Raw genomic sequence first — 72089 nt, forward strand, 5'->3', positions numbered from 1 at the left:
ATGATTGAATGATAATCGTTAAGTGTGAAGTCTACAATCAAAAATGATATCCCACATTATTGTTGACTCCTAGAATTAGAAGATCCATGTTTCCGGAAGCCCTATGAGCAGTAGCTATTGTTCCATGTTAATTATAACAGTAGCAACAGGGTTAATACCGAATGTCCTTTCCCCTCTGATCTCCAGCTTTCCCCTCACTACATCCTGCACTTTGCTTTTGTGGAACTACTTTCTGTAGCAATAAAGAGGGTGTATTAGCCAATACACTTTCCCTGTCCAAATGGCACAATTTACTACAGTATAGTGACAAATCTGTGGGGAAAAGTTTCTGTTCTGGCACAAACTGTTGAAAACACTGCTGCACTGTACACCGTGTTCCGTCTAAGTAACAGACTGCAACTGTTGCATATCAGCCTTTTTGATGGATGCTCTAATAGCATGTTTACATTGATGCGTTCAGAATAGAATGTACAAAGATTAGAAGATCCATGTTTCCGGAAGCCCTATGAGCAGTAGCTATTGTTCCATGTTAATTATAACAGTAGCAACGTGGGATCAGATTTTTACGATATGTCATTAAAATTAATTCGGCAATTAAATGCCTGTATGCATTTCAGTATTAACTKAAATGAATGAATGACCATGGAAAAAATGGTTTTGGGTAGTTGGATGCTGGTGCGAGGCATTGCCATTCTGTCAGTTAAAATCAGGAGCTAATTTGTTTCACTTTTCTTTTCCCCTCCTCTGTTTCTTCCCTTTTCCCTCTTCCCTCTCTCTGTCCTTGCCTTGATGTGCTGTAAACAGGCTAAAAAAGGGCCCAGCTGTGTGGAGTTATTGTTGGTGTCAATAGGAAGTGCTGATAGCTTTTGCAGCTGAACAAAAGCTGGATGAGGGGAGTGGAGGGGCGCTCCAGACACTGTGGCTCCAGCCTAGATTCTCTCCCACAATCCCTTCACCGCACTRCCATTGTTCTGGCAGCCGGCCCTCCCCCTGTCCCCCCTCCGCCCTGTCAGCTGCAACCTGGGACAGAGTGCAAAAAAATACAACACTAAATTACGTTTAAGACAGTAGGCTAAAATTACTTTAAACGGACTATTTTCTGCTTTTAATTCGTGTTTTCCATCGTTTTTCTAGTGATATCTAGGCTAATTTGCATACATATAGGCTAATTGCAATAAGTTGCTTCTTTCAAAAGTTTATTATAATTTTTAAACTAAACCCATTGCTATAGGGTTAAACATAACAYTATGTTTGAGGCTGGTAATTTAAGTTAACTATTATCATTAGTAATAACAAAGTTAAGGAACTTTTTTAACTTGCGGCAGTAGCCCCTACATTAAAAAAAATGTTGTGCATATTATATCATTGTATAACTGCATTCAGTTTTTTTTATGAATGCATAACTTTTAGAAAAGCTGCATGTTTTATATAAGATATTTAGCTGGRTATGCTGCTGTGTGTTGATTTTAGGAGACATTCACAGACAGACATATAGAGACTCCTTCACATAGAGTTTKATGTGAAGGAATGCTGCCGCAACTTATCCTATCAATTTGCGTAAAAATGCGGTACAAATGCATGGTTTCACTTTACAGCTCTCGCTCTTTCTCTTTCTTATTCGTTTCCTAAAATACTATGCTTGAGTAAACTGGCGACAATGACCGTTTGCAGGTGCGCGGGGCGGTAATCTCATCAAAGTGATTTAAAGTGATAAATGAATTATGAACTCCGAAGTTTGTTCTCAGGGTTTGCGCATGGTTAGTGCAATATGGGATCCATGGGACGTCRCTACCCTAACCATAACTCTTACCTAACCCTAATCTTAAATATTTTAAATGTCAACGTCCCAAGGATTCGAAATAGCATGGACCGTTTGCGCTCTACTCAGGTGAACAGTGGAGTGCGAGCCTGTTGTTTGAGGTCTCCATAGCGACCGCCCGCTCGGCGCCAGGCTGACAGGCGTCAAGGCTCGGATGAATGGGTGACGTCACGGCGCTGGCGCCTGCCAGTCTGCCTTGGCTTGTTTGGACAATCTGGGGGAAGATTCAGAACAGAGCAATGCAATTTCAATGTGCACACAAGGCTGAGCACACACGGAGAACATGTGAAGGAATCCGTGAAGTGGCTCACAGGGGCTTCCCTCATGAGAGGAAAAAGAGAGTCTGTGCTAAAAAGTGCAGTTTGTAAGTATAAAGAAAGCTTAGTGTGACTTTTAACACACATTCTCAGCCAGCTATGGTGAATAACGGGAGAAAGTGCGCCAAAGACAGACATGTAGGCGGGACCTATAAATACATTTGATAATAWATAATAACTAATGCTACACTAAATTGTGAATGTTGTTTCCCCCCCTTGTGTGTAAAGTTCTGAATCATAAATTGCACACATGAGTGTTATATAGAGCAAATTGTTTGAATGGACTTTAATCATATTACACTATACCCAATGGTAATAAACCAGTTATTATTAATAGTCTGAATATCTCTTCATTTATGGCACGTTTATAACGTGGTCATCTAAGGTGCCCTCTAACTGTTGGGTGGGCAAGGCGCTATGGTTATTATCACCAGCCATTCATCCCATCCGACACACAGCACATATACTCCCATACCCATACATAACACCAACCCTTCAGTGTCCCCAGGCACTCTACACCTGCAGAGTCCCCAAGCCATGGCCAGCTGGATTCCCACATAGGCCAATCAGCCGTAAAAATACACATTTGTTTCCATTTGTAACGCCTTCTCAAACATATTCTAAATCCTTAAAATCAGGCGCACGCTCTCATTGGCTAAGAAAACAGWTGTGAAACGTCCTTCTAACGCTAACACGGCTGCGCTATAGGCCCTCGCTCCGCAAACAGGATAAGTTTGGGCACGCCTCCAAGTCCTAGTCTTATAAATTCAAGGCGGTACACTCGTGCGTTGTTGAGAACTGTCAACATTACTGAGACAATATTCCCAAGACTACTAAAAATACTTGTGGAGCCTTTGGTAATCTCTATAGCTTTTACGCATCATCTTTTCATTATCTTTGGAAACTACAGCTACACCATCAGCCAATATGAAGGTTGTCGGACCTACCTGCGCACTGAAGAGTAAGGTTGGCGGCGAGGACATGGTGCGGTGCCTCGCGGACCAGAGCCTGTCCATCTCCAAATGCAAGATCCCGCTGCTGGACGAGCAGATGACCGTCTTTCTGCAAGACATGAACAGCTGCTACAGCAAGCTGAAGGAGCTGGTACCTACTCTGCCTACCAACAAGAAGGCCAGCAAGGTGGAGATCCTCCAGCACGTCATTGACTACATCTGGGACCTGCAGGTCGAGCTGGATGAGCCGGAGAAAAGTCGTCAGCAGAGCAGCGTGCCCCGCACACCTCTGACCACCCTGAATGCAGAGCTGGCAAGCATCACTGTCGAGGTAAATATCACTCTGACATATCTTGATGAGTTTCTGCAAGAGTTACCTAGTGTCTCCCGATAGCTGACCTAACAGTTGGAAGTAGCCTGAATATGAATAGTCTGTAGCCATGCGTAAAGTTGGTTTATAACAGTGAAAAAAGTTATGTTGCATTGAAACTAGTAGGCAAGTACTTTCACAGCAAACACAGACCTAACGTTTTTATCTTCTCTCTCCAGAATGGATGCTCGGATGACAGAATCATGTGCCGCTAGACCTCTCGGAGCATCGCCACGTGTATCGTTCCAGAGCGAGCACCGCGAAGAAAGAACAAGGTTACATTATGTGACATTAGATCACAAACAAACCTTGAGCCAAGTAGGGAAGTTTCAAACTCCCATGCTAGAAAATACTTTTGATGGACATTCTCAAGAAGAGAGGAACTGTCACTCAAGGCATTCGATCCATACCGAGGTCTCTGATCTCATGGAGACTAGTGGGTCCTAATAGACTGTGTTAGTCATTGGACCATGGCAGTTACTGCAAACAGCTTCGCCTGTTGTTGTGTTGACTTTCTCAAGAAAGACAACGTTTCTCTTACGTTTTGTAAAACATGTATGAAATTCAAAATTTTGTAAAATAAAATGTATTCATTTTCTCAGTATCCTGAGCGACAAAATGTATTGTATATTACAATGCCACACTATGTGAAAAATATATATATTTTTTTTACAATGTACCTTCATGGTGTTTTTTATTAAAACAAGGCAATTATTTTAAACATGGCTTTTGGTGTTTATGGTGTGTGTGTGTGTGTGTGTCACATATAATTTCCCCATCACATTTACAATTAGCCATTATACATTTACTATAGTGTTTACAAGTGCACATAAGATGATGCACAGGCTGAGAGAAGAGGGAAACAAACATTCCCTGAACTGTCATCAACTATTCAGAATTAGCTGTCTCAGCTCCTGAAATTAAATTGGACCACCGCTGGTAGCCTACATAATGACTTAACAGTTAACTTGTACTTTGCTTTAATAGGCCTCATTAACATATCAAATAACACGGCGAAGTCTTTAGTGTTGAGTCAAAATGTCTTGACGGATATTGACAATGATAACTAGCAMGCAGAAAATATGTGCAGAATTGTATAAAAGGTTATGCACTCACTGTCAAACACATTAGGAAAGGTATAGGCAAGTATTCGGTCTAATCAGGAATTCATKAAAAATAGATAACAATTTGGGATATACTATAAAACACTGAAATCAATAATTGTGTTTTAGTTGAGGATCCTTTTCTATTTCGGAAGGGCAGGGGTTAAATCGGCAATTCTTTATAAGATTTATTCTGTCTCCCCTGGTGCAATGTTTTTCCCATTTCCCTGCGGTAAGATGCGCACAGCTGCAGCCCCGGCGTTCTGAGGCACGGCCAGTGTGTGATTGTGTTTGTGTGATAGCTTTGTGCCAAGGGCAGGGGAGGGGAGGGCGACGGGGCCCAGACTGAGCGGCGCCTCCGCACACCTGGGGAAGTTCAGGTTAAATAGCTCCACATTCCTCAACACACAGCTGATTGAAACATTAACAAACAGTACTCCACGAGCCAGGCCGCAGATGGGCCAGGCGCTCTGCCAAGAAAGAGACTCACTCTCTGTTATAGATTATATTCRCACACATAGGAGACATACAGCTATTAATATATACTTTTCACTTTTATATTTGTGTTAAGAAACATAGAACTAAACTAAATAAGTGTGACTATTTAAAATTAAATGTGTGTGTTATTTAGGTCTATGCTTAGTTGTGGATTAAATATGCCAGTGTTTATTTTTTATCTTACCCTCTTTTCTCCCCAATTTTGTGATATCCAATTGCGATCTTGTCTCATCGCTGCAACTTCCAAACTGGCTCGGGAGAGGCAAAGGTCGAGTCATGCATCCCCTGAAACATGATCCGCCAAACCGCACTTCTTAACACCCGCCTGCTTAACCTGGAAGCCAGCTGCACCAATGTGTCGGAGGAAACACCATTCAAGTGATGACCAYAGTCAGCCTGCAGGCGCCCGGCCCACCACAAGGAGTCGCTAGAGCGCGATAAGCCAAGTAAAGCCCCCCCAAACCCGGAAGGCGCTGGACCAATTGTGTGCCGCCCTATGGGTCTCCCGGTCACGGGCCTGTTGTGATACAGCCTGGGATCGAACCTGGGTCTGTAGTGACGCCTCACGCACTACAATGCAGTGCCTTAGACCGCTGCGCTACTCGGGAGGCCCCATATGCCAGTGTTTTTATACATATATTTTTCCAATAATGATATTTTCACATTTGATTTGACTTTTCAATCACATATTCTTTCAGAGAAGTTTACGAGCCCTCTTACATAATTCTACCTCAAAATGTTGGATAGGCTACAGATAGGGCATATCCTACACAGTGATATAATACAATGATATGACCAACATTGCATATTTGCTTTAATTCTATCCTTTATCTAGGAGTTTGGGTGGGTAGCCAGCCAGGCAACGAGTGTGTAACCTGTTAGTCTATGTTTTTTGGAATGCCTTATAATATACCGCTCCCATGTGGCCGCTCGGTGGACTACAGTCTTTGTAACTCAGATACCACCCAAAGGACATCATATGTCTCAATCTTATTCATGGTTAATTRACAGGCTATAAACTGGTACCATGTGAAGCAGCAATCTGACTACAGGACTCATGTGTAAAACATGCACTGTGCAATGTTATTGGGATTTACACCACTCTACCACTCTTTACAGTTCAAAGATCACTCCAAAACTTTTATACTTCTTGTTGCAGTAAAATATATACAGTTGAAGTTGTAAGTTTACATACACTTAGGTTGGATTCATTAAAACTCGTTTTTTCAACCTCTCCACAAATTTCTTGTTAACAAACTATAGTTTTGGCAAGTCGGTTAGGACATCTACTATGTACATGACACAAGTAATTTTTCCAACAATTGTTTACAGACAGATAATTTCACTTAGAATTCATTGTATCACAATTCCAGTGGGTCAGAAGTTTACTGTGCCTTTAAACAGCTTGGAAAATTCCAGAAAATTATGTCATGGCTTTAGAAGCCTCTGATAGGCTAATTGACATCATTTGAGTCAATTGGAGGTGTACCTGTGGATGTATTTCAAGGCCTACTTTCAAACTCAGTGCCTCTTTGCTTGACATCATGGGAAAATCAACAGAAATCAGCCAAGACCTTGTAGACCTCCACAAGTCTGGTTCATCCTTGGGAGCAATTTCCAAATGCCTGAAGGTATCACGTTCATCTGTACAAACAATAGTACGCAAGTATAAACACCATGGGACCACGCAGCCGTCATACCACTCAGGAAGGAGAATCAATCCCAGAACAACAGCAAAGGACCTTGTGAAGATGCTGGAGGAAACCGGTACAAAAGTATCTATATCCACAGTAAAACGAGTCCTATATCGACATAACCTGAAAGGCCGCTCAGCAAGGAAGAAGCCACTGCTCCAAAACCACCATAAAAAAGCCAGACTATGGTTTGCAACTGCACATGGGGACAAAGATCGTACTTTTTGGAGAAATATCTTCTGGTCTGATGAAACAAAAATAGAACTGTTATGCTATAATGACCATCGTTATGTTTGGAGGAAAAAGGGGGACGCTTGCAAGCTGAAGAACACCATCCCAACCGTGAAGCACGGGGGTGGCAACATCATGTTGTGGTGTTTTGCTGCAGGAGGGACTGGTGCACTTCACAAAATAGATGGCATCATGAGGCAGGAAAATTATGTGGATATATTGAAGCAACATCTCAAGACATCAGTCAGGAAGTTAAAGCTGGTCACAAATGGGTCTTCCAAATGGACAATGACCCCAAGCACACTTCCAAAGTTGTGGCAAAATGGCTTAAGGACAACAAAGTCAAGGTATTGGAGTGGCCATCACAAAGCCCTGACCTCAATCCTATAGAAAATGTGTGGGCAGAACTGAAAATGCGTGTGCGAGCAAAGAGTCCTACAAACCTGACTCAGTTACACCAGCTCGGTCAGGGGGAATGGGCCAAAATTCACCCAACTTATTGTGGGAAGTTTGTGGAAGGCTACCRGAAATGTTTGACCCATGTTAAACAATTTAAAAGCTTTGCTACCAAATACTAATTGAGTGTATGTAAACTTCTGACCCACTGGGAATGTGATGAAAGAAATAAAAGCTGAAATAAATTATTCTCTCTACTATTATTCTGACATTTCACATTCTTAAAATAAAGTGGTGATCCTAACTGAGACAGGGAATTTGTACTAGGATTAAACGTCAGGAATTGTGAAAAACTGAGTTTAAATGTATTTAGTTAAGGTGTATGTAAACTTCCGACTTCAACTGTACAGTACAAGTCAAAGTTTGGACACACCTTCTCAGTCAAGGGTTTTTCTTTATTATTATTATTTTTTTCTACATTATAGAATAATAGTGAAGACATACAAACTATGAAATAACACATTGGAATCATGTACTAACCAAAAAAGGGTTAAACAACTCAAAATATATTTTGTATTTGAGATTCTTCAAAGTAGCCACACTTTGCCTTGATGACAGCTTTGCACACTCTTGGCAATCTCAACCAGCTTCATGAGGTAGTCACCTGGAATGCTTTTCCAACAGAAGGAGTTCCCACATATGCTGAGCACTTGTTGGCTGCATTTCCTTCACTCTGTGGTCCAACTCATCCCAAACCATTGGGTTGAGGTCGGGTGATTGTGGAGGCCAGGTCATCTGATGCACCACTCCATCACTCACTTTCTTGGTCAAATAGCCCTTACACAGCCTGGAGGTGTGTTGGGTCATTGTCCTGTTGAAAAACAAATAATAGTCCCATTAAGCACAAACCAGATGGGATGGCGTATCGCTGCAGAATGCTGTGGTAGCCATGCTGAGTAAGTGTGCCTTGAATTCTAAATAAATCACAGACTGTGTCACCAGCAAAGCACCGCCACACCATCACACCTCCTCCTCCATGCTTCACAGTGGGATCCACACATGCAGAGATCATACGTTCACCTACTCTGCGTCTCACAAAGACACGGCGGTTGGAACCAAAAATCTCAAATTTGGACTCATCAGACRAAAGGAGATATTTCCACCAGTCTTATGTCCATTYCTCGTGTTTCTTGGCTCATGCAAGACTCTTATTATTGGTGTCCTTTAGTAGTAGTTTCTTCGCAGAAATTGGACCATGAAGGCCTGATTCACGCAGTCTCCTCTGAACAGTTGATCTTGAGATGTGTCTGTTACTTGAACTCTGTGAAGCATTTATTTGGGCTGCAACCTGAGGTGCAGTTAATTGCCGAATATGAGGCTGGTAACTCTAATGAACTTATCCTCTGCAGCAGAGGTAACTCTGGGTCTTCCTTTCCTGTGGCGGTCCTCTTGAGCCAGTTTCATCATAGCGCTTGATGGTTTTTGCGACTGCGCTTGAAGAAACTTTCTAAGTTCTTGAAATTTTACAGATTGACTGACCTTCATGTCTTAAAGTTATGGACTGTCYTTTCTCTTTGCTTATTTGAGCTGTTTTTGCCATAATATGGTCTTGGTCTTTTACCAAATAGGGCCATCTTCTGTATGCCCACCCTACCTTGTCTTAACACAACTGATTGGCTCAAACACATTAAGGAAAGAAATTGCTCAAATTAATTTAAGGCACACATGTTAATTGAAAAGCATTCCAGGTGACTACCTCATGAAGCTGGTTGAGAGAATGCCAAGTGTGCAAAGCAGTTAAGGCAAAGGGGGGCTATATTGAAGAATCTCAAATATATTTTTGATTTAACACTTTTTTGGTTACTACATGATTCCATAGGTGTTATGTCATAGTTAGTAGTCTCTATTATATAGTCTCTATTATTCTACAATGTAGAAAATAGTTTAAAAAAATAATAATAAACCTTGAATGAGTAGGTGTGTCCAAACTTTTGACCAGTACTGTATATCTGGGTTGTCTCTGAAATATGACATGAATGTGAATTAAAGCATTGACCATTATCTGTGACTCCAGATAAATAATAATAATAGGACGGAGGTGCGATAAGAGCTCCCTGCTGATAGTGCTCCATGAGAAGGACAATTCTGAACCCTGATTTGAACCTTGGGTGCACATCATGTGTTTTAATAAATGAGGCATCACTAAATTACATAGGCTCGTCGATCCTTTGTGAGCATAGGACATTGAAGATTATTTTCCATCGCACTCTGTTATGGGCAGCCTTCTCCAGCTCATTCCACCCCATGCCAGTATTCTTGGTGTTRATCAAGATCCAGAGATGAGGTATGCCTCAATAGACAACCCTCAATTCTTGATTAATGAACGGCGGACAAAAAAATAAATAAAAACTACAGTTGGGAGTTATGAGTTATGAGTTTAAATAAACATGTATTTACATCAAAATCGAGAGAAACTGTCATACCCGGTAACTGTAAAACAAAGGAAACAAAATAAGAATTCCCAGGTGAAAAGATCCTTTGTTTTTGCTCTTTATTAAAATTCTACCTAGGTAATTTTATTAAGTAATTAAAAACGAGACATTGAAAATGTATATTTTGAGGAAAAAAAAGAAATTAATTCCATATGGTATTCCTCTTCCACAGAAAAGGACTTTGCCAGTCAATTATACATCCAGACATTACTGCTACRGTTAGCTACCCACTGGCCTCTGAACAACACGCAGTCCCCTATGCTTTCAGTACAAAATCAAAATATGCATTTATCATTTCATGAAATGTACCCGGTAACTGTCTGCATATACAATGCATAGATAAAAATTGTACACCGTCAACGTCAGAAGCTATACAACGAACTGGAAAAATATCTTTGGATTGCYCACTGCTAAGGTAGATTTCTCAGAAAGTGAAGAGTAACAGTCAAGGGAAATGATGAAGGCGAAAGCTAGGGAAGGAACAAGGACTACTTTAAGGACAAGTCCATTGTTAACTCCTGAAACTGTCCCCCCCATCCCATATTTTTCTACAATGTTTACATACAATTCCTACACATCAGCTTGCCAACCATCTGCTCATTTGAGGGACTGTCCTTTCTTCATTCACTATCAAACCTTTTGATCATTTCAAAAGTTCCAAACAGTCAACACACCAAATCAGAAATAAAAGTGCTTCTAAAAAGAAATAGATGGCTTTTATCACATAAAAAAACATGTTCAGAGGACAAGGACAAGTGGAAAATGGGAAACCCACACCCTCACTCAACATGGTCCAAAAGGTTCAAATTAACTGCAAACTAAAAGTGTATTGACCTTCTAGACAAAGACGAGTTAGAATTTGACCAAGTCTTACACMGTGRAAAAAAAGTMATCTATAAAAAGCATGTATGATACTTTTATAGCATATTTACAATTTGTATTCACATAGAATACATTTGTGACTAATTTGATCCAATACTGGAGCACCGTTTGCTAAGGAGTTCATGACGCTCAGTTCACGTTTAAAGCATAGAGGTTTTATTGCTTGAATCTGCATAATATATAGAAATAACCTGTGCTTACAGCTCCTGATGATTTAAAAACAAAATGAGGCGCATACAAAGGATAAAAGGAAAAGAAAACCAATGCTGTGAATGCATTGAATCTCTGGTAAGGCTGTAATGACTAAGAAATATTGCAACAATCCTTTTACATAGAAGCCTTCTGGTAAAGTGCAGCCATAGCTAGTTGTACCGTATCCCATCCTGTTCCCAAATATATTCTGTTTCCCAGTGTTGATGCTGAATACTGRATGACAGCTAGCTCCAGGGGTCAAGAGGTGTTAGTCAGATTCCGTTGCAAAACATTTCGCAARGGAAACAGTTTACTCCAAACGGAAAACATTTTTGCAACAAAAACAAGAGTTTCTATTGGACAAATTCAGGTAGGTCCCTCAGTTCTGTTCCATTTGCTTCCAAGAGTAAACGGTATCTGTTGCAAAATGTTTTGCAACGGAATCCGACTAACACACACAGAGGCCTCCRCTGGTGTAGAAGGCAGGACGCCGATCACACTCCCACAGGTTAGAGGAAGAGAAAGCATGGCGTCTTCTTGAACTAAGTCACTCATATACTCCTCCAGAGAGAAGCAAGCCTACAGTGAGAGGCTGCATTAGGTATCTTTATTTCAGTCTCTCATTCTCACTGAGGCTTCTTTCGAGTCTCTCTACACACAGGTCTGAGAACAGTGGCGGGAGCAGATCTTGGAGCTGTGTCTGGTGGCCCCTGGCCAGGCCATCTCCCACCCACCCAGGTGGTGCACTGTAGTCTCTGCTGCCTTCCTGGTGAAGGCTCTTATTGATTACATACGTTTTCAGCAATATTTCTGTAAATGACACAAAATGTAGGCTATTGTRACAATAAATTCACACATTCCAGGCTGAGCTATAAAATAACTACTGGGAAGTTGTGACCTTTATAACCATCTTTATTTACTTACAAATGACAAACTATTTACCTGTTCAGGTCCCTTTGGCATTCGGCCCATTCCCATGGAGTTCGTGCCCATCTGCATTTGCCCCTGCATTTGCCCAGACATTTGGCCCTGCATCTGGCCCATCTGTGCTCTACCAGCACCACTGACTGGGCCTGGCCCGCCCATGGAGCCATTCATCATCATGGGCCCCCCAAACTGGCTTGGGTTCCCCTGCTGGGTGAACTGCTGCTGGGGGTATGAGCTGAAACACAGAGGTATAAAGAACAAAGTAGAGGAGATAGAGAAGGAAGTAATGGGAGTGTTTTTTGCCATTATATCAGTGTATCAGACATACTTGTTCTGTGCCATGCCACCCTGTGGCCAGCCTTTCATGTCTGCTGACTGGTACATGGGGCTGCCTTGGGGTTGTTGTTGCATCACAGGATTCTGAGGCCCTCCCATGCGACCTGGCATCATGTTGCTGCCTGCGCCTACAAACGAGGGGTCTCCCTGCTGGTTCATTCCTGTAAGCACAGCCAGAAACAGGTCTTATTTCATGTCTGCATTGTAAAGTTGGTTAGAAATAACAGTTAGAAAGAGAGGAAGTCAGTTTACGTTACAACACCTATGGCTGGAAAAACTCCTGGTCAGAAGGGGAAAGAGTTAGAAGTACATAGCCTTCTATTTTAGAGAATAGTCAACGTAGGAGACTCAAGGCTAGTAAATAATATGAATGATATGAATTTAGGTCAGATAGATCACCATAGTTTCCACCGTAGGTGAACTGCTGCTGTCCTGGCTGGTTCATGGGTGGTCCTGCCATGGGGTTGTCCATGCCTGCAGYGGCCGTTACYTTAGGTGGGGGGCTGAAGCCTCCGGCTGCAGCCTGTTGCTGCTGCTGCATTAGCATCATCATCCGCTGTCTCCTCATCTGTATGGTCATCATCTCTCTGCTGCGCTGAGCCATCATCTGAGCATTCAAGAAGCCAGGCTGACCAAGCAGACAGGGGAAAACACTGAAATGACTGCAAGTACTGCATGGGTTTCATCAGTGTGTGTCTGCGGTGGTCTGCCCTACCAGATGTTGATTTTAAATGGAGCATGATGTGGAAGGTGTGTACCTGACCGCCCATGCCGGGCTCCATCCCAGGCCGCGTCGCAGGGTTTCCTGTAGCGGCATTCTCCATCTTGATGCCCATGGCCTGACGGGTCTGGTTCATGAACTACAGCGGGAGAGAACAAAAGTTACTCACATTTGCCATCCATATAGGTCACCCACCTGCCTGCTTTCATACGTGMCTCTGTATCTAGACCTATCACAATCAAATATAGCCTCTTCAGCAACTTCTAAGTCATGTGTGTCATATGCCAATACCTGCTGGCCCTGTAGTCTCTGCTGCAGCTGCAGTCGGAGGGGCTTGGTGGCACTCATCATGCGGGGTCTCATGTTGGCGCGGGGGTGACTCATTCCCCCCATGCCAGGGAAGCCCCCTGGGCCTGCCTGAGCCACCATCTGGTTCATGGGGTTGAAGCCAGAAGGGGACTGGCCCTGCATGGGGTTGGCCACATAGGCTGACTGCATGCCCATGGAGGGGGGTCCTGGGTACCCCTGGCCATACATGGGCTTCTGCTCCATCCCCATGGAGGTGTCTGGTCCTGGGCCAGGACCTGGCTGCTGCTCTGGACCAGGACTCTGGGAGGGAGAGAGGTCAGACATGGTCAATATAACAGTGTGGTTCTTGTCACATGGTTTATAGGGACTGTAGATAGAGGACGAACTATGTTTTCCGAATGTCCTCATAAGGTACCTGTCCTACGAGGTCGGGGATGCCCAGGGCCCGGTCGATCTCCTCAAGGGCGATAACATCAGTGTTGTTGAGCAGAGAGTCCAGCTGGTCCAGCAGCGCCAGCTCATCACTCTGCCCCTGGCTGGTGGAGGGCGGAACCAGGAGCTCATCCAGGGGGTTCCCAAACTGACGCCTGGTACACAACAAGGAGGTGGGGGGGGGGTTAGTGCAGGCACTTGTTATATACCGAGGAGGCAATGTACTCCACACCACGTGGGTTAATAGGAGACAGAGCGAACAGATGAGTGTGTACAAGTGTGTGTGTGTGTGCGTGTGTGTGGATGATGATGGTTATTCACCTCTTTGTGGTAGCTGGTGGTCCGTCCATTCCCATTGCACTGTCAGGCCAGGAGGGGGACAGAGGTGGAGGACCCTGCCCACTGAAGGGACTCATCCCCATATTCACCTCACTGGAACCTATAGAGGCAGTAGAATTATTCAGCATGAACCAATCAAACATCCACCAACAGGAAGAACACACATACAGCTGGTAATATTTACACWGACACGCGTCAGTACATACCCATTTCTATGAGTTGTTGCTGCAGCATAGACCTGGTGTTGCCAGGTAAACTGTTGGACCTGATGACCATGGGGCCTCTCATCATGCCCTTGGAGTTGAAGTCCATCCCTTGCCGGCCCATTGAGGGGTGACCTGGCACCCCCACAGGACTTCCARTGGACCTGGGCATCCCCCAGTCACCTTGCCCTGCCATGGGAGGCCGCTGTGGCATCCCCATACCCCTGTTCATACCTCCAGGGGAACACACAAACAGCACAGTTATTATCCATGAACTAGACGCAGTCTAGTAACTGTAGCTTTTACACTGTTCCAGTCAGCTGGGAAGAGTAGTACTGGGGGGTAAGTTACTTGTGCCGGCACCGCCCCGTAGTGGACACACACCCATGCCTCCTGGTCCAGGGAAGCCGTTGGTCATGCCTGGCCGGATGTGTGCCTCCACGTTCTCCTGTTTGATGAGCGTGGGGCAGGGAACGTTCCTCCTCCCTGCCAGGCATCCACCACCAACCAGGGGTTTAGCGTCCACTGACAGAGCCCTCTGGAGGGGCCCACGCCGGGCAGGCAGCATGGCTCCTCTCTCCACATCTGGAAGACACAGCAGAAGGGTCAGTACAGGCCAAGGACAAACACTCTATAGTAAGGATGCATAACAGTCAATTAAATGGCCAACATATTAGCACTTCTGGACTGATCTAGTCAAAWTTTAAATTAGAATCCACTCATGCTAGTATACCATGGAAACTGTCTGGGCCATTTCCCTGCTGGTTTCCCCCTTCTTTTCCTGCACCGGAGTCCGGCTCGGGATTAAACCCGGAGCTGGAGTTCCTGCGGCCTCCGAGAATTGTCTCCAGGGTTTCCAACTGGGAAGAAAAACAAATGTTACTGTTAATTAACAGTGGAATAAATTAACAAGCTGCTCTTTGCTGAATAAATAATAGAAAGTAATTAACCGTAGGCAGGGCACACATTTATTTTTCAATTGGTAGCACTGGTGCTCACAACTGTAAAAAGTTATGAGCACAACATAAKATTTAGGGGCACCAGAATTTATTAAATTAGAATTGATATAGAACATGAATTTTAGCTACTTCTGAATCATGTTGTGCGTTGGTTTATTATTGAAAAGCTAAAATGTTGATACAAATACCAGTAATTGAAATTATAAAGTAATGTGTGGAATATTATTTTTTAAATTTMAAAAACTTTTACCCGTTTTTCTCCCCAATTTCATGACATCCAATTGATAGTTACAGTCTTGTCTCATCGCTGCAACTCCCGTACGGACTCGGGAGAGGCGAATGTCGAGAGCAATGCGTCCTCCGAAACACGACCCAAGCCGCACTGCCCGCTTAACCCGGAAGCCAGCCACACCAATGTGTCGGGAAGAAACACCGTACACCTGGCGACCGTGTCAGCGTGCATGCGCCCGGGCCGCCACAGGATCACTAGAGCACGATGGGACAAGGACATTTCTACTCGCCAAACCCTCCCCTAACCCGGACAACGCTGGGACAATGGGTCTCCCGGTCACAGCCGGCTGCGACAGAGCCTGGACTCGAACCAGGATCTCTAGTGGCACAGCGATGCAGTGCCTTAGACCACTGCGCCACTCAGGAGGCCCCGGGAATATTAGGTTTCTACATTATGTAGAAGCACCATTTTCCTATTGAGATGCATTACAATGAAAATTGTAAAAGTCTCTTTAAGAGCGTCAATTTCTTGATGACATCTGTCATTCATTCAACACCATGATCATTGATCTCCCGAAGAAGCTATCCCTTTCCTTCCTTTCTGTGCCCCCAAATGTTMGGATATACTGATCAAGTTACCAGGTTGTTAGGAAGAAAAATGGATCAGATCTTTTGAACTATTTGGTTCAGAAACAAGCAGTTTCTGCTGTATTAATGGTGCAAGCATGACGCTAATGAATCTGTGCGTGGGAAACAAAATGGTACAGCAAAGCCTCATCACTACAACAATTATACAAAAACAAATACATATTTTGTCACACTGGTTGCACTTTAGAGCCCTGACCGTAGGCACAATGTACCTCCCTACCTCATCAGGTGGTTCACTCTTGATCTGCTCCACAATGGGGTTGGGTTCAGACGTCGTGACCCCCGAGGATGCTCCCTGGGCTCCTCTGCCCTTTGGTTGGACATCACCCCTTGTCCCTTTGGAGTCATCTTTTTTGAGGAGATAGTGGAGGAGGGCGTGGGTCTTCTCCTTCTTGGGGCTGTGAAGTTCTTGCTTCACCTCAGCTCCCCTCGCCCCTGGTCCCTCTCCTGGATCTCCTGGCCCAGCCTCTGGACCCCCACCATCTGTGACCTTCCCCGTGGCCTCGGCTGTGATGCGGGCCACCTCGTCTGGGGTGTTCCCATTCTGCAGCAGCTTGTGGAGAATCTTGTGCTTCTCCTGCAGGGACTGGTTGGCAAAGTGTGCTGCTGCAGCAGCTGCTCCTAGGCCCTGCTGTCCCACTGCAGCCGTGGAGGAGGATACACCTGTGGAGGGGCTGGTCAAACCCCCCAAACCCTCCTTGGACTCAAAGCCCATCGGAGTGTTGCCAGGGCCGGCCTGGTGGTTAGGGGGKACTAGCTCCTCCGTAGGGGAGGTGAGGAGCTGCAGGAGCTTCTTGTGGCCCCCCTTGTTGTCATGGCTCGGTCGGTTGGCTTCTACCCCGGCTGGGCCCTCACTGTTGGCCTGGCTGTCTGGGGTCACCTCTGTGGTGAGGGTGTGCTGCTGCTCTCCTCTACTGGCCAGAGTGTTGCCCGGGCTCTTGGAGTCTGAACTGCCTGGTTTACAGGTTCCGCCGTGGCACTGCCCCTGCTGGGTGGAGTTGACGCTGGGGCAGCAGTCAGGCTTGTGTGTGGGGGGAGAGTTGAGGGGCGAGGGGAGGGCCGAGGGTAGAGAGGTGCCCACCCCCTCACTGATGGCCTGGAGGGCACTCAGGGAGCTGCTGGAGAAACTGGTGCTACCTCCTGCGCCTCCAGGACCACCTGGGTGACCCGAGCTCATGGAAGAATGCATACCTCCTGGGGAGAAGGGGCTAGCACCTATTTTGGGGCTCCTCCTTACTGTAGGGGAGCCAATGTTCTGCTGGGGGGCATTCATCCCTGGACTGCTCTGGGGGGGGCTGGTCATGCCCCCCATGCTGTATCCCGCTCCATGGAATGGGGCCTGCTGCTGCTGAGGATACTGCTGCTGCATTCCAGGGTGGTTCATCTGATTCCTCTGGTTCATCTGGTTAATCCGATTCATAGAATTCATCTGGTTCAGGGAATTCATCCGAGAGTTCATTGGACGCATGGAGTTCATTTGATTCATGGAATTCATCTGACTCATGTTGTTCATCGGTTGACCCATTGAATTTGTCTGAGAGTTCATTTGATGCAACGAGCGGTTCATTTGATTCATCTGATTCATGGAGTTCATCCCATTTCCCCCTGTGTACGAGGGGCCGCCTCGCTGTCCCATGTGCCCCTGCTCTGCCCCCATGCCGTAGCCCCTGTTCATGCCACCACTGCCCCCTCCAGGGGCCATGTTCATCTGAGCGTTGGGGTTGGTGACGCCCATGCCCTGGGGCCTCATCACTCCCCCCTGGTTGGTTTGGTAACCATTCTGCTCCCTGACAGAGAGAGAATGAGGGGTCAGGAGTGGAAAAAGTTGATTAAAAAACACTATACTCTACAGTATAAAAAAAAAAAAAACTCGGTTCAATCTTAGCTACAACTGGGAAAAGAAAACAGTAAAATCCTACACGGAGTGAGTGATAGATGCCATGTCTCGGCGCGCTCCAAGCTGACAGACTAACCTCTGTAGCAGATGGGTAGAGAGGAAGGTGGGTGGCTCATTGGAGGCGCGGCTACGACAGAGCTCGCTCCTGGTCTGCGCAGTGACCGGGGTGCCGTCGGAGAGAGAGAACCGGTAAGACGGCGTCTCGGCACGGCCATGCAGGAAGGCTGGAGAGGACAGAGAGAAAACCATGAAGACAGAGAAAATGAGACTGACCGACCAACGTGCTTATCACCGAGTAGTAGCCTTCGTTAGGAGCAGAGATGCATTGTACTTGTGCATTTATAGCAGAGTAACAAGGTGAAACATTGGTGAGAAGACATGGTGWTATAGCAGGGAGCCAGAGAGGAGGGTTTAGCAGAGAGAGAAGTACCCTCYTGGTAGTGGTGTTTGTAGGACCAGGGATGGCCCTCGCTGCGATGGAGGAACATCTGCATGCAGCGCCTCACCAGGTCCTCCCACCCTGGCCGCATGGTGGTGTGGAGTGAACTCTGCTGTTCGATCTCTATCAGTTTACCTATCAGACAACATCACAGCACAAAGGGCAAGGGTCACATGAACTGAGCAAAAAAAAGAAACATCCTCTCACTGTCAACTGCGTTTATTTTCAGAAAACTTAACGTGTAAATATTTGTATGAACAAAACAAGATTCAACAACTGAGACAAACTGAACAAGTTCCACAGATAGAAATGGAATAATGTGTCCCTGAACAAGGGGGAGGGGGGGTCAAAAGTAACAGTCAGTATCTGGTGTGGCCACCAGCTGCATTAAGTTCTGCAGTGCATCTCCTCCTCATGGACTGCACCAGATTTGCCAGTTCTTGCTGTGAGATGTTACCCCACTCTTCCACAAAGGCACCTGCAAGTTCCCGGATATTTCTGGGGGGGAATGGCCCTAGCCCTCACCCTCCGATCCAACAGGTTCCAGACGTGCTCAATGGGATTGAGATCCAGGCTCGTCACCGGCCATGGCAGAACACTGACATTCCTGTCTTGCAGGAAATCACGCACAGAACGAGCAGTATGGCTGGTGGCATTGTCATGCTGGAGTGTCATGTCAGGATGAGCCTGCAGGAAGGGTACCACATGAGGGAGGAGGATGTCTTCCCTGTAACGCACAGCACTGAGATTGCCTGCAATGACAACAAGCTCAGTCCGATGATGCTGTGACACACCGCCAAAGACCATAATGGACCCTCCACCTCGATCCCGCTCCAGAGTACAGGCCTCAGTGTAACGCTTATTCCTTCGATGATAAACACGAATCCGACCAACACCTCTGGTGAGACAAAACCGCGACTCGTCAGTGAAGAGCACGGTCCTGTCTGGTCCAGCAACAGTGGATTTGTGCCCATAGGCGACGCTTTTGCCGGTGATGTCTGGTGAGGACCTGCCTTACAAAACAGACCTACACACCCTCAGTCCAGCCTCTCTCAGCCTATTGCGGACAGTCTGAGCACCGATGGAGGGATTGTGCGTTCCTGGTAAAACTCGGGCAATTGTTGTTGCCATCCTGTACCTGTCCTGCAGGTGGTTCAGATGTACCGATCCTGTGCAATTGTTGTTACACGTGGTCTGCCACTGCGAGGACAATCAGCTGTCCGTCCTGTCTCTCTGTAGCGCTGTCTTAGGTGTCTCACAATACGGACATTGCAGTTTATTGCCCTGGCCACATCTGCAGTCCTCATGCCTCCTTGCAGCATGCCTAAGGCACGTTCACACAGATGAGCAGGGACCCTGGGCATCTTTCTTTTGGTGTTTTTCAGAGTCAGTAGCAAGGCCTCTTTAGTGTCCTAAYTTTTCATAACTGTGACCTTAATTGCCTACCGTCTGCAAGCTGTTAGTGTCTTAAKGACCGTTCCACAGGTGCATGTTCATTAAACAAGCACAGGAAACAGTGTTTAAACCCTTTACAATGAAGATCTGTGAAGTTATTTGGATTTTTACAAATTATCTTTGATAGACAGGATCCTGAAAAAGAGGCGTTTCTTTTTTGTTGAGTTCACATGGCAATTATATTCTTATTTAATTTTGAGCAYCAAAATGTTGCATCTCAATGTTATAATCTAGTCAAACTAAACTGTATACTCCTACATTTTTGCAGATCAATAGACAATCCCGGAAAAGTCCAAGAGTGTGTTATTTTGCTCWGATTGAATGAAGGGAAAGAGCATTTGAATAGAGAATGAACACGTGAATGCAGTGTGTTTACAGTCATCTCACCTGAGAGCTCATGGCGGGTGCTGAACCTCTCGGTCCTCTCCACTGCAGTGACGCGKCGGGCCACACAGATCATACACGACTGCAGGTCTGAACACACACAACATAGCCAGTCAGTATCCACAATCCTTCTCTAATGAACCTATATCAGGCTTGACAACACTTTTGTCCAACTTCCCATAATCAAGTTACAGCAACMCAATGTGAAGAGTACAGCAAGTCTGCATCATAAATAGAAACACATCTAACTGTGACATGACTGAGGAGGAGCCCCCTACCTTCTCCCTCCTCCATTATGGTGCGGGGTTGAGTCAGGGCGAAGCACTGCATGGTCTCGTAGCGCTGCCTGTTGGGCCCCTCAGACGGACCATGGTTCTGATGGCTCTGCCCGTGACCGTACTTCACCAGCATACGACAGTTAAAGGTGTGGCTCTTCTGCCGCGATGCCTCTCCTCCCCATGACCCACCGTTGGGTGCTGGAAGAGACAAGGGGACACAGTAATTGCTTTCATGCTGTAGGTTGGGAAGATTACCGTTCTGCAGTGCCACTAAATCAAAGTCAAATGGCATATGTGCATGTGTAATTGTGACTGCATTTGTGTGTCTGCGTACCGTTGGTCTTGGGCAGGTTCTTGTGCAGCTCCTCCCTGTCGTCCTCATGGAGGATGTTGTAGACAGAGGTGTTGATGAGCTCCTCCTGTTTGTACTGCAGGTACTGGGTCACATTGTCAGACACAAACACGATGCTGCCCTCCCGYTTCACCACAAACAGGAAGCCATCCAGGGCCTGAGCCAGAGGAAAGAGGGGAGATGCACAAAATTCTAACTATACTAAATGTGTGACCAGCTGCATCCCTGTACTTACAAGAGTCTTGTATGTACCCATTCAACATAAGGTGAAGCTAATTCCACTGCCCTTTGACCCCCCCCACCCTGTCCTCAGGCTAACCTGTAGCAGCAGCGGTCCCAAATGGTCCTTGTCAATGACCCCTTGACCGGTGGATGACACATCTGCCTTCTGGACATCGTCATCGCTGCACGAGCTCTTCCCTGCAGAGGGACAAGGACTCCCAGTCACTTCACAGTAGATAAGGTAAATCTAGTTACAATGCAACACACAGCAGGATATGTACACCCTCTAACAAGCAGCTTGATATCCATTGTGGAAATTTGAGGAGAAATGAGAAACATTACACTTGCAAAACAGTTTWACTTGAGGCCAAAATTAGCATACAATACAGAGACACTAGCGATCCAGCCAACCATGTCACAGTAAAATGACTTACTGTCCGCCACCAGGAGGCAGCATTACCAATGCTTTTACAGTTCTAAAAATGTAACRATCATGATTTAAAATGGAATTATGAGTCAGATTCTGAGGGAAGAGATTCACTTGCAACGAAGAGAATGACAAAAYAAATGCTTCTGGTTTTCAAGGCTGCTTCAAGGCTAACACTAATGTAAGGGAAGAGGATAGAGTCTGCCTAAATAAGATGACCTAAGGAGTAAATGGATAGGTGAAATAGAGCAAGAGAAAGATAGCTGGTTAAAAAGGTAACGGTGAAAGAAGGACGGCCTTCATCATTTACTTCCTGTAACTATGGGAACCTAGCTGTACTAAGCTCCTGCCAGCAGCAGCCATCTGTGGCCCTGGCGTGGATTCCAATCCAATAATTCCCTCCCTTCCTTCCTTCCTTCCTCCTCACTGATCTTATCTGAGTGAACTGCTAGTTATAAGATTGCATATAACCTACCAGAAGGCTGGGGGGAGTTAATACAGCTTACACCGATCCAACCACTTCAGATCGGTAACAGGGTAATGAGCAGGGGGGGGGGTGAGTGATTGATGGGGTTGGAATCCCTCACCTCAATCCCCCCAAACAAAGGCCAGGCAGGCAGGCCATAGGGCCATGAGCCCACCACCTAGTCTCTACAGCCCTGGTTGGCACAGGTATACTCCTGACCATGCAACCATACACTGATCTAATACTACAGAAAGGATTTTACGAATGCCAAATCATGTTCTCCTACTTCCTTTTTTTGCTAAATCCAACGGCGATAACGTGCTGATATTCAGATGACTGCTAGCGTTAGCAAGTTAGCATTACACGGAACCCAAACCGGCTGCGCGCGTGCGCCATCGTGCATAAATGTATTTTGTCCCCCCACACCAAACGRGATCACAACACGCAGGTTAAAATATCAAAACAAACTCTGAACCAATGACATTAATTTGGGGGACAGGTCGAAAAGCATTAAACCTTTATGCCAATTTAGCTAGCTAGCTTGCACTTGCTAGCTAATTTGTCCTATTTAGCTAGCTTGCTGTTGCTAGCTAATTTGTCCTGGGATATAAACATTGACTTGTTATTTTAACTGAAATGCACAAGGTCCTCTACTCCACCAATTAATCCACACATAAAACGGTCAACCGAATCGTTTCTAGTCATCTCTCTTCCTTCCAGGCTTTTTCCTTCTCTTGACTTTATATTGCAATTGGCAACTTTCATAAATTAGGTGCATTACCGGCACTGACCTCGTTCGTCTTTGTCACCCACGTGGGTATAACCCATGAGGAGATGGCACGTGGGTACCTGCTTCTATAAACCGATGGGAGAGGCAGGACTTCTATTTTAGCCCTTGGCAACGCAGGATGCAATAATTGAATAATCTAGATTTCTAAATTTATTTGGCAACGGTGTAGTCAGCCTGTTAGGGAGCTGGTACCTTGCCCTTTGATTTGCCTGATCTGCCGGACGGTCTCCTTGAGGATGGCACATTTGTCTGGCTTCACGTTGAAGCTGTCCATGTTGCCGAGGTTGGCAGAGATCAGCTCGGCCAGCTCCTCCATGTAGTTACTCTCCTGCTCCCTCCTGCGCTTGTCACATCTGCAGGGAAAGGGAGTGGGGAGGGGGAGAAAATAGGAGATAGTCAGATATGTCACCATGACAACCACACCTCTCCCTCCATAATGACCTGCTGTATACTAGAGTTAAAATGTTGACACCACAGGAATCTTCTACATGAAAAACAGATATTGAAGCTGAGGGAATTTACACAGAGGCTAGAGAGAAAAGGACACACTTTGCTCAGAAGACAGACAAAGACAGGCAGTGTCACACAAAGATAAACAGAAAGGAAGATGGAGACAGACGGAGACATCGCTCCCGACAGTGACTCACCCCATGCCTGGTGTATCGCAGGTGGAGATCTTGCGTTTCCGATCGGAGCACATGGGCTCCAGCGAGTTGTCTGCCACTTCACTCATCCTCAGCGCATGTCAGCACCTGGGGAGACAGAGATGCACTGTATCCAGACCGCTGAGACCGACATGGCTTAGTCTATTATTTTACAACTTAGAGTCCCTTCTCCGGGCGTCTCGTCCAAGAGGATAGTCCATTAAAACTATTATTCCATACACTGACTTTTACTATAATCCCTCGATTAATACTTCAATTCAAAAATAAAAATAGCAACGGCGATTTCAGGGAGTAAGCTGGAGGTATCGAGCAGTGCTGAGCGATTGAAAGCACTGAGGTCGGTTATTAAAAAAAAATAAAGGTTTTCGATTTGAGTTGAATGCTATAACTGAATGAAACAATTAAAAAGTCCCATGGTAGTGACTGCCCATTACTGCTTATTCACATTACCMTAATAAATTACTTCAGTCATGTATATTACATTTATTTGATGACTATTATTTAATTCCAAGTCATCTCATCTCTACAGAGCTGCTGTCTGACAAATCACTATTTTGGTAGCTCTTCAATMMAAATAAGGCATACTTTTATGACTGCTGAATACCAACTARCAAATCACTTMGATCATGCATTWGCAGGTGTGGATAAGTCACGAAGCAACAGCTGCTCTCTATATCCCCTCATGATCTCGCATTCTTGTCTCTTCGGTCTGTGGTTCTTTTAATGCCTTCTACTGGACAAGTAGATGTGCAAATGGATGATGGGCATTGCAGTTAATTACCACGTTTTATGCTCTAAACTATGTAGAATATTGGCCTGAAYTGGAATTCAAATAATTGAARTGACTTGGACAATTAMTTGWTTAAAAAAACAAAWACAAATTTTGGTTAATCGCTCAGCACTAGTAGCTACACGAGTCTCCCTTCATTGCATTTGATAGGAGAGAAATCTCWTCTGTTCCAGTGTGAGGAGAGACTGACAATGATGTAGTGATTTAGAGCCTCTGGGGAAAATGGGTCATCCTGCGTTCATCCTGCACTACTCCTCTTGCTCTAATAGTACAGTACGGTCAATAAACCCCCAGCACAGGGACAAGCACAAMCTGGATTGTGTTCCTACAGAACAGAGATGTTGGTCCCAAGGTTAGGCTATAGTGCTCTGTTTAACCTTACTGAACCGCAAGATACATTCACATTTCCAACTTCCAATCGCTCCCTGACCCCGAATTCTCTCTATATCCACTCTCCCCTTCTTCGTACACTCTGGCCATTCCTCTTCCTGTCCCGCCCAACCCCCCTCTCTCTGAGCGTGCAGCAGAGTGCTGCTGGCCGGCCAGGCGACCCTGCCCTTGTTTTCCTCCCCTGGCCCAGCCTTGCACTGCGTCTGACCCCCTCAGGGTTCAAACCAGAGGAAGGTAGACACTAAGGCCACTGCTCTTTTAATTTCCACACAGAAAAAAAAACACTGGAGTTCATTGTTCCAGCACTTGAGACGTAGGCCACGACAGACACACATCTCAGGGTGGGCAAGCACACTGGCACACTGGCACACTGGCACACACACACACACACACAGCTATGAGCGCATCATTCCTGAGTGGAATACTGCAGAACGGATGGGAGTGGTTATGCAACCTCAGTCCAAACTGCAGGCATGGACTTGTATAGCGCCACCTCTCTGACACAGTCCTAGTCTCCAACCCATATGTCTCCACTGCAAGCTCCCAAATCTGTCTTTCCCACTCAGTCTCGCTCTTTTTCCATCCCCCTTCCTTCCCTCTCATTCCTCTTTTCTGTCCCCCAACTCACCTCTGTGGAGAATGATGACATCAAACCTCAAGTCAGCTTCACATCTTGAAAGACAAACACACGCTAGAGTGCTGCTTGCTGGTAATAATAGAGAAGGCAGAATATATAGCTCACATGTATACAGGTGGAAAAGAACAAGGAAGTGGTTATATAGATCAGGGTTTCKCAAACTTGGTACACATTTGTTTTTGACCTAGCACTACACAGCTGATTCAAATAATCAACTCATCCCCCTGTGTATAGCCTCACTATTGTTATTTTACTGCTGCTGTTTAATTGTTACTCTTATGRWKAAWWWTTTAKTTAACACTTATTTTCTTAACTGCATTGTTGGTTAAGGGCTTCTAAGCATTTCTCTAAGGTCTGCACCTACACGTGACAAATAACATTTTAATTGATCATCAAGCTTTGGTTATTTGAAATAAGCTGTATAGTGCCAGGGAAAAAAACAAAACGTGTACCCAGGGAGGGCCCCAGGACAGAGTTTGGGAAACTCTATAGGAGACCGCAGTGAAATGTTGTATTCCCTTGCAGAAATCTTTCCCCTTGTATAGAATCTGCCAATCATACTGTGGTGATGGTAAAGCATTTYAACATAAGAAACGATTTTCTCCAGTATTTTGACAACCATGCTGCCATGGCATCAAACAGTATATGCATGTTTGTAACATGCCTCATTTATTTGTTGTTCGCCTTTATTCCTCAACTTTTCCCCCAGTAAGTTTGTTGACTTTGAAACCTTGCAGTGAATCACGCTTAGGGAGATACAGTAGGCCTATACTCTGGAGAGAACGCAAACATTGTGCTATACCCTTTCTATTTCAGAGAGACYTCGACTGAAAACAGCAGCGCACCACAAATGAGTCACAACAGGCCTGGCATTATGCAAATGATCCTGAAGCAGACACTTCTGACAACGTGAAACTTGCCCAGAGATAGATAGATGTTTGTTCCATCAGATACGGGGCAGATTTTAAAGTGATACGAACCGAAAGCAGTTGGTTTTACAAGACAGCATAGGCTTACAGTTTGTTGAACTAATGGAGACCAAGATGAATGAAGATCTGGGGCMTCATTTATCATCCGTGTGTACATTTCTCACTAAATTCTAGCGTACATGGAGATTAAGATTTGCATGCTCAACAAATTGGGATTATTTTTTATTTTTTTAATTGAATTTAAAAAAAACTGTTGCACACAATGTTTTCATTGATAAGTCAGAGCCATACTGTGCTCGTGAACGACCGTTACAACGCCGACTGGAAAACACCGTAAAAGGTGAAAACTCATTTGCTGTATAATAATTTGGAGAGGTTAGAACTGGGCCATGGCAGTTTCTAAAATAAACTAATTTCAAATCACCTGTAGAAGGGTGGGCAGATTAGTATATATATTTTTTTTTTTTACAAACTCTTGCAGTGACTTAATCCAAAAATGCTTAGCGAGTCCGAAACACTGGCTGTGCATTCTGAAATGATTGTCRAGCCGAGCAATTTAAAAGGAAATACTACGGCCCACACTTCCATACAAAAAACMAACTGTTCTTCCATATTAAAATGTAAATATGCTATGGTGTTGCGCTCGTATCAATACTGTTGCTTACCCATATTGTCAAATGTTTTGAATAGACCACCGSTCCATTTACTTTTGAGCATGGCTTTGTTGTGTAGCAGGAATAATCTGGTCACGTCAGAAAGGAGACACATGTCTTGTAGTATGATTGTGCTTGAGGCCTATATAATAAAAGTAKAATAATATATTAGACTACATGCTGCCATGCGATCTCCTTACCAACYGCAAATGCATCAGATTTATCATTAAAATTGTCAAATGTTTTWATTAGCCTACCATTATTATAAGTGCACCAAACACCTTAATTTCCCCCCCTTGCAATATAAATTGATCAACCACTAGAAGCTGTGCGTGGAGATACGCACACTTTTCCGTCACGTTTGATAAYTACAAACCTTTGCAGGAAAACATTTTTGTGCGCAGMRACCTTTGATAAATGAGGCCCCTTGAGAGTGAGGTGCAGTGTAAATGACATGGACTCTAGCACACCTGATTGTGTACAATCAAAATCCATTCACAGTCTYGGGTCTCAAAGTCTTAGCACAGCCTGTTATAAGACAGAAGAGACCACATTAGCAGGTCTGCAGCATATCATGCGCTCTGATCAAAGCACGGACTACAGCAGTTAAGAGCCAATGAATGTTACTGGAGTCAGACAGGACTGTGACATGAGTTGGTGAACAAACATAACCAAGCCCAATGTGCCACCTGAAATGTGTAACTCAACACAAACCATACGTTTAATTTTTGGCTCCGTTTACTTTATGTTCACTGACGGTGGGCAAGGTAGACGAAATTCAAGCAAGGGTTGCCTTCCAGAGAAACAGATTGTAACATTCMCTGTTTCACGGAAACATGGCTCTCTGGGATATGTTGTCAGAATCGGTTCAGCCACCGGGCTTCTCCATGCATCGCGCCGACAGAGAAACACCTCTCTGGGAAGAGGAAGGGAGGGGCTCATGGTGTAATCATAACAACATACAGGAACTCAAGTCCTTCTGCTCACCCGACCTAGAATTCCTTACAATCAAATGCCGGCAATATTATCTGCCAAGAGAATTCTCGTTGGTTATCGTCACAGCTGTGTACATTCCCCCTCAAGCAGACACCAAGACGACCATCAAGGAACTTCACTGGACTATATGCAAACTGGAAACCATATATCATGAGGCTGCATTTATTGTATCTGGGGATTTTAACAAAGGAAATTTGAGAACAAGGCTACCTAAATTCTACCAGCATTTTGACTGCGCTGCGCGCATGGGCAAAGCKCCCGGCCACTGCTACTCTAACTTCRGRGACGCATACAAAGCCCTCCCCCGCCCTCACTTCAGCAAATCCGACCACGACGCCATCTTGCTKCTACCGTCTTATAGGCAGAAACTCAAACAGGATGTACCAGTGACGAGAACCATTCAACGCTGGTCCAACCAATCGGAAGCCACGCTCCAAGATTGTTTTGATCACGCGGACTGGAATATGTTCCGGTCAAGCCTCAGAACAACATTGACATATACGCTGACTCGGTGAGTGAGTTTATAAAGTGCATTGGAGATATACCCAATGTGACTATTAAAACCTACCCTAACCAGAAACCGTGGATGGATGGCGGCATTCGCGCAAAACTGAAAGCGCAAACCACCGCATTCAACCATGGAAAGAGGTCTGGGAATATGACTGAATATAAAAACAGTGTAGTTATTCCCTCCGCAAGGCAATCAAACAAGCGAAATGCCAGTACAGAGACAGGGTGGAATCGCAATTCAACGGCTCAGACACGAGACGTATGTGGCAGGGTCTACAGGAAATCACGAACTACACAAAAAACAGCCACGTGACAGACACGACGTCACACTTCCAGACAAATGAAACAGCTTCCTTGCTCACTTTGAGGATAATACAGTGCCACCATTGCGCCCCGCTAACAAGGACTGCACACCTCCACCCCTCTCCATGGTTGACGTGAGTAAAACATTTAAACGTGTTCACACTCGCAAGGCTGCTGGCCCAGATAACATCCCTAGCCGTGTCCTCAGAGCATGCGCAGACCAGCTGGCTGGTGTGTTTAAGGACATATTCAATCGTTCCCTATCCCAGTCTGTTGTCCCCACATGATTCATGATGGCAACCATTGTTACTGTACCCAAGAAGGTAAAGATAACTAAATGACTACTGCCCCGTAGCACTCACTTCTGTCATCATGAAGTGCTTTGAGAGACTAGTCAAGGATCATATCACCTCCACCCTACCTGTCACCCTAGATCCACTTCAGTTTGCATACCCCACCAACAGGTCCACAGACGATGCAATCGCCATCACACTGCCCTATCCCATCTGGACAAGAGGATTATCTATGCAAGAATGCTGTTCATTGACTACAGCTCAGAATTCAARACCATAGTACCCGCCAAGCTCATCATCAAGCTGGAGGCCCTGGGTCTCAACCCCGCCCTGTGCAATTGGGTCCTGGACTTTGACGTGCCACCCCCAGGTGGTGAAGGTAGGAAACACCTCCACGTCGCTGACCCTCAACACTGGGGCCCCACAAGAGTGCGTGCTCGTAGAGGTCGACCGATTATGGAATGGCCGATTTCAAGTTTTCATAACAATCGGTATTTTTGGACACCGATTTGGCAGATTTTTTTTTTTTTTACACCTTTATTTAACTGGCAAGTCAGGTAAGAACACATTCTTATTTTCAATGAAGGCCTAGGAACGGTGGGTTAACTGCCTTGTTCAGGGGCAGAACGACAGATTTTACCTTGTCAGCCGGGGATTCAATCTTGCAACCTTACGGTTAACTAGTCCAACGCTCTAACCACCTGATTACATTTGACTCCACGAGGGAGCCTGCCTGTTACGCGAATGCAGTAAGAAGCCAAGGTGAGTTGCTAGCTAGCATTAAACTTATAAAAAACAATCATAATCACTAGTTAACTACACATGGTTGATGATATTACTAGGTTTATCTTCCTATGACWGCAGGGGCAGTATTGAGTAGCTTGGATGAAAAGGTGCCCATTGTAAACGGCCAGCTCCTCAGTCGCTAATATATGCATATTATTATTAGTATTGGATAGAAAACTCTAAAGTTTCCAAAACTGTCAAAATATTGTCTGTGAGTATAACCGAACTGATATTGCAGGCGAAACCCTGAGGAAAATGGCTTCTATTTTGAAAACTCCATGTTCCATAGCCTCCCTTTGCTGCATTTAAAGTGATATGAACCAGATTCATTTTCCTATCACTTCCTCGAGGTGTCAGTCTTCAGACATAGTTTCAGGCTTTTATTTTGAAAAATGAGCCAGAACGATAACATCTCGTCAAGTGGTCACATGAGTTTTGCTCGCACAACAGAGTTTGGACAGTCATTGTTTTCCCCTCTCCTACTGTGAAAGACATTTGCGGTTGATATATTATCAATTATATATTTTAAAAACAACCTGGAGGATTGATTATAAAAAACGTTCGACATGTTTCTGTGGACATTATGGAAACTATTTGGAATTTGTCTACGTTGTCGTGACCGCTCTTTCCTGTGGATTTCTGATCATAACGCGCCAAACATTATTACAAATAAATAAAAAAATTCAATAAAAGGCTTTTTTTGGTCCTCCAATAAATCGGTATCGGCGTTGAAAATCCATAATCGGTCGACCTCTAGTGCTTAACGACCTCCTGTACTCCCTGTTCACCCATGACTGCGTGGCCATGCACACCTCCAACTCAATCATCAAATTTGCAGACACAATAGTAGGCTTGATTATCAACAACGACGAGACCGCCTACAGGGAGGAGGTGAGGGCGCTGGGAGTGTGGTGCCAGGAAAACAACCTCTCACTCAACGTCAACAAAACAAAGGAGATGATTGTGGACTTCAGGAAACTGCAYAGGGAGCACCCCCTATTTACGTCAAAGGAACAGCAGTGGAAAAGATGGAAAGTTTTAAGTTCCTWGGCGTACACATCACAGACAAACTGAAATGGTCCACCCACACAGACAGTGTGATGAAGAAGGCACAACAATGCCCCTCCAACCTCAGGATGCTGAAGAAATTTGGCTTGTCACCCTAAACCCTGAAACTTTTACAGATGCACAATCGAGAGCATCCTGTTGGGCTGTATCACAGCCTGGTACGGCAACAGCACCGCCCTCAACCGCAAGGCTCTCCAAACTACATGCCCTCAATGACACCTACAGCACCCYATGTCACAGGAAGGCCAAAAAGATCATCAAGGACAACAACCACCTGAGCCCCTGCCTGTTCACCCCACTACCACCCAGAAGGCGATGTCAGTACAGGTGCATCATAGCTTGGACCGAGAGTGAAAAACAGCTTCTATCGCAAGGCCATCTGACTGCTAAACAGCAATTACTAACTCAGAGGCTGCTYCCTACATTGAGACCCAGTCACTGGCCACTTTAATAAAATGGATCACTAGTCACTTTATACAATGTCACTTTAATACMGTTTACATATTTTATATTACATGTATATACTGTATTTTACACCATCTATGGCACCTTGCCTATGGCACTCYGCCATCGCTCATCCATATACTTACATGTACATATTCTCATTCACCCCTTTAGATGCTTGTAATAGGTAGTTGTTGGGGAATTATTAGATATTACTGCAKTGTCGAAACTAGAAACAAGCATTTCGCTATACTCGCATTAACAATCTGCTAACCATGTGTATGTGACCAATAAAAAAATAAAAAAATGATTTGATTGGAGAGGTTTTCATGTGGAGTATGTCCCGCCTAAGCACGACAGTAAGTGATCCAGTTGGCTGGCTGATACAGGATGGAACAGAACCCACTTCTCTACTTCCTGTACTTCATGGAACCATTATTTCTAAAAAAGATACAGGAAGCCACAGAAGACAGCATCCTATTTGCATCCTCTCTCACGGTCCCCTTCGTTATCACTTCCTGGATATGGCCTCCCAGCCACTACATTTACATAGAGTGGGGAAAGGGACTGATACACAGACTATCTGGCCTCAGTTGGCTGTCAGAGTCRACTACTGCAGTACCAAGCAACTTTCCAATGCTAAGCTTAGCTATCCTCTGTCAGTTTCCTTGGTGACTTAGCTACTTCATTTCAACATTATTCACAGGTTTGCTGCCACACACACGGGTTTCRGTTAGGAAAATGTGGCACCGGACAACATGACGGGGAAGATTTTAAATTTACAGTCCATTTGAGAAATGTACCAATGGCAAGGTTTAAGAAGCCCTTCTCTTGGCTGTAGAGACAATTTTGCTGTTTTAAAGCTAGTTTCCTGCTATACTATATACTTGTCATTGCTTATGCCTTGTTTTTATGCCATCTGAGTGACTCAAACATAATAATATCAATGGGGTGCCAAAATATTGATTTATTGATTTGCAGTGGCAGCCACGATTTAGCAGCGGTGGTACATATAGGGGAAACACTGCACACAGAAAAAAGTAGCGCGATGCACCACCTGCGTGTGCCTATGGGATCTTCCACACAGATCAAACCCAAAAAGGTTCACAGCAACTGAGCTAAAGGTGCAGCTGAATAATTAAACACACAGAGAGAGAAAGAGGGAGAAAGGATGAGGAACGAGAGATGTCAGCAGGCAGACAGACAGTGTGCCACTTCAAGTCAAGCACCAAGGCTAAATTGTTTGCATTTCCCTTCTAGACAGGCATTACTTCAGGTCGGCAGARGATAAGCTGGTAACACAAGTCTGACAAGGGGCACACACATGTTTTTTTGAATGAGAAGGTGGCATATTTTCATATAAAAAAAAAAAAACAGAAGACATGAATATGACGGGGGAGGTACAGTAAAAAAGAGAAAGGAAGGGGTGGAAAAGGAAGAATAGAAAGGGGAGGAGGGAGAGTGTCAGAGTGGAGCTCAAGAGCTGCAGTGTCACTAAGTCAGGATCAGAATAGAGGACATTCTAGCAGCGCTTGAACTAAAGCCTGTAATCTGAACTCTGAGACACAGGCTAGCACAACAAAGACACCACACACTACAGACTGACCAGACCACAGCTCTCCACACGTAAACATAACCGCAACATCGTAAGCAGACAAACCATCACCAACTGACCCACCTGTCTTTGGTCTTCAAATATGAAAGCAGTGGCAGATCCATTTGGTGCAATTACCCTGTATTCAACCATTTATCCCCCCCCCCCCCACCGTTCATCAAGAAACAAAACCGGCATTCTACAAGAGTTTGGGACGTCAAGTGCAAAAGGAAACAAGAGGACAGAATGACTTCCTGTTTTTCTTCAAAGACCAGCCCCACCCCCACCCCAGCAGAACACAAATCTTTCAGCCACTTTGGGACGACAACGGCTACAAAAGCTGCTGCTCACAGGAGCTTTTCTCCCGTTTCAACCAGTGTCATATCCATCTTATATAGCTGAAGTTGACAGAGTGCACATCAACAAATCCTTCCTGTTTTGTTTTCGCATCCATGTAAACACGTGACCGAGTTCGCTACATAATCTGTTTTATCCATTTGCGAAAACACATGATTCTCATGAAAATAGTGTGAGTGAGACAGAACTGTGACTTATGATCAAGAAAGAGATGATTCACAAATGGGACTGAAGTACAGCGAGGCAGACACGCCAAGCATGTGAAAACATGTGCAGACTTCTAAAAAGTTACGCTGTAAAACTGTAAGAAAGACTCCATTATCCAGTCGGAAGCGGACTGGCAGCTCGGAATTGCAGCCAAGCCCTGAGCATGGGGGGGGGAAATAATTCTGTTCTCACAGTCTGCACTTGAGGGCAGGACAGTCTGGAGACGTCCCCTCTGTCCATCCCGAGAGTTGCGTTATAAAAACGCAAGAAGGAAATCAGTCAATTGAAATAAATTAGTCAGCCCTAATCTATGGATTTCACATGACTGAATACAGATATGCATCTGTTGGTCACAGATACCTTAAAAACAAAAACAAAACAAAAAAAAAGGGGAGTGGATCAAATCAGTCAGTATCTGGTGTGACCCCCATTTGCCTCATGCAGCATGACACATCTCCTCTGCACAGAGTTGATCAGGCTGTTGATRGAGGCCTGTGGAATGTATTCTCACTCCTCTTCAATGGCTGTGCGAAGTTGCTCGATAGTGGCAGGAACTGGAACACGCTGTCGTATACGTTGATCCAGAGCATCCCAAACACGCTAAATGGATGACATGTCTGGTGAGTATGCAAGCAAGACATTTTCGGGTTCCAGGAATTGTGTACAGATCCTTGCGACATGATGAAACATGAGGTGAGGATGGCGGGTGAATGGCATGACAATGGGCCTCAGGATCTCGTCAAGGGATCTCTGTGCATTCAAATTGCAATTGTGTTGGMAGCTTATGCCTGTCCATACAGGTCACAACAGAAAACCGTTCGCCCACCCAATGCCATACACGTGGTCTGCAGTTGAGGCCYGTTGGACATACTGCCAAATTCTCAAAAATAACATTGAGGCGGCTAATGGTAGAGAAATTAACATACAATTATCTGACAACAGCTCTGCTGGACATTCCTGCAGTCAGCATGCCAATTGCACATTCCCTCAAATGTGGGGGGGAACACTTTGTGCATATGGAACATTTCTGGGATCTTTTATTTCAGCTCATGAAATCAACACTTTACATGTTGCGTATGCATTTTTGTTCAGTGTAGATAAACATACTGTTTTTGTWTTCAGATCATCAAAACCAGCCCCATAGTACCGTTAGCCACAGTCCTGCCCATTTCTGCAACCAACATGACGGAGTGAGATGGGAGGAGAAAGAAGCTTCAGTACACAAAAATAAATCACGCTTTTACATCTTCATCCAAAAATGCTCTATTATCTTATCCAGTGAAATGCCAGCACCTCCGTCAGACAGGAGACAGCAGTAGCTAAGGTTTACAGTAGAGTTCAAACACACCCCCAGCCTCATGGGGAAAAGCTCACATTAGAATAAAACAAGCCTTTCAAAGTCMCCTATTCTCTCACTCAGTATGAAGAGACAAAGAAAGAGGGGGAGGTAAGGACTGAAAAGGAAGGAGGGCAGAGATTTGGGACAAGAAAACAACCATACCTGTACCTCTTCAAAAGGTCCAGGTCGTGTAACAGCCAATGGGCTCCTTGGGCTTATTCAGAGAGGTGCAACGGTAAACGGGATATTCCACTATAAATACAACCCAACTACATAGGACCCACAGTAAGCATGCAGGTGTGTCTTCTCTGCCTGTCTGTCTGCGTGCTGTGTTCTGACGAGGTGCGAGTGTGTGCACATGGACATTAGAAAGGGAWTTGTTGGTGCTGCAGTGCAGGGGAAGAGAAATACACAAAGAGAAAGAGGCACAGCAGAAAGAACATTCAGAGCACAGSAGCTTCTCTTCTTGAGAAGGCACCCACCCTCCCACACACCATCATGCAACCGATAGAAACCCGACCATGGCCGAAACAAATGTGTGTGTGTGTGTGATTTGATCACGCAGGGCTAATATTATGCTAATGGCTTCATTAATCAATGGCCAATGAGCCTTTTATCTGACAGCACAGAGCGCCAAGCCTGCTATGCCTCCATTCTGCCTATTGAGATAACATACCAGCTCTTCTCAGACTCCTATTGAAGAAGCAAAACACATGGTKATTTATCAACCTCATGAGGAAAGTTATTTGAAAAACAATATAAAATCTATACCACAAGTTTCAACTCGAGGGTAAATAATATGAACAATGAAAACACACCAGTCTACAGAGAGAGGAGGGTTAACTTTATACCTCCTCCACCACCCAGGCAGGAGCAGTGTGGAGTGTTAACGGTGTTGCTCAGCTGAAAAGCCAACATTCATTTCAGAGCACGGCGCATGATTTCCTCCTCGCTGGCTCCTCCCTCCCTCATGGATCTGTGGAGTAAACACAGGAAGAGAGCAGGCTCTGTTCCACACCAGACCTGGGCATTCCTGTGTAGCTCCTGCGGGGTCAAAAGTTTAGTGGTTTAAATGTTACCTTTCCTCAGCCAATCGCAGCAGCTGAACTATAACACCTGCAAATAATTCCACTCAAAAAGGTCTGACGRCAGTTTCACCACTACCCCCTCCTTCTTCCCCTTACTACTCCTTTTCTTTATTTACTCTGCCAATTTTGTTAGAGAATTTATGGGAAAAAGAGCATTTCCGACTGTGCAGAGAGAAAGAAGCACACGCAGTAGCTTTCAAATAAGAGGACGATTTGTCTTCATCACAGATAATAATATTACATCAGGTGACTCATGAGTTAAAAACTGAATTCCCATAATTAAAAAGAACCACCACCACATTTATAGCTGCAAGTGGTGAACTTGATCAAATGCGTCAAATTAGGTCAATCCATTTATCTCCACGGAATGGGTACAATARAGTGCATTACACTGTGCTCTACTGTACTGTCCAAACTTGTGAAACAGACCTCTATGATTGGTTCAGATTGTCAGGCCAGAGTAGACTGACCCAATTTTAAACTACTTTTCAACGTCCATTGACATTCGGTGTCAGTCGGTGCTTAGTGAGAGAGCATGCGGGTCACAGTAAATGGAAAGAGGGTAGATTTCATGGTAGTAGGGATGGACATTTGACATGACTTCACTATTCAAATAATATCCATACATTTTTTGGGGCTATCCGATGGGGATTTGCTCGAGCGACTCAGGAGTGAGTCGGTGCACACTGCTTGCTTTGAACACTAGATGACAGAAAGAAAGAGTTATGAGCTTAACATAACAGTATGCCATCTGTTTGACCAGAAATCAAAGCTTCCAAGATGTCTTCCAAGATGCCGTAGCAGTGGGATGTCMGTTTTAATTGTCTTGTCCCGTCCCTTGTATATATCGRTTTTCTTCGTATTTATTTTTKAATCTCAATTTCCATCTATGGACTGAACATACTCTTGCAACCCGCCTCACCCAATGTGGTATGGATCTGCAATTTTTTATAACTTTAGAACTGGAACCCCCTTCAGAAACTAGCCAGCTAACTAGCTACTATCAAGTTAGCCACTGCTAGCGGTCATCACCGTTAACTCCGACATCAGTCAGCCTCAGCCCTGTCAACTCCTGCCAGCCTGCACAGCGCGATATCAACGCAGAGCATATCGGACTGTTTTTCCCTACCACAGCCCCGGATTCCTACCGCAAGCGCTGAACCGTTACATCGCAGCTAGCTAACTGCCATCCGAGTGGCTACTCCTGGCTAACGTCTCCGTCCCGAAGCAAGCACCAGTTAGCCTGGAGCTAGCCTCGAGCTAGGACCATCTCCCGGCTAGCCGAAGAGATCCATCAGCCAATTCCTGGGCTACAATACCTCTTTTGCCAATTGGCCTGGACCCCTTTACAGCCGACATGGAGCCCCGCCGATCCATCACGACTGGTCTCCCGACGTAACCGTCTGAAGGGGTTTCTACCGGCGTCCCCCGCAGGCCCATCTGCTAGCCCCGGCCTGCTAGCTGTCTGAATCGCCGTGTGTTCAGCTCGCCTAGCTACTCACTGGACCCTATGATCACTCGGCTACACATGCCTCTGCCTTGTCCATTGCTGTTACGGTTAGTAATTTTTGTCTTACTTCACTGTAGAGCCTCCAGCCCTGCTCAATATTCCTTAGCTAGCCCTTTTGTTCTACCCCCCCCCCCCRCCCCCCKCKCKCKTGCAGTGACTACCCCTGGCTCACATCCTACCATACCCTTGTCTGTACATTATGCCTTGAATCTATTCTTCCGTGCCCAGAAAGCTGCTCCTTTAACTCTGTTCCGAACGCACTAGACAACCAGTTCTTTTAGCCATACTCTTATCCTACTCCTCCTTTGTTCCTCTGGTGATGTACAGGTTAACCCAGGCCCTGCAACCCCCAGCATCACTCCCATTCCCCAGGCGCTCTCATTTGTTGACTAACTGTAAAAACATTGGTGTCATGCATGTTAACATTAGAAGCATCCTCCCTAAGTTTGTTTTATTCACTGCTTTTGAACACTCCGCCAACCCGGATGTCCTAGCCGTGTCTAAATCCTGGCTTAGGAAGTCCACCAAAAATCCTGAAATTTCCATCCTAACTATAACATTTTCCGACAAAAAAMAACTGCCAAAAGGGGCGGAGTTGTGCTCTACTGCAGAGATAGCCTGCAGAGTTCTGTCATACTATTCAGGTCTGTGCCCAAACAATTCGAGCTTCTACTTTTTTTCTTCTTTTTTTTAATCCACCATTCCAAAAACAAGTCTCTCACCGTTGCCGCTTGTTATAGACCCCCTTCAGCTCCCAGCTGTGCCCTGGACACCATATGTGAATTGATCACCCCCCATCTATCTTCAGAGTTCGTACTGTTAGGTYACCTAAACTGGGACATGCTTAACACCCCGGCCGTCCTACATTCTAAGCTAGATGCCCTCAATCATCAAGGAATCTACCAGGTACAACCCTAAATCCGTAACCACGGGCACTCTCTTAGATATCATCCTGACCAACTTGCCCTCTAAATACACCTTTGCGGTCTTCAACCAGGATCTCAGCGATCACTGCCTCATTGCCTGCGTGCGTAATGGGTCCGCGGTGAAACGACCACCCCTCATCACTGTCAAACGCTCCCTAAAACACTTCAGCGAGCAGGCCTTTCTAATCGACCTGGCCCGGGTATCCTGGAAGGATATTGACCTCATCCTGTCAGTAGAGGATGCTTGGTTGCTCTTCAACAGTGCTTTCCTCGCCATCTTAAATAAGCATGCCCCATTCAAAAAAAATTAGAACTAAGAACAGATAAGGCCCGTGGTTCACCCCAGACTTGACTGCCCTTGACCAGCACAAAAACATCCTGTGGCGTTCTGCATTATCATCGAATAGCCCCCGCGATATGCGACTTTTCAGGAAAGTTAAGAACCAATATACTCAGTCAGTTAGGAAAGCTAAGGCTAGCTTTTTCAAATAGAAATGTACTTCCTATAGCACTAATTCCCAACTTTCTTGGGACACTGAAGTCAATGAGAATAAGAGCACCTCCTCCCAGCTGCCTACTGCACTGAGGATAGGAAACACTCACCACCGATAATCGATCATTTCAATAAGCATTTTTCCACAGCTGGCCATGCTTTCCATCTGGCTACCCCTACCCCGGCCAACATCTTAGCACCCCCTGCAGCAACTTGCCCAGACCCCCCCTTCACCCAAATTAAGACAGTGGATGTTCTGAAKGGGCTGTAAAATCTGGATACTACAAATCTGCTGGGCAAGACAATCTGGACCCCCTCTTTCTAAAATTATCCACCGAAATTGTTGCAACCCCTATTACTAGCCTATTCAACCTCTGGGGATCTCAGACGATACGAAAAAGATTGTAAAGCTGCCGCGGTCATACCCCTCTTCAAAAGGGAGAGACACTCTAGAACCACAGCTGTCAAACTCATTCCACGGAGGCCGAGTGTCTGTGGGTTTTCGCTCCACCCTTGTACTTGATTGATGAATTCAGGTCACTTATTAGTAAGGAAACTCCCATCACCTGGTTGTCTAGGTCTAACTGAAAGGAAAGAAACAAAAACCAGCAGACACTAGGCCCTCCATGGAAATGAGTTTGGACACCCCTGCTCTAGACCCAAACTGTTATAGACCTATATCCATCCTGCCTTCTAAAATCTTCAAAAGCCAAGTTAATAAACAGATCACTGACCATTTAGAACCACCGTACCGTATCCACTTTGCAATTTGGTTTCCGAGCTGGTCATGGTGCACCTCAGCCACGCTCAAAGTCCTAAACGATATAACCACCATCGATAAAAGACCGTACTGTGGCACCGTCCCATCGACTTGGCCAAGGCTTTCGACTGTCAATCACCACATGCTTAAATCAGCAGACTCGATTAGAGGTCGACCGATAATCGGAATGGCCGATTAAGTTCATAACAATCGGAAATCGGTATGGACGCCGATTTGCCAATTATTATTTTTTTTTTTTTTACACCTTTTATTAACTAGCCAAGTCATTAAGAACACATTATTTTTCTAATGACGGCCTAGCAACTTCTGCCTCGTTCAGGGGCAGAACGACAGATTTTTAACCTTGTCAGCTCGGGGATCTAATCTTGCAACCTTACAGTTAACTAGTCCAATTCTCTAACACCCGATTACATTGCACTCCACGAGGAGCATGCCTGTTACGCGAATGCAGTGAACTAAGGTAAATTGCTAGCTAGCATTAAACTATCTTATAAAATCAATCAATGACTGTCATTGCTCCAATGTGTACTTAACCATAAACATCAATGCCTTTCTTAAAAATCAATACACAAGTATATATTTTTAAACCTGCATATTTAGCTAAAAGAAAAACCAGGTTAGCAGGCAATATTAACCAGGTGAAATTGTGTAATTTCTCTTGCGGCATTGCACGCAGAGTCAGGGTATTTGCAACAGTTTGGGCCGCCTGGCTCTTTGCGAACAATTTGCCAGAATTTTACGTAATTATGACATAACATTGAAGGTTGTACAATGTAAACAGAAATATTTCGACTCATGGATATCACCCGTTAGATAAAATACGGAACGGAATAAACGTTTTGTTGAGGTGATAGTTTCTGGATTAGTCAAAGGTATATGGTTTAGAGAGAAATAATCACGCGTTATAATTCCTGTAATAACTTGCGGCTGAACTTGAAAGGGGTTCCTTCGTTATTTTACCGTTCATGTCTTCCATAGAGAATGTCTTGATCTACTTCAAATAAGGTCTGTGTTTCGCGGGGAGCAGACTGACAGGGGACCATGCAGACAAGCTCTGCTTTCTGCACTACAACCCAAAACTTCTTAACTGGGAATATTGAAGACCCATGAAAGCTGGTGGTTTCGTTAACATATGTTCATGTTATTTGAGACTAAATTGATTTTATTTATGTATTATATTAAGTAAAATAAAAGTGTTCATTGTTCATTCAGTATTGTGCAATTGTCATTATTACAAAAATGTGTGTGTGTGATATATATATATATATATTTTTCTTTCTTTTTTATCTGACGATTAATCGGTATCGGCTTTTTTTGTCCTCAATAATCGGTATCGGCGTTGAAAAATCATAATCGGTCAACCTCTAGACTCAATAGCCTTGGCTTCTCAAATGACTGCCTCGCCCTGTTCACCAATACTTCTCAAATAGAGATCAGTGTGTCAAATCGGAGGGCCTTTGTCCGGACCTCTGGCAGTCTATGGGGGTGCCACAGGGTTTAATTCTCAGACCGACCCTTTTCTCTGTATATATCAGTGATGTGTTTCTTGCTGCTGGTGATTCTCTGATCCACCTCTACAGAGACGACACCATTCTGTAAACATCTGGCCTTCTTTGGACACTGTGCTAACAAATCTCAAACGAGCTTCAACGCCATACAACACTCCTTCCGTGGCCTCCAACTGTAAAATGCTAGTAAAACTAAGTGCATGTTCTTCAACCGATTTTCTGCCTGCACCCTCCCACCCGACCAGCATCACTTACTCTGGACGGTTCTGACCTAGCATATGTGGACAACTACAAAATACCTAGGTGCCTGGCTAGACTGTAAACTCTCCTTCCAGACTCACTTTAAGCATCTCCAATCCAAAATTAAATCTAGAATCTGCTTCCTATTTTGCACAAAGCCCCTTCACTCACGCTGCCAAACATACCCTCGTAAAACTGACTATCCTACCGATCCTTGACTTCGGCGATGTCATTTATAAAATAGCCTCCACACTCTACTCAGACTGCATCCAATTTGCTATCCACAGTGCATCCGTTTTATCACCAAAGCCCAAATTACTACCCACCACTGCGACCTGTATGCTCTCATTGGCTGGCCCTCACTACATATTCGTCACCAAACCCACTGGCTTCAGGCGTCTATAAGTCTTTGCTAGGTAAAGCCCCGCCTTTATCTCAGCTCACTGGTCACCATAGCAGCACCCACCCGTAGCACATGCCCAGCAGGTATATTGCACTGGTCATCCCCAAAGCCAACACTTCCTTTGGCCGCCTTTCCTTCCAGTTCTCTGCTGCCAATGGACTGGAATGAATTGCACATTTATTTATTTTTATATTTAAAAGAAATTAAATAAAAATCACTGAGGCTGGAGTCATATCTCCCTCTAAGTTTTAGCATCAGCTGTCAGAGCAGCTTACCGATCCCTGTACACAGCCAATCTGTAAYTAGCACACCCAACTACCTCATCCCCATATTATTACTTATCCTCTTGCTCTTTTYCACCCCGGTATCTCTACTAGCACATCATCATCTGCACAGCTATCACTAGAGTATTAGTGCTAAATTGTTATTATTTTCACCTCTATGGCCTATTTATTGCCTACCTCCCTACATTTGCACACACTGTACATAGATTTTCTATTCTGTTATTGACTGTACGCTTGTTTGTGTAACTCTTGTTGTCGCACTGCTTTGCTTCATCTTGGCCAGGTCGCAGTTGTAAATGAGAACTTGTTCTAAACTGGCCTACCTGGTTAAATAAAGGTGAAATAAATAAACAAATAAAAAAAGCCACTGTCTAATTTAAGATGAAAAACAGCAGGGAAAGATTTTTATTTTATTTTTTAGCTATGCCTTAATTTCCCCTCCAAAAATTGACTTTCTGCTTTCAATTGACATGCACCTATGAACATCACATGTTGGTGCTCATAGGTCCTTTTACATGGAAATGACCATAAAATCCACCTCTTATCATGTTGGTTCGAAGAACTATACTGGATTACAAATCTTCTCAACTGCATCTCTGTGCAAAAGCCCATTCAAGTATGGCAGGATGAATTAATTCATGTTCTACAAAAAGGCAGCTGAGGAACATTCAGCTTTCACCACSCATTTAGAATAGTGAAGTGGTAAAGGGCATTTGTTCTGGCTTGCACTTTAAAATATAACCTCTGTTTAGTTCAAAAGGTGTATCTACATGTTGGTGTTTCATCAGGTAGCCTAATATAAAGTATGATGGCAGAGCCTCCCGATGTTGGGTGCCTCTTTTGCGCATAGGGAAAGACAAGCTTCCTTTGCCAGGCTAGTAGCAATACGYAAAAAAACGAGACTAAACAGGAGATTATTCCTCTGCAATAGGATCCCTATCTGCACATCTGAGCCATTAACCTCTGACAACAGGGACCTGTCAAAGCACTGGTAGAGTCCGGACTCCTGGTACAGATCATCAGTTGGTGCATGAATGCAGAGCCAAGACTTAAAAAAAAAAACATATTCAGAATCTGAAAACCACCAAAATGGGTTTGCTCCTGTGTTTTCACCCCATTGCTCTACATCTGTGGAGAAAATGACAGCAGTGCTGTTCTGCTCTTAAAACATGGATCAACAGGTATCGGAAAGCAACCCTTGGATTGGGTGTTGCCTTAACAAACCACATGAAGTGTGACATCATGGTAACAACTGAGCAGAAGTAGCAAGGGTGGGAATATGTTAATATATTCCAAAAACAGTCCCCCACACCACCACTTAAGTAGTATGTAGTTGGGACAAATGTAAAAATTACAATAAAATGTGGTCAGGATTTGGTGTTGACAGTGTTGCTCGCTGTAAATCTGCAGCTGATCCTTCTCACTTCAGGGTGGAATTCTGTGTCACCCAAGACTTAACTCTACTTCTAGCTATGTGTGTGTGGGGGGGCAGACGTGGGGCAGGCAAGGTGGCAGTGTAGCAGTTGAGAAGTTCATCCAGAACTGACACTCCTCTGCCCGCATGACAAAAAGCATCTGGTAACATTTCTTCCACCCCCTTTTCTTCCCAAACTTTAGAACGAGGTGGCCCTAAACAAAACACAAATAGTCTAGCTAACAATTTACAATGGTAACAAAACCAGGGCAGGGAGCTACCCTCCCATTCGGTTGTTCAGGTGAACCAGTTTTACAAGCAAGGGAGAGAAAGTAGAGACGGGTGGAAGAGAACTGTGRAACCCCCTTCCCCCTCCTTTACTACATAGAACTAACTGTTACAAAGCCTTGCTGGTTAGAAATTGGGATTTGGTGCAATGATTGCTTCAGGCTGCACGTTTAGCCTTCATAAGTGTGGATGGCTCGCATATGGCAGAATTACCCCTGCATTTGGGTATTACCTCAGAGTTGAACAAGAGGTGAATGGGGGAAGGATTTAAAAGGAAGTGATAGTAGTAGAGATACACTGCACGAAGTGATAGAGACTGGGGCTTGGTGGCGTCCATTGAAGGGGGGGAATTCTGCCTTTTAAGTTGCTCTGCAGTTCCTACTCATCTGGTCTTTAACTCACTCTGTCAGAAATGTAGTCTTAAATATTTCAACCAGCTAACCTGTTACGGGTATTTGTTAAGATGTGGGGCTTTGGTTCCCCTCGGGTGTGCGTTGACATGCAGTGATACAGTCTACTGTCGCCACATGAATGACTGACCTTGAGCTTGTTGTGCGGGACTGTATCGTCACGGAAATGTAGCGTCATACAACTGGATGCTACTTTAGCGCTCTTGCCAAAGAACCAGAACTAAAATGTTTTTAAAAAACACAAAAAAAAACTGTATATATACAGTTTTACAAGTTTTTACTTATACTGAACAAAAATATAAAACATGTAAAGTGTTGGTCCCATGTTTCATGAGGTGAAATAAAAGAAGCTGATGGAATGTGTAATTGGCATGCTGACTGCAGGAATGTCCACAAGAGCTGTTGCCAGAGAATTTAATGTTCATTTCTCTACCATAAGCTAGTTCCAACATTGTTTTAGAGAATTTGGCAGTACGTCCAACCAGCCTCACAACCGTAGGGTACGAGTAACCACGCCAGCRCAGGACCTCCATATCCAGCTTCTTCACCTACAGGATCATCTGAGACCAGCCACCCGGAGAAACAGAGGAGTATTTCGGTCTGTTATGAAGCCCTTTTGRAGGGAAAATCAAATTCTGATTGGGGAGCCAGGCCCATTCAGTGGGTGGGCCTTGCTCGCAAGTGGGTGGGCCAATGCCCTCCCAAGCCCACCCYTGGCTGCGCCCCTTCCCAGTCATTTGAAATCCATTGATTTGGGCCTAATGAATTTATTTCAATCGACTGATTTCCTTATATGAACTGTACTTCAGTAAAATCGTTGCATTTATATTTTTGTTCKATATACTATGACTGAGATGTGGTTGTCGTATTTAGCTACCTTAAGATGAACGCACTTTACTGCAAGTCACTCTGGATAAGGGTGTCTGCTAAATMACTAACATTTAAATGTTTCAAGTTAATGATCACGTGCACAAGTATATTGAAATMCCTTCCTTGCAAGCTCCAAACCCAACAATGCAGTAATCAACATCAATATAGCACTAACAATAAACAAGGCAGAACAAAAACACATGAGAAATAAAAATGAGAACACAGAAAAGTAAGAAGCTATYTACAGGGTCAGATCCAGTACCATATTTACAATGTGCTGGGATACTGGAGTGATAGAGGTAGATACAGTATGTATAGGGATAAGGTGACTAGGCATCAGGATGTATGATAAAAAGAGTAGCAAAAGTGTAAATGATGATTGTGTGTGAGTGGAGTCAGTATAAATGTGTGCGCGTAGAGTCCTGTGAGTGTGAAGAGGGCATGCAAACGTTTAAATAAAATACAAGCGTCAACTAAGATAGTCCGTGCAGCCAATTTGTTAGCTATTTAGCAAAGTTATGGCTTTGGGATAGAAGCTGTTCAGGAGCCTGTTGGTGTCAGTCTTGATGCACCGGCAATTTCGAAGCTGAGAGAACAGTCTATGGCTTGGGTGGCTGGAGTCTAATGATTTTCCAGGCCTTCCTTTCACACCGCCTGATATAGAGGTCCTGGATGGCAGGGAGCTCGGCCCAAGTGATGTACTGGGCTGTCCGCACCACAATCTGTTCGCCCATGCGATCCAGGGCGGTGCTGTTGCCATACCAAGCAATGATGCAGCCAGTCAAGATGCTCTCAAATGATGCAGCTGTAGAACTTTGAGGATTTATGTAAACTTTGTGTAGCCCAAGTGTGACTTAAACCAAACAAGAAAATGACACTTAACTCCACAAGAGAAAAAGCCTACCTATTCCAAGTTAATAAGGACCACCTACAGGGATAATTCAGGATTTTGACAATGAAACCCTTTATCTACATCCCAGAGTAAGATTCATTTGTGGATACCATTTTTATGTCTCTGCATGCAGTTTGGGGGAGGGGCTTGCCTGTTTTGCATTAATACATGTCACATATCAGTTTGCAAACAATGTAAAAAATATATCACTTAGTTAATAAAGCCGCATACAAACATGGTCTCTTTTTTGCATTCTTGAGTAAGGCAGCTCCAAAATGCAGGTGTTTCAGTCTAGCTCAGTGCTTTCTGTCATGATGGGGCAAGCCAGCAGAAAATACAGAGCGTTGCGCTGTGATTGGCTCAGTGTTCTGTCACTCATGGGGACACTACGTCACCGCCAAGTCTAAGGATAGAGCTAGAAAATTCTAGCCCCTTTGGTGCTGCCATAGAGTTACATTAGAAGTGCCCATCCAAGAAGGCTCAAGGTRATTGGCCACAGATAAAATGAKGTCAAATCACGTTATATGTACAGCCGCTTTGGTTGGACTGATCATGTCAACATCATACTTTCGTAATCTTAGCTAGCAGTCGACATCATGAATRAAGTCGACAATCTACTGGCAAATCCTTTTTAATCCTTGTCATTTGAAAAMAAATAATMAAGAGAAATTACAGATAAAACCTATCGGTGCTGATCGGCCATAAACATGACACAAGTTGGAAATTGCAAATTTAACAATGAGTCGTTTGCAAAGCAATCACTAGCCTGCCATTCAGTGGAGTGGCTGTGTGGTCCCAAATCTGGGATTAAGGGGCTCTATACGCCGGTGAACATATCGGAATCGACCGATACCGATGTTGMCATTTTTAGCTAATATCGTCCGATTCCGATATGTTCACCGATGTATCGTCCATGTCCATCTTAACGTCCGATGRGCAAACCCAATGTCAAAGCTGACYTGCATACGTATATAARGAAGGTACATGGCGTAAAATGTTGCAACACAGCATTCCTAAACTAGCCCACAATATCTGCTGTGTGGATCGAGCAGTCAACAAGTCAAGCAGTCATTTGAAAGAGTAACAACATTTCAGCGAGACWACAACTCAAAMGRGAACTCCATTAAAGCCAAGAATTGAATTCATTGCCCTTGACAATCAACCGTTCTCTGTTGTGGGTGATGTTGGCTTTCGRCAACTGGTCGAGTACCGTTTAACACTACCAAGTGAGTTATTTTTACGATGTTGCCCTACCGGAGTTACACAGTAATAGCGTCACTGCTATTAGCATCACGACATACATAGTATGGAACGCCATTTGCGTGTCAAAAAAGATACAGTAGCACTGTCAAAGCAGTACAAAAKAAAGTCAGCAAACACCGGCCACGAACGATGTTTACAATACTGTGTTGGTAATAAAGCGTCATTTGTTCGACCGCAACTTCTGGGGTAGCTAGCTTTACCTTGGTACCTAGCTAGCAKCAATACTTTTATTTTAAAGGCAAACCGCAAAGTCCACTATTGTGGCTAATCCTTATTGTGGCTAGCTTCACAAAGATAGGTCAAACCATTAATCAAATAAGAACAGTCTTATAAATTAGGGTTATTTTAGATGATGGCACCTCCCTATATAGTTAGCTAGCTAACTATAGCTACTGAAACAGACTGTCGTTTTGCTATGTTTTTGGGGAAGAACATTGTTTGCATCCATGAGCTAGCTAGCTTTTTTTATGGCCAGCACTGTATGTGCGCGAGACAACTTTTCCAGCGTCATAGCATACGTATCGATAAATCGTTGTGATGTATGAAATACGAGTGAGTGTAATAACTACGTACAAAAAATGTATGAACGTGTTAAATTATTATGTGACGGGCAGTCATATTCAGATCCTGATTGGTCAAATAGTGTTATTTGACACGACAAATAGTATCTTTTTCGACATGTAAAGACCCCAAAAAATCCTGGTTGAGAATGAAACGACTGAACAACAAAACAGCACAGCAAGTAAGTGAGAGAAATAGGTTTGATGATGTTTTACTGCTAATGGGGCCATACGTAAATGCCAACAAAATAACTTTTTGGTCAGTGTGTGTGTAACCTTAATTTAACTAGGCAAGTCCATTAAGAACAAATTCTTATTTACAATGACGGCCTACCCCAGACAAACCGGGACGACCCTGGGTCATTGTGCGCCGCCCTATGGGACTCCCAATCACAGCCAGATGTGATACAGCCTGGATTCGAATCAGGGACCGTAGTGACGCCTCTTGCACTGAGATGCAGTGGCTTAGACCGCTGCATCCATGTGTGTGTGTTAACTATACTAGAATGCTTCAAAGGCCGCTCAAGTTAAWWWRRMMWWTMMTTTTTTTGGCAAGGYAAATATTGAATATTGGTATCGGCCAAAAATATCATATCGGTGCATCACTAATGATAAACATTCAACATTGGCCATGCTGTCAATTAAGCATGATTTGTGCCGTGCTCAAAACAACCGTTAAAATCGGAACTGCGAAAAATTGACTTCAGTGAGTTCAAGARAACTGGMWAGTCGGGAATAAATGAGCTCCGACTGCGAAAATACGTTTTGAACGGTCATCCAATTCAGAATTGTAAATCCAGCCACTTTCTGGAGCTACGACCTGAAGATCAATGATGTCATCATGATTCAACCTCAWTTCTCTCACCCTAATAATTTGGTCTGTTTACCCCTCTTAATTTCACCTACTGTTCTGACTTCGTGGCYCACATGTAGCCTATAACCTGTTTTAGAGAGATGTAACCATTGAATATTGTATGAGCTTTCATGGTCTGCTTATATGCCCCCTTTATTTATCCTACGGTTCTGACTTGGTGTACAGGGAGAACACTAAGAACGGCCCATGTTCTATATTCTGTTGCTGTGCATTTCAAAAGTGCTAAACAAATAGTCACTATAACTAAGGCCGTTCTAGCTCGCTCATTAATGTCTAAATCTAAATTACGGATTGCCTCTTATCTGCTTGTCGTCCCCTTATGCCATAGTTCAATTGTCATTAGAAACCACATTTGTTTAAGCAAGTCAGCCATGTTTTCTTTTTAAAGGCAGTAAATGAGGCAGAATTAACTGTTTTGCTGATAGCCAAGTGTATCGGTGGTAAAATGCTGGGACTACTGTTGGGACAGCTTTATGTAGGCGGTTTGTGGGCACCGTTTGTCACCGTTATAGTGCAATTAATGTATTGATTAGTTTTGTGTAGTGGCTTTGCTGGCATGCATCCCACTTGTTTTTGTTTGTTGCCCAACCAAGATTTACATGCTTAAATCGCCGTTGGTTAGCACAATTGCTAACTAGCATTAGCGCAATMACAAAGTCTATGGTAACTGCTATTATGCTAGTAYAWACCATATACTTCCYGGTATTGTGGTAAAGCTAGTTAGCATTGGCTCACGAAACTACCTTCAACTTCCTTCATACTGGATGRAGAGACAAAAATGTTATCCATGAGTTAATTTGACTGTGGAAATATTGCCCAAATCCCAATGTAGCCTATCCCTTTAAGCTCCTCACTACCGCTCCTCTTTTACCCTCAAAAAAAGGGTACAGGTCAAAGAATCAAATTCCAATTAGGAAAACAATCAGGCTTTCCTTTCAGCTCGCTGTGTCATCAACAGCCCTTCCGCAGCCACTACTCCGATCTCCCCACTATTCATCTTGTTAATTCCACACACACACACACACACACACACACACACACACACACACACACACACCAAATACCTTTGATCCACCATCCTCTCTCAGTAACACACAAACACACCCCTTACGACACACTAAAAGAATGCCATCTATTCAGACATCAATGGAGCAAAAATGCAGCGTGACAAAGACAGAGTGGAGGTAGTTATCAAAAAGGGCCTCGCCACCACACAAAAGGTGATGAGGCATTCGCTTATTTTCCCGCTCATTCTTATTGATGGAAGTAAAACTCCACGCTTTGAGGTGGCAAGGATGAGGGCAATTTTCTTATACTAACAATTAAATAAGGCCAAGAATGKTCTTTCAAATCCTGAAGTCTTACTGCTGACAAACACCAACTCAAAAACACACTAACAGTATCCAATCAATATGCCATGGAAATCAATGGATTGGMTCATCTGCTACGAAGCTCTGACACCACAGAGAGAGAGAGATGTTCCCGCTCCCATGAGACGAAGCCCGTTAATGAGAACACAGTAGCAAAACAGACAAAGAGCAAAAGCAATGCATCCAAGTCACTTCTTCAGCCCATCTGTAGTCAAAGAATCTCCCAGAAGATTGATTCATTGTTAATGCAGCCTGACACCCTGTGTGTGACAGAAAGAAAGGGAAAGAGAGAAGGGGGATACAGAGGCTCCATTTGCAAAGAATATGAGTAGCAGCAGCAGTTCATTGGGTAATTTCCCACAGTGGCCACTGTTCCCCTCCTACAAACATACTAACACATATAGGCCTACACTGCTAGAGAAGATGTAAGAGTGCATTACATTTAATTATTTATTCATGATAAATAAATAGGCCTAATCTCAAAATTAAGAGACCATGAAGACCACCCAGTAAATAGGCTAGCTCAGTGGCCTTATTCATACTCCAGGCCAACAAGCCAAAAACCATACACACATTCACCTGACACCTTTGCTCGCCAGCCTTACATGTCACATGTGTGGGTAGTGGTGTGGAGGAGAGAGGATGTGTTATAACTAGGGCCTCAAGCTTTTCTTGGTCAGGTCACATTGTTAGGAAAAACTCCTGGCCCTACTTAGAAAACTGACAGATAGACATGGCTTATAACACAACAACAGTTTTTTTTAAAGTCTGAAGCAAGACACAGAGCATTGAGTCTTGCAAGAGGAGATGTGTAGGTCCTCCTCCTGTATATGTGCGCGTGAGTATCAGTAAGGGTGCTTGTGATTCACGTGTTCTGCCAGCAAGCAAAGACTGACTGCACACACCTAGACCTGAACCTTAAAAATCSAAGCGACATGACTCACGCTCCATTGTCTGTCGAGTTACATGAGCAAGCTCTCAAAGAATGCTCCCTTACCGCCTCAGAAAGTGAATGTTCAGCATATACAGAGATCAGTAGTTACCCTTTTTTTTTTTTTTTTTACCAAAACTCAATGAGGAGTTTGCACTGCAGAGTACACGTTCTCGCTAACACACACACGTGAATTTATACCAAKACCATGCACCATCAAATGTCTACACTACAGTAAATTAAAATGTAGCCTGTGAACTTGAGACATATGGTGTCATAAGTAGCCTATTCTGTACCGATGTGTGACATGTAGCATAGACTAGAGGGTTTCACGGGTGGCCTGACGTCCGTATCCAACCCTCCCCTTTCCGTTGTACATAGTAGTGCTGGGTCATTAACCGTTACAATCACAGAGATACTTAACCTGCTAGACTACACAAATAGAAGAGTTCACTCACAGTCGAAATTAAATAGAATTGGTTCTGAACATAGCCCATCAATTGCCCCTCGGATAAACTTTGTAACAAAAGAGGAGTAGGTATGAAAGCAGTCCGAAACCTCCTCGAGGAATGCACATTCAAAACGACAAATTTGGTCTCGCATCATCAGGTAGAAAGAACACTTCATACAGCCTAAAATTACGTAAATAAACGAACACGATCGGAACTAACGTTACAAGGTAGGTTGGTTYCATTGAGGTATACTAAGACGGGTGAAACCTCTACCTATTCCAAGTAACTCGGCACATCAGATCAACAGGAACATTTGCCACATGTTTAAAACCCAAATCAGTGTTATCAACAAAACACTTTAAAAACTTGAAAAGAAAACACCGGCTATTAGCAGAAAAACTCACCCGCTTCAATGCATTCATTGAGTCCACCACTCCAGTTTCTTTTTTGCCTCTATTAACTCTCCGCCATCTTCACCACTGTGCTTGTTTAAATGGGAAACACTCCCAAAGCGCAAGAAGCCAGGGGCGTATTCATTATGCCGATTATGTTGCAAAACGTTTCTTAAACGAAAGCAAAGGGAACGAAACGAGGAGGGACCTACCTGAATTTGTCCAATAGAAACTCTCGTTTTGTTTTACAACGAACAATAGTGTTTCTATTGGKCAGATTTAGGRAGGTACCTTCCCATTGGCTGAACTTGTCCAATAGAAACGCTAGTTTTCGTTGCAAAACGGAACATTTAGCAATTGTTTGGAGTACTGATTACAACCCAGCTTGCAACAGAGCGACAGGGCTTCTGGGTAGGGTAGTTGTCTTCCTCCTCTATTAGCATAAAGATMTATGGGCCTTTCTAAATATGGACTACACGTACACGAATTAAATAACCTACCTATGAGACAGGCAGCAGCAATGCATTTATTTATAGCTCACCAAAGCAGCTCATGGAGATATGCATGATAACGGTGCACGTGGCCYTTGTGACATGCTATTTTCCATTAGGCCAAGTCCCCATAAGGAAACCCTGTTAACTYTTTTCTTTTATAGACACATCATTCTATGAGGTCTCAAAAATTGATATTGACAGGTCTAATGTTTCGGTCTGCAATTGTAACAAGGCTAGAATTAACCCCCCAAATTTCATATAGGTCTACATATTTTCTTTGATTGTATGATGTTGGTTAATTTTTCAACATGGTCCGTTGTAACCATTGCGGGTTTCCAAGWATGAATTTTCAAAGAGACATTAGTGGGTTGAGTTGACCTTTTTATATAATCCTTTAAGAATATTAACACAAATACAAAATTATACAGAATTTAGAGTAAACAGTTACATGGAGAAGGATACATAAGCATGATACAAAATGTAGCCTATGCTTCCTCAGAATGCTTCCTTACTGCCAGTCCTTACAGTTGCACATTAACTGGCAGTCAAGCTCAAGTATGCGCTCACACACAACCCTCAGACTTTCAGACCATTTCAATTATGAGGGGGATATCAAACATGCATGTTATCTACTGACACACAAACCGGCCAATATCCATATGCCACATTGGCACTGGAGAGCAGCGGTGGTCAGGGTACAATTTGCAATTATGTAGCAAACACTATGAAGTKAAATCGCCCTATAGGAGGATGAAGGGACTCGGGAGGCCCAACTGCCCTCTGGAGAAGAGCCACAGAAGATAGTGACGAATTTGTCTCTATGGTGATCTCTCAGCACACAAGTGTAGAATTTCAACTGTTCGGAGGGAGTCAGGGCTAAAGATGGAGGGAGGGAAGGGGGGAAGGAGAAGGGGAAGGGGTAGAAAGAGGGAATGGTTGGAGGATAGCGCCAGTGAGAAACAGTCTAACCACCCAGAGGTGCATCATCGCGAGACTTCCGGGAACGCTTGCGAAACAGACCAAACCTATCAAGCAAKAAAAAAAAATGTTAGTTGTTAATTTTATATATTCAAATGACTTAAGTAGTTGAACATGTTATTACTCCAACCTTATGAAAGTGACAAACTGACACATTTTCATTTGTCAYAAATAACTATATCGAAGGAGTGCCTTTGATTTGATGGCCTGCACATGCGAAGTTCAGCGCGAGACAACTGTTAGACCCGATGACTTGTTTCTATGCATGAGCTTAGCTAGCCAACGCCACCATGACATCGCCTACAAGCAATGTTCCCTGACATTTTTTTCATCACTGAACAATTTTCAGGTCTGCTGAGCGCAAACCTGAATGTTGTGAAAATTCTGTGCAACTTCCGGTGTGTTTCCTGTGAACACTGAGGCTGTACCTGCTTTAAGTGGTCAAGTAGGCTACTGTGGCTATTTGATCATAATGTAGGTCTACCAGAGTGGTCTACCATCAAAAACAATGGAGAAAATGCATCCCATAACATTTTAACATGGAAATAGCTGTTCTATTGTTCAGTCTARAGTAGCAGCCAATGTGTGGTGTTCAATGTAMGCCTACATTCCATGAGACTTTTGAAAAAAACATGCAGGGCTTGACATTAACCTGTTTATCCACTTGTCCTTCAGAGGAGGTGACTGAAAATGTTGTTGTGTGATGCAAGAAACCACTTTACAAAATAAAATGCATAATTATTCCCATACCATTATTACAGAGAATCAGACAAACTATGCTACCCTCTGCCTATTGGCTACATAGCTTATTCAAGCCTGTCTCAAAATACAATACCGACCCTTTAAGACAAAAAAAAATAACTCTTTGCCTGACTCACTTTTCAAAGATGTCTAAAAATGCACACATGTTGTGCTCTTGTGGGAAGCAATCACTCCTCTATTGCTGTCTTCAAATTATCTATAACTGGGCTAATAACTCACTAACTAGTGAAAGATATTAACAAAATGTACAAATGTCGCTACATGTAGCTCTCGCTTTGATCTCAAAACAAGTACATTACTCATGACCGCTCATGCTGTAAAAACAGTCAATTTCAAAGTGAATGCATATAGGCCTACTGCAGCTCTGATTGGTTATGGCACACCGGTCTGTGTAGACTGTAGAGTATGGGCCTGAGTCTTGCCTGTCAATGCAATATAATCCTARTCAGATGCTTCCTGCCTACAACAAAATCTCTTACATAGTTAGCTTCGCATACTAAAAGTCTTGCATAGTTTGTTTTGGTATAATGCATTGAAAGTGGCTAAAATTGCGTTGATTCGATCACCATTCCCACAGTAAAGGGAAACGTTGATAGTGTTAACGGGGAAAACTCTAGAAAGTTGAGTGAAGTTCTATCTCTTGCTTATTAGCGCAAGGCATCCCCGGGGAGCTGCGTGCCCGCACACATGAACAGTTTAGAGGGAACATTACAAGTTTGATCGGGGATTTCTATTGGAGAAGCAGTTTTAGCCTATCTTCATACTGTACCGTCTTTGGTGTAACACTTGGTAATTAGCTCCTTGCTTGCTGTTTCCTGTCTGGACATATTTTACCTTAATCAGTCTACAAATGAAAGGGGAAACGTTGACAGAAATAATATATAATGGAAAYAAATAGCCCACCTGATACACAGTGTGTCTCTTAAAAGTTTTACTTACATGCAAGGCCTCTTTGATGTCACCTTCAAAGGGGTGTTGTAGAAAAAATCTGTGAAGTTCATTGCCTCAGCTGAGTCCCAAGRTTCAAGCTCAAAGAGATTTATGCAGTCCAGCCAATTGTATACAGATTTTAACGTCAAACATAGCAATTTTATTTAGGTTATTGATCCGCATGAACTCAAAACACAAAAGGAAGCATTATTTGTGACACTAGACAGACATTTAGTCTTGACAGAGAAAGTTTGATATYGACTCTTTCCCATAATATTATGCTACGAGAGTTCACTTGCATTTGATAAACAGCATTAAACTGAYATGATATGTTTATAACAGATATCACCACAGCCAGAAAGCCAACACTGCGATCATGAATCATCTGTTTTCCTGGTTGTTTGCTTGTGTTTTAAAGAGTGAGCCTCAATTACATTCCACAGAGACCTAAAAAGGGGCCCATGGCCCTCTGTTTGTGCCCCCTCCCCCATAACACACCGCAAACTGACCTCCCCCTCTGTCAGTGAGTGTGAGACGCTACATCCCAACCCCCTTCCCACTCTGCCTCTCCAGTATGAAAAGACAGGAGATAACAGTTTGAAAGGACAGGAGATAGCCCCCTAATAATTAATGCATTTGCAGATTGCTTTACCTGCAAACAACCAATCGGATGCCTCTCAGCTCATCACCCCTTCCCCCTCCCCCACTTTGTTTCAATTGCACTCAGATTCAAGCCTTTAGGATCATGATGAAGACAAAACAGAGATACAGTCCATTGCAGTACATGGGCACAAATTATGAATATGATTTGACAAAGAAATGTGAAATTGATAGATAAAGCACAAATGAAAAGGGCAGAGAATGTTCAATATTGAATTAATTTTTTAAAAGATTGAGTTTACTTACAGGGAGAGAGGGAGAGAGAAAGAGAGAGAATCTGATAACAGGGGGTTGGAGGGTTGGATGCTCCAGCAGACAGACACACAGCTGTCTCTTATACACATCTAGATGTGTATAAGTGCACACACACACACACACACACACACACACACACACACACACAATATGATACATTTATTTTTATCCAGCTGATATAAAGGTATTCAAATATACATTTGAGAATGATAGGTGTTTGATAGTTTGCTTTAGAAGCCTGCTCAGTTGAACTCACAGACAAATATTTCATAATTCCCCTGTTAATGATTCTTGAACGTATTTCATGGGTAGTAGCCTACATAAGATGGATTTACAATTGGCTTTTGTTTTGATCACATGCCTGAATCTGCTTGTGGAGGTCCCCTTAAAGTTTGGAGATGCAGGTGGAATACATGGATGGAGTATCMGGTACAACAGACACGAACTTGTTGATATCAAATCATCATAGACCGCCAGAGAAAACTATGACACAAGCGCATTGCCGCAGGAGATCAATACAACATGGAATGTTCAATGGAAGAGAAGGAAACTTCAAAAACATAAGAACAATCCGCCACTCCCCAACATCCTTTTTGCCAACGTGAGATCAATAAGAAACTAAAATMATGAGCTCAACGCCAATTCCCGCTTTCTGAGTGAATATAGAGATGATTGCATTCTCTGTTTTACAGAGACTTGGTTATCTGATGACATTTCTAATGARGCGCTGAAATTGAATGGATTTTATGGTCCCATTCGCACAGATCGTGACCTGTCAATCACCGGTAAAGCAACAGGAGGAGGGGTGTGTTTTTACGTAAACAAATGCTGGTTTTCTTCCATTACCATCAAGAGCACTATCTGCACAAAAGATGTTGAACTATTATGCATTTCACTGCGCCCTTTATCTCCCAAGGGAATTTGGACAAGTGTTTATCACAACTGTTTATTTACCACCCACAGCAGATACTACAACTGRTGCTCAAACCATCTACCAATGCATCAACACGCTGGAAGACGTCCCCTGAAGCACCCAAAACCATACTCGTTTATTTTAACTCTCGCTCACTGTCCTACCAAACTATGAACAGTATGTTACTTGTAGCATAGGGGAGATAGTAAATTGGATTTGTGCTGGTAATATTAAAGGGCATATAAGTCACTGCAGAAGCCCCCAGTGAGCARATCGGACCACTATGCAATTAAATTACTGCCAACATTGAAACTGAAACAGGAAAATATTAAGGAAAGGGCAGTCCATATATGGTCATAGAAAGCTATAGAAAGCCTGCAAGGCTGTTTTGCCTGTATAAACTGGGACAMTTTTATAGTGGACCATACCCTTGAGGAGTCAGTATCAGCAGTGACTGCAAATATACATTTCTGTGAGGGCATATTAGTCTCCACAAAGATGGTTAAATGCTATCCACAAGCCTTGGATTACTGCAGAGTTTAAACAGACACTTAAGATGAAACAGACAGCCTTTTCTGCTGGCAACCAAGAGGAAGTGAAAACCCTGCAGAGGACAGTAAAAGAACAAATAGACCAGGCTAAGGACAACTACAAAAAAAGTGTAAATCATGGGAAGCTCAGGCAGCCCTGGCAGGGTCTGGCAACCCTCACAGGGCAAGCCAAAAAACCCAAGGAAAAACATAAATGACTAGGGACAGTTTGTCAATGAACTCAACACTTTTTTACTGTKATTTTGATAATCACAACTTKTCCACTGTAACAGAAAGCCTGAGGGAACAACTGGAGTTCCAGGCTCTGGATGGAGGGGAGGCATCAACCATCGAGAAGAGGTGGTGAGACGGGTCTTCAAGAGAGTAAAATCCATCAAAGCACCCGGACCAGACAACATCAAGGGACAGCTACTGAAGGAATGCTCAGATGATCTGGCAGACATCTTCCGCGTGCTCTTTAACAGCTCCTTATCAGAACACATGGTTCCCTCACTCTGGAAGACGTCTGAGATCCGACTATTTCCAAAGGAGAACAATCCAGCGGAGCTGWATGACTATCGTCCTGTGGCGTTAACGTCAGTCGTTGTCAAGTGCCTTGAGCGCTTGATACCCACACATCTCAGGTCTCATGTGGATGGAGCCCTTGACCCAATGCAGTTTGCATACATAAAGAACAGATCAGTGGAGGATGCAGTCCTGACGGAGATGCACAGTGCCGTGACACACATGGAGAGGCCTCACTCTTATGTGTGCGTCAGTGGAGGCTYGTGGGAGGAGCTACAGGAGGGCAGGCTCATTGTAATGGCTGGAATGGAATTGGTGGAACAGAATCAAACATGTGGTTTCCATATGTCCGATACTATTCCATTCATTTCAATCCAGACATTACAATGAGTCAGTCTTTCTATTGCTCCTCCCACCAGCCTCCATTGGTGTGCARCCTTTTCCTGGACTTCTCCTTGGCGTTTAACTGCATGCAGCCTCACCTTCTCTGTGACACACTCTCCCACTTACAGGTGGACCCCAGTATTACCTTTTGGGTCTTGGACTTCCTGCTGATTGGGGACAATATGTCAAGTTCAACAACACAACATTCCATCCTCTGTGTACATCTACCAGTTACCCCTAAGGAACGGTCATCGCTCCAGTGCTATTCTCCATATACACCAATGACCTGAGAAGTTCCGACAGAGACTGCTTGGCAACAAAATATGTAGATGACACCACCCTTGTCAACCTCTCAGATGACACACTGCATTTCCAAATAGAAGTAAACAGGATTCATGACTGGTGCAATAACAACTACCTCACACTCAACATCAACCCCAAAAAAGAATTGCTCATTAATTTCGGGAGGAAGACAGACCCAGTGAGCCACCTAGTCCTGGGCGGTGAAGAGGTAGACTGAGTGGGGAGCTTTAAGTGCATGGGAACTATCAGGGATAGCCCACTCTCTTTTAATGCCAACACTCAGAACATCAATTAAAATGCCAACCACGGCTGTACCTTATGCGCAGACTGAGACAAATTAATACCAACACRCGGATACTCTCCAACTATTACACCTGCCATATAGAGAGTMTGTTGACTTTCTGTTTCCTTGCCTGGTACAGTAGGCTGTCAGTTGCTGATAAGGGTATCCTCAGGCGGACTGTGAACCTGGGATCCAAGCTCTGCAGGCTGCATTGCAGGGGGCTTAAGGGCCTCTATGATAAAACGAGCAAGGGACACGGCCAAACACATCATAGAGCACCCCACACACAATCTTGCCCAAATGTTTTGAGGAGCTGCCCTCCGGAAGGAGATTAAGGGTCCCACTGTTGAGTAAGAATAGGAGCAGGGCAAGTTTCATTCCATCAGCCATCAGGCTGCTGAACAGTGGGACATAGGACAGATGTAGGATGCTGAACAGTGGGACATAGGACAGATGNTGCTGAACAGTGGGACATAGGACAGATGTAGGATGCTGAACAGTGGGACATAGGACAGATGCAGGCCCACTACTCGGTCGGACAGTAGGCCACAGAGACTTTGAATATGTGGAAAGGAAATTGTGTACAAATATTCTAGTTTTCCATACAGCATGTGATACTTTGTTTTGTGTATTTGTATGCTGACGTCATCAAATTAATTTCCATGTAAATGGACAATCAAGTATATCGTATCATATAAAAACAGAACATTCACCTGACATTTTACTGTGTGTTTTTTTTTATAGATTGTTTTTGCTCCTTCTTTTACACACCTTTTAGTTCCATGTGAATACATTATGTCTGCTTTCAGGTGCCATCATTGCATGAAATAAAACTACAGAACAAATGAATATACTTTCAAGTCTGAAATATATTAAATCAACAAGGAGACTAATTTAGTGTAGATAAAGTGCCCTCTATGGTCAACATTTCCCTATAGTGCTATGTCAAGATTTTCCACAGAGAAAATAATAAAACTCTATAATTGAAATATCACTGGGAAAAAGWTCAAAAAGCATCCATGTCAAATGTTCCTTCCTAGAAACCTTTGTCCATGAACTCCATATTTCAGATATATCTCATTTCAGATGGGTAGATGGCTTCTACAAGTCCTGCACAGCGCAGCCCACAACAATTGAGAGGGATGCTTCTATTGTGCATTGGATTAGGCAGTGTATAATKTTTTATATAGAGCTAAGGTGATCACTATGTATCTAAACCCATGGCTTGTATATAGAGATACTGTAGATCATGGCCATTCAATGATGAGTTCTTCTAGCACAGGGGAAAAGGGTGAAACTTGGTAGTAGCTTTCTTTCTTGACAGGTCATTGAAAGCTGCTTATAAATCGAATCAAATTTTATTGGCTGACAGCCGGGTATGACAAAATATTTATTTTTATTGCTCTAATTACATTGGTAACCAGTTTATAATAGAAATATGGCACCTCTGCGTCATGCCTAAGAACAGCCGTGGTATATTGGCTATATACCACACCCCCTTGGGRCTTATTGCTTAACTACACATCCACTTCTTGTCACCTGGCCATATTATCTCAAAATGATGACTGCTTTTAGGTGTGCCATTCCTCTGCAGTTATGGGATGAGATCCAATAGGTTTGGATAGGTGAGATGTAGATGAAAGATTCATAAGTTAGGCTAAATACAGTGTGACTGTAAAAAATAATGCACTCATCAACCAGTGCTCTTTAAGGAGCAATGACATACGTACCTTAACTAATAATGTTCCTCCTTTTCCCTCAGAGCATTCAAAGCTTTTTTGTCTCCTTTGCACATGAAAGCTTTTCCCAGGCATTATGAGAATGTTGTGATTTATTAATGCAGCAAGGGGCCTGTGGCAGCTGTTCATAGCAAAATTGTCAAGATATCTGCTACAAGTCAAGCTGGAGGGTGACATCTAGTGGAGTGCTTTCTAACAGACACTGAGCCATAGACCACCAGAGAGGGAGACGGTTACCTATTGGAGAGAAGTCAAGGGGAGAATCTCAATGGGTGTTGCCTGCCTCCTCTCCTCAAAGGTAATCGGGGAGTAAAGGCGAGGACAGTAAACATAGATGTGCTTGCATGAAATGAGACTCTCCTTCCCCACTCCCACATCATCAAGAAAATTATATTTACAGGGGTGGAATCCCAAAATAAATGTGTAAAGTGATAAAATCAAATGTAACTAGTTGTGTAAGACATGTTATAGATAAAACCATATATACCGTATTGAAATGTGTGCATATGCTTTTCTCCTTTGAGAAACCAACAGCTGATTCAAAGGGGGTGTGGCAGATTTTAAAACACTTCTGTGCTGGTAGGAACCTCTTGTGTATCCTTTGCATAAGTAGGTCAATTGWGGAGGGAAGTATACTCATCCATCCGCCTACTAATGAATTGATACTTTCCTCAACCACTCGGCCACTTATCGGTTTCCGGGACACGGAGGAGAGGAGGACGGAGAGGTCAAGGAGAGGACATACTCTACCCAAGGCAAGGCTGCATCTTTGCAGTTTAAAGTGACGTCTTCGACTAGTCTCTTTTCCTCAAAGAGTAAGCAGTGCATCATAGATATGTGTGTCTGACAGTGTTTGAACCTGGTCTGGGTCATATACAGTTGAAGTCGGAAGTTTACATACACTTAGGTTGGATTCATTAAAACTAGTTTTTCAACCACTCCACAAATTTCTTGTTAACAAACTATAGTTTTGGCAAGTTGGTTAGGACATCTACTTTGTGCATGACACAAGTAATTTTTCCAACAATTGTTTACAGACAGATTATTTCACTTATAATTCACTGTATCACAATTCCAGTGGGTCAGAAGTTTACATCCACTAAGAAGACTGTGCCTTTAAACAACTTGGAACATTCCAGAAAATGATGTCATGGCTTTAGAAGTTTCCGATAAGCTAATTGACATAACTTGAGTCAATTGGAGGTGTACCTGTGGATGTATTTCAAGGCCAACCTTCAAACTCAGTGACTCTTTGCTTGACATCATGGGAAAATCAAAAGAAATCAGCCAAGTCCTCAGAAAAAGAATAGTAGACCTCCACAAGTCTGGTTCATCCTTGGGAGCAATTTCCAAATGCCTGAAGGTACCACATTCATCTGTACAGACAATAGTACGCAAGTATAAACACCATGAGACCATGCAGCCGTCATACCGCTGAGGATGAGACGCGTTCTGTCTCCTAGAGGATGAACGTACTTTGGTGCGAAACGTGCAAATCAATCAAAAGAACAGCAGCAAAGGACCTTGTGAAGATGCTGGAGGAAACAGGTACAAAAGTTCTATATCCACAGTAAAACGAGTCTCTATGACATACCTTGAAAGGCCGCTCAACAAGGAAGAAGCCACTGCCTCCAACCCGCCATAAAAAAGCCAGACTACGGTTTGCAACTGCACATGGGGACAAAGATCGTACTTTTGGAGAAATGTCCTCTGGTCTGATGAAACAAAAATAGAACTGTTATGATATAATGACCATCGTTATGTTTGGGAGAAAAAGGGGAGGCTTGCAAGCCGAAGAAACCATCCCAACCGTGAGCACCGGGTGGCAGCATCATGTTGTGGTGATGCTATTGCTGCAGGAGGGACTGGTGCACTTCACAAAATAGATGGCATCATGAGGTAGGAAATTATGTGGATATATTGAAGCAACATCTCAAAACATCAGTCAGGAAGTTAAAGCTGGTCACAAATGGGTCTTCCAATGGACAATGACCCCAAGCACCCTTCCAAAGTTGTGGCAAAATGGCTTAAGGACAACAAAGTCAAGGTATTGGAGTGGGCCATCACAAAGCCCTGATCTCAATCCTATAGAAAATGTGTGGGCAGAACTGAAAAAGCGTGTGCGAGCAAGGAGGCCTACAAACCTGATTCAGTTACACCAGCTCTGTCAGGAGTAATGGGCCAAAATTCACCCAACTTATTGTGGGAAGCTTGTGGAAGGCTACCCAAAACGTTTGACTCAAGTTAAACAATTTAAAGGCAATGCTACCAAATACTAATTGAGTGTATGTAAACTTCTGACCCAATGGGAATGTGATGAAAGAAATAAAAGCTGAAATAAGTCATTCTCTCTACTATTAATCTGACATTTTACATTCTTAAAATAACATGGTGATCCTAACTGATCTAAGACAGGGAATTTMTACTAGGAATTGTGAAAAACTGAGTTTAAATGTATTTGGCTAAGGGATATGTAAACTTCCAACTTCAACTGTACATTKCACAAGGATTTAGTCACGTTCCCCTGCTCAGAGGTTTTATGCAACGGTTGTGTACCATGTKACCGACTGTGCAGTCGGTATCCAGATTGCTATAACATATGTGGTAAGCTGATARGCAAAATACCTATCCAGGCGTTGTGAGATCTGGCAGGCGTAAACAACGTCTGAGCAGAGGAACYAGCCCTTTGTCAGTCCACTGTGCTGAAGCCTAGGGCCCTAGGCGTTTACCTCTGGGAGTAAAGAGAAGTCTTAAGTCTCACTGAAATACCTCAGGCTACACTTGCAGGTTGGATGATGGTTTAATACAGAATTTTTGAATTACACATTTCCTCACGTTCAACAGGATATTGTAGGCATACTTACATGTAGGCATGTCCTTGAAGGTTTCAATTGGGGTAAATCCATTTGAATTCAATCACTTTTTGACAACAACCCTTTTGATTTGAACAAAACATTCCATACATATTTACCCATTGTAGAAGTGCTCAGAAAGTTATATTTTCAAGAGATAAAATGTGCTCAAAGTTACGGAAGTCCAGAGAGGACATATGAATAAAAAAAGTTTTCCCTTGCTATGTCGAGATCATTAATTATTTATCTCATGATCACAACATACCAAAGTTGCTTTGATGAGATCACGAGAAACTCACGGTAAACGGACACTTCGTGTTTTATAGATACTTTTTACATTTACAGAGTGGGTGAGCTTCACTCCTGACAGGCGGATCAGATTCAATTTCAGCCTCAGAGCTTGATCTGGATGCTCCCTCCTCTACACCGATTGAAGTAGATTTAACAAGTGACATCAATAAGGGATCATAGCTTTCAACTGGATTCACCAATGTCCAGCACCCAAATTATTTTACCTGTTCATGCGCCTAAAGTTATCATGCTTCTTCACGTGAAGGTGACATATCTGAGCATACAAGTGCACCACATTCAGTAATTAACTAAAAGGCACGGAAAGGCAAACATCATTATATTTAATCCAAGTTGCTATTTCCAAAGCACATCTCTGCTATTTCTATAAAAACAAATACAGCATAGCAAATCCAGAGAACCAATCACAACASATGTTTTCTGTAATGATGCAAATGTAGGCCAATGTTTTCTACAAAAAAATCTGTTTTCTTTTACAGAAAATAAAACTTGCATACCCTCAATAGCCCTGTTTGTTATGGATGAAAAAAACACACGTATTTGACATCAAATAGAAAAAGTAAGATGTCCACATAGGCCCATCTCAGGATATCTAATGAGTCAATATCTGACCATACCATGTATGATATCCAGAGYAAATCCCAAAATGATTTGTGCATGAAAGAAAAATATGGATTTCATATTTGTCCAATTATTAAGCATGTGCCGAAAACTCAGAAATGCATCAGAAATCYTCCTTATTTTCAGCCTATCAAAGAGCATATTAAGATTCGGATATGGACCTCAGCCAAGAGAAGCATATCTGGAATCAATTTAGCATAATACACTGAGCAAAAATATAAATGCAACATGTTAAGCGTTGGTCCCATGTTTAATGAGCTGAAWTAAAATATCCCTGAAATGTTCCATACGCACAAAAATCTTATTTCTCTKAAATTTTGGGCACAAATTTGTTTACATCCCTGTTAGACTACTAGTCTGCCAACTCACTAACTACATACAGCCAGACGTTTGGTGAGAATTCTTCTCATATAGTCAGGTATACTTATTAATAGCTAGCTTTTTAGCAAATTAAAGAATTCTCATCGCCTAGTAAGATTTCAGCTATTTATTTCGCACCTGGAACCACCTGGCAGTTAGCCTACWGTGACAAAATTGTGCATGCCATGGTCTTTTTAAAGAAATATAAAACTAAATGAAAACAGCAAAGYAAAWAGATTTACCCAACTTGCAAAGAGGMCAGAGAGGGTTGACATGCAGTGCTTTAGCATATGGCTCCACAAGAGGTCGCTATTCACCTTCAGGTTAGGCAAAACTGTACAAACTAGAAATAGTAATGSTGTATTTTTGTAGGTACCAACTCCGGCATGGTTCATTGGACAAAGCCTATGGGGAAATTAATGGAGTTATTGTTGGGTTTTTGGATAAARGCCAAAAATAAGGTATGTGGTAAATACAGGCATAGATCATATGTTTTGTTTTRTGAGAATCTTCATCAGCTAATGTCAYTTTGTGAATTTTGAAGCATTTATGTAATAAACAAAAAACACAAAGCACCAAAAGCTTCATAATTCAGAAAGGTAATCTTAACTGACTGGTATTATCTAATAGAACAAAATGTAAGATCTCCTAAGCCTGTGTTAACCTCAGACCTTATTTTCTGCGTTTATCCCAAACCTAACTCTTTCCCCGTTCATTTTCCCTATTGGGATGGCTGAACCAGTCGGAGGTAACACATTTCCGGGTTTTAGGACTACACCAAAGATGTTCTACTATCTGTGACTACAAGCTGGCGAGCTCTATATTGAAGGGTTGGTTGTTAAGCAAGAAAACCGACACTTTCGCAACTACAGTATGGGGCAAAACAGATGGGGTTGGCTTAGATTGTTGACAACATGTAAACTATATTTCTCTCCAATGTTTATTGAAAACAAATACATTTGCACAGTTAGCAACTGTTGTCTCTCAAATACATTTTTACAGTTGTTGGTTAGCTAGCTAATGAATTTTAGCTATATTAGCAATAATATGAAATCAGTAAAAACACCTCACAACAAGATATGGTATCAAGAACAAGATGAAACTAGTTCAAACGAGGCACTTCCACACAAGACAGTTTCTTGTCATTGTTGGTAGCTATCTGGTCATCCAGAATCACAACAACTCACAGACTTCTGCCCCATTGAAGCATGCTCATCGTTTTCGTGATGTTGTCAGCTAACCCATCTATGGCACAGTCTATTCAGGCAAAAGGGACTTATACACTTACCTCATAAAAAATGTGTCCTCAAAAGATCTCAGTTCAACTCAACTTCAGGACAGAAGATGACATATGATGACATATTTTTGCTCACATTGACAACACYAGCTATATTATTGGATACTAAACTCAGCAAAAAAAGAAACGTCCTCTCACTGTCAACTGCGTTTATCAGCAAACGTAACATGTGTAAATATTTGTATGAACATAACAAGATTCAACAACTGAGACATAAACTGAACAAGTTCCACAGATGGAAATGGAATAATGTGTATCTGAACAAAGGGGGGGGGGGGTCAAAATCAAAAGTAACCGTCAGTCTGGTGTGGCCACCAGCTGCATTAAGTACTGCAGTGCATCTCCTCCTCATGGCCTGCACCAGATTTGCCAGTTCTTGCTGTGAGATGTTACCCCACTCTCCACCAAGGCACCTGCAAGTTCCCGGACATTTCTGGGGGGATGGCCCTAGCCCTCACCCTCCAATCCAACAGGTGCCAGACGTGCTTCAATGGGATTGAGATGCTGCCTCTTCGCTGGCCATGGCAGACACTGACATTCCTGTCTTGCAGGAAATCACACACGAACAAGCAGTATGGCTGGTGGCATTGTCATGCTGGAGGGTCAATGTCAGGATGAGCCTGCAGGAAGGGTACCACATGAGGGAGAAGGATGTCTTCCCTGTAACGCACAGCGTGGAGATTACCTGCAATGACAAACAAGCTCAGTCGATGACGGTGGGACCACTGCCCAGACAATGACGAGACCCTCCACCTCCAAATCGATCCGCGATTCCGACCATCACCCCTGGTGAGACAAACCGTGACTGTCAGAGAAGAGGCATTTTTGCCAGTCCTGTCTGGTCCAGCAACGGTGGGTTTCTGCCCATAGGCAACGTTGTTGCCGGTGATGTCTGGTGAGGACCTGCCTTACAACAGGCCTACAAAGCCCTCAGTCCACCTCTCTCAGCCTATTGCGGACAGTCTGAGCACTGATGGAGGGATTGTGCGTTCCTTGGTGTAACTCGGGCAGTTGTTGTTGCCATCCTGGACCTGTCCCGCAGGTTTGTGATGTTCGGAGTACCGATCCTGTACAGGTGTTGTTTACACGTGTCTGCCACTGCGGGACGATCAGCTGTGCGTCCTGTCTCCCTGTAGCGCTGTCTTAGGTGTCTCACTGTACGGACATTGCAATTTTATTGTGCTGGCCACATCTGCAGTTCTCATGCCTCCTTGCAGCATGCCTAAGGCACGTTCACGCAGATGAGCAGGACCCTGGGCATTTTCTTTTGGTGTTTTCCAGAGTCTAGTAAGAAAGGCCTCTTTAGAGTCTACGTTTTTTCATACTGTGACTTAAATTGGCCTACCCATTTTAGCTGTTAGTGTCTTAATGACCGTTCCACTGGTGCATGTTCATTAATTGTTTATGTTCATTGAACCAGCATGGGAAACAGTTTTTAACTTTTTAGGGATAGGGGGCAGCATTTTACTTTGGATGAATAGCGTGCCAGAGTGAACTGCCCTCCTACTCTGTCCCGGGTGCTTAATATGCATATTATTATTACTATTGGATAGAAAACACTATGAAGTTTGTAAAACTGTTTGAATGATGTCTGTGAGTATAACAAAACTCATATGGCAGGCAAAAACCTGAGAAAAAAATCTCAACAGGAAGTGGTAATTCTGAGGCTGGTCGATTTTCAACTCATCGCCTATTGAAATCCCAGTGGGAATGACTGTTGATTGTTTGAGTCAGTGGATGCTGGACGAGAGAGCCAGGTCCTGGTCATGCGCATTCCACATGATATCGACTTGCGTTCATTACTTCTATAGACACAAAGGAATTCTCCGGTTGGAACGTTATTGAATATTTATGATAACAACATCCTAAAGATTGATTCTATACTTAGTTTGACAAGTTTATTCGACTGTAATATAACTTTTTGAAGTTTTCATCCGAAGTTCGCTGGACCTGCACGAGCGTTTGGATATGTGTACTAACGTGCTAACAAAAGTAGCTACTTTTTAAATAATTGTCATTATCGAACTAAACAACTTTATTGTGGAACTAGGATTCCTGGAGTGCATTCTGATGAAATCATCAAAGGTAAGGGAATATTTATGATGTATTTTCTATTTCTGTTGACTCCAACATGGCGGAGAATGTTATTTATTTGAGCGCCGTCTCAGATTATTGCATGGTGTGCTTTTAATAAAGTTTTTTTTAAATCTGACACAGCGGTTGCATTAAGAACCAGTGTATCTTTAATTATATGTAAACATATTTTCATCAAGTTTAGATGAGTATTTCTGTTATTTGATGTGCTCTCTGCAATTTCTCAGGATTTTTGGAGGCATTTCTGAACATGGCACCAATGTAACTGAGATTTTGGATATAAATATGCACATTATAGAACAAAACATACATTTATTGTGTAACATGATGTCTATGAGTGTCATCTGATGAAGATCATCAAAGGTTAGTGATTAATTTTATCTCTTATTTCTGCTTTTTGTGACTCCTATCTTTGGCTGGGAAATGGCTGTGTGTTTTCTGGACTTGCGGTGGTCTAACATAATCATATGTTGTGTTTTTGCTGTAAAGCATTTTTTAAATCGGAAACGATGGGTAGATTAACAAGATGTTTATCTTTCATTTTCTGTATTGGACTTGTTAATGTGTGAAAGTTACATATTTCAAAAAAATATTTTTGAATTTCCCGGCTGCCTTTTCGCGGAATGTTGTCGAGGGGTTCCGCTACGAAACGTGTGTCCTAGAAAGGTTAAACCCTTTACAATGAAAATCTGTGAAGTTATTTGGATTTTTACTGGGTTATAATTGGATAATATTGCAGAGGTGTGACTAATGACGGCAAACTTATTCAAGAGCAGAAAAATGTTCTCAGGGTTGATAACTGGTGTCTGAGTAATGCCCTGTGTACTTATGGACAAAAGGCAATGTGTCATTCAGTGCACAGATAAAGTTGCTGACGACTCAAACAGAATTCTTCCGATGTTTACTACAATACAGTTGTGGAAAAAGGACTAAATCAAATCAAATTTTATTAGTCACATGCGCCGAATACAAAGGTGTAAACCTTATAGTGAAATGCTTATTACAAGCCCATAACAACAATGCAGTTTAAAAAAACGAATAAGAATAAGAATTAAAGGAACAAGTAAGAAATAAAAGAACAATAGCGAGACTATATCAAGGGGTACCGGTAACAGAGTCAATGTGCGGGGCAACGGTTAGCCGAGGTATTGAGGTAATATGTACATGTAGGTAGAGTTTATTAAGTGACTATGCATAGATAATAACAGAGAGAGAAGCGGCGTAAAAGGGGGGGGGGGGGGGGGCATGAATAGTCTGGGTAGCCATTTGATTAGATGTTCAGGAGTCTTATGGCTTGGGGGTAGAAGCTGTTAAGAAAGCCTCTTGGACCTAGACTTGGCACTCCGTACCGCTTGCCATGGCGTAGCAGAGAGAAAAGTCTATAACCAGGGTGGCTGAGTCTTTGACAATTTTAGTGCCTTCTCTGAACGCCTGGTATAGAGGTCCTGGTGCCGGAAGCTTGGCCCAGTGATGTACCGGGCAGCACACCTTGTAGTGCTGTCAGTTGCTATAGAGGAGTTCAGTGATGTCGATGCCCTGAGCCTTGAATCTGAGGATCATGCAAATCTTTTTCAGTCTCCTGAGGGAAATAGGTGTTATGTGCCCTCTTCACGACTGTCTTGGTGTGCTTGGACCATGTTAGTCTGTTGGTGATGTGGACACCAAGGAACTTGAAGCTCTCAACCTGCTCCACTATAGCCCCTTCGATGAGAATAGGGGCGTGCTCAGTCCTCCTTTCCCTGTAGTCCACAATCATCTCCTTAGTCTTGTCTTGAGGGGATGTTATTGTCCTGGCACCACACGGCCAGGTCTCTGACCTCCTCCTATAGGCTGTCTTGTCGTTGTCAGTGATCAGGCATACCGCTGTTGTGTCATCGGCCAATTTAATGATGCTGTTGGTGTCGTGCCTGGCCGTGCAGTCATGAGTGAACAGGGAGTACAGTAGGGGACTGAGCACACACCCCTGAGGGGTCCCTGTGTTGAGGATCAGCGTGGTGAATGTGTTGTTACCTAGCCTTACCACCTGGGGGCGGCCCGTCAGGAAGTCRAGGATCCAGTTGCAGAGGGAGGTGTTTAGTCCCAGGGTCTTTAGCTTATTGATGAGCTTTGAGGGCACTATGGTGTTGAACGCTGAGCTGTACTCAATGAATAGCGTTCTCACATAGGTGTTCCTTTTGTCCAGGTGGGAAAGGGCAGTGTGGAGTGCAATAGAGATTGCATAATCTGTGGATCTGTTAGGGCGGTATTGAAAATWGGAATGGGTCTATGGTTTCTGGGATAATGGTGTTGATAAGAGCCATSACCAACATTTCAAAGCACTTCATGGCTACAGATGTGAGTGCTACGGGTTGGTAGTCATTTAGGCAGGTAACCTTAGTGTTCTTGGGCACAGGGACTATGGTGGTCTGCTTAAAACATGTTGCCATTACAGACTCGGACAGGGAGAGGTTGAAAATGTTAGTGAAGACACTTGCCAGTTTGTCAGTTCTTGCTTGCAGTACACGTCCTGGTAATCCGTCTGGCCGTGCGGCCTTGTGAATGTTGACCTGTTTAAAGGTCTTACTCACATCGGCTGCGGAGAGCGTGATCACACAGTCGTCCGGAACAGCTGGTGCGCTCATGCATGTTTCAGTGTTATTTCCCTCGAAGCGAGCATAGAAGTAGTTTAGCTCGTCTGGTAGGCTCGTGTCACTGGGCAGCTCTCAGCTGTGCTTCCCTTTGTAGTCTGTAATGGTTTGCAAGCCCTGCCACATCCGACGAGCGTCGAAACCAGTGTAGTATGATTCGATCTTAGTCCTGTATTGACGCTTTGCTTGTTTGTTGGTTCGTCGGAGGGCATAGRGGGATTTCTTATAAGCTTCGGGTTAGAGTCCTTGAAAGTGGCAGCTCTAGCCTTTAGCTCAGTGCGGATGTTGCCTGTAATCCATGGCTTCTGGTTGGGGTATGTACGTACGGTCACTGTGGGGACGACGTCAGCGATGCACTTATTGATGAAGCCAATGAAGAATCCCAGAACATATTTCAGTCTGTGCTAGCAAAACAGTCCTGTAGCTTAGCATCTGCTTCATCTGACCACTTTTTTTATTGATCTCATACTTGAGTAAAAGTAAAGATACCTTAATAGAAAATTAGTAAACGTGAAAGTCACCCAGTAAAATACTACTTGAGTAAAAGTCTAAAAGTATAAGTATCAAAAGTAAATCTAGTTGCTAAAATATGTAAGTATCAAAAGTAAAAGTAACAATAATTTAAAATTCATTATATTTAAGCAAACCAGACAGCACAATTTTATTTATATGTTTTATATTTATGTATAGCCAGGGTCACACTCCAACATKATTTACAAACAAAGCATTTGTATTTAGTGAGTCCGCCAGATCAGAGGCAGTAGAGATGACCAGGGATGTTCTCTTGATAAGTGTGCAAATTGGATCATTTTCTGTCCTGCTAAGCATTCAAAATGTAACAAGTTATTTTGGGTGTCAGGGAAAATGTATGGAGTAAAAAGTACCACATTTTCTTTAGGAATGTAGTGAAGTAAAAATTGTCAAAAATATAAGTAGTAAAGTAAAGTACAGATACCCCAAAAAACTACTTAAGTATTTTTACACCACTGGCTACATACTTCAGTCTGAGACRGCAATTGTTGAAGTCAATTTGTGGTGATGTCAAAATGAGGGYTGTTGGAKYAAATAAAGTAATTAGCGATTGAATCATCTCTAACCAATCTCTAACCATCTCTAACCGAGTATCAAAGCCAATGACGAATTTTCAAACTGTCGTTTTACCTGAGGTGCGTGCAGTTCGCTTGAATGTTTGCTACGTGCGGAACGGTTTGTACTAAGTGAAATGTTCTCAAAACGTTCTTGTAAATTCTTGAACAGACTTTCAGGTATGTTTGCTCCCATTTGGTGGGTGTGGCTTGCAGCAATGAYTGACGTATTTAAGGGGCAGTAGCCATGCTGACAGTTCCCCAACCTCTCCGATTTTCAACTGATAGTTCAGTACAACACCGTTTCCGTTCAATTGAATGTCCRAGAACGTACAAACATACTGAACACAGCCCAAAGGGAAAGGGGATATCTATTCAGTTGCACAACGCATTTAACACAACCCCTCTGAATCAGA

At 43.6% G+C, this 72089-nt stretch overlaps 2 protein-coding genes across 7 annotated transcripts; one reads left to right on the forward strand and one right to left on the reverse strand.

Annotated features, from left to right (window-relative positions):
• Positions 1 to 2923: 2923 nt before the first annotated feature.
• LOC111969892 (DNA-binding protein inhibitor ID-1) lies at positions 2924 to 4180 on the forward strand. Its single transcript, XM_023996258.2, has 2 exons — positions 2924 to 3420; positions 3639 to 4180. The coding sequence occupies exons 1-2, from the start codon at positions 3064 to 3066 to the stop codon at positions 3672 to 3674; spliced, it is 393 nt and encodes a 130-aa protein (XP_023852026.1). The 5' UTR covers positions 2924 to 3063; the 3' UTR covers positions 3675 to 4180.
• A 3635-nt stretch (positions 4181 to 7815) lies between these two features.
• On the reverse strand, positions 7816 to 51801 carry LOC111969893 (nuclear receptor coactivator 3). Of its 6 annotated transcripts, XM_023996260.3 has the most exons (22): positions 51685 to 51801; positions 35575 to 35767; positions 23410 to 23514; positions 22955 to 23115; positions 21177 to 21277; positions 20840 to 21014; positions 20506 to 20703; positions 20231 to 20317; positions 18380 to 18523; positions 18026 to 18173; positions 16273 to 17839; positions 14948 to 15074; positions 14566 to 14799; positions 14218 to 14448; positions 13994 to 14111; positions 13656 to 13827; positions 13223 to 13540; positions 12969 to 13070; positions 12610 to 12838; positions 12203 to 12371; positions 11890 to 12109; positions 9916 to 11713 (listed from the first exon to the last, which is right to left on the reverse strand). In XM_023996260.3, the coding sequence occupies exons 3-22, from the start codon at positions 23493 to 23495 to the stop codon at positions 11555 to 11557; spliced, it is 4746 nt and encodes a 1581-aa protein (XP_023852028.1). In that variant the 5' UTR covers positions 23496 to 23514; positions 35575 to 35767; positions 51685 to 51801; the 3' UTR covers positions 9916 to 11554. The 6 variants fall into 6 exon arrangements, with proteins under 6 accessions (XP_023852031.1, XP_023852028.1, XP_023852030.1 ...); XM_023996263.2 differs by lacking the exons at positions 9916 to 11713; positions 35575 to 35767 and adding an exon at positions 7816 to 8252; XM_023996262.3 differs by lacking the exon at positions 35575 to 35767 and having other exon boundaries at positions 14599 to 14799.
• Positions 51802 to 72089: the final 20288 nt, after the last annotated feature.

The sequence above is a fragment of the Salvelinus sp. IW2-2015 genome, linkage group LG11 (assembly GCF_002910315.2).
Source record: "Salvelinus sp. IW2-2015 linkage group LG11, ASM291031v2, whole genome shotgun sequence".
Classification (NCBI taxonomy): Eukaryota; Metazoa; Chordata; class Actinopteri; order Salmoniformes; family Salmonidae; genus Salvelinus; species Salvelinus sp. IW2-2015.

Bases quoted from the DNA above. Each gene is read 5' to 3' on its own strand.
- LOC111969892 (XM_023996258.2), top strand. From the start codon at position 3,064: ATGAAGGTTGTCGGACCTACCTGCGCACTGAAGAGTAAGGTTGGCGGC. The intron at 3,421-3,638 runs GTAAATATCACT...TTCTCTCTCCAG, and splicing joins TGGCAAGCATCACTGTCGAG to AATGGATGCTCGGATGACAG.